Raw genomic sequence first — 60,948 nt, forward strand, 5'->3', positions numbered from 1 at the left:
TGCTCTGGTATGGATTGAACCAACTGTGGTCAGAAGACGTGGGATGAGGACAGTCCTTCAAGTGGCCCTGGCTTGTGTTTCTGGCTTGGCTCCATATGTGCCTATGTTTTGGTTTTGTTAAGATTTTTTTTTTTTGCTTTTTGCTTTTTGTTTTGTGTGTGTGTGTGTGTGTGTGTTTGTTTGTTTTATTTTGTTTTGTTTTGAGACAGAGTTTCTCTGTGTAATAGCCCTGGTTGTCCTGGAACTCATTCTGTAGACCAGGCTGGCCTTGAGCTCAGAGATCCACCTGCCTCTGCCTCCTGAGTGCTGGGATTAAAGAAAGGTGTGCACCATTGCTGCAGCTGCTACCGCCTCTGCTGTCCCCACCACTGCCTGGCTAGTTTGATTTTTCCAAGTTGGGATCTTGCACTGTAACCTTGGCTCTCTCTCTTCCTGCCCCAGCCTCCTGAGTGCTGGGATTGCACGCATGTACTACCACACTTGGTTTTGTTCGTGTTTGTGTATGTTCATGTGTATGTACATGTCTGTGCATGTGGAGGCCGGAGGACAACCTTAAGTATCATTCATCATGGGCCACCTGTTCTTTTGGAAACTCCAGCTGCTCCTGCACAGTCTGAGAAGCCCCAGCTGTCTCTCTCTCTCTCCAGACCCCGCCCACTCAGAGAATCTCCAACAAAGAAAAGCCCAGTTCCACATTCTTGGTGGCTGAAGTTGCCAGCTGCCCAAGTCCCCACCTAAAATACTCAGCTTTTGACCACACTTGGGCACAAATCCAGCTTGTGGTGGACACATCACCACTCACCTACAGGTTGGATAAGCTCCCTGTCTTTGTTCTCGAGCCTGACTTCTCAGGCCTGCTCTCTGGGTCTAGAGGATGCACCCAGGAGTTGCTTTGCTCAAATAAACCCGCTCTTTTACTTTTTCAGTTCAGCTTGATCTGACTTACTATGTAGGTGGAGAAGCCTATTATCAAGAAACAGAAAGTCTATTACACCGACCTTGCATTTTTCAAACTTTTTTTATGGCACTAATTTTTGGAGAGTGAAGGTACTTTAGATGATCCACCTTAGTTACCCACCTTGTTTGCTGTTTGTTTTGTTGTTGTTTTTCTCCTTTGTTTTTGAGTCAGGGTCTCCCTAAGTTGGAACTCTCTGTGTAGACCAAACTGGCCTTGAACTCACAGAGACCTACCTGTCTCTGCTTCCCAGGTGCTGGGATCAAAGGTACGTGTCCCCATACCCAGCCTTACCTTGGAGAGTTTCTCACTAACCCAAGACTTGACAGATAGGCTAGTCTGACTGCGTGGAGCTCCATGGATCCTCCTGTCTTCACCTCCCGGCTCTGACATTATAAGCACACACCAGGTCAGCCACAGAAAGGAGACTCTGATCTGTGGAGCTGCCTGGAAGCTGTGCAGAGAGATCCAGGGCTACCGTGAGCTGTAACCCATACTGGGTGGGCTTTCTGGTGATACGGCTGTCTTTAAGTCATCCCTATTCCTGTAAAAGCCCAATATTCTTTCATTTGCCAAGTTAGATTTTCGGGCTGCCTTACTTTGGTCTGTTGTGGGTTTCCTATCTGGGCCAGGTAGATATGTGTGTCTGGTGTCTCCCTAGGAAAGTCACATAGCATGGCCTCGACTGTTGAAGGGCAGTTACCGTGTCACAGACCGAGGTCAAAGCCCACAGCGGGCAGATGGTTAGCTGAGTCTCTACAATGTGCCTCTGCTGCTTCATCCCACTCTATTCCCACAACCTCACACAGCACTTGACCATTTAAACCTAACTGAACCCGGGCATCCACACATTCAGTCCCCCATAGCTGTGACAATCAGGACAACACTGACGTGGGGTTAACTAGAGGAAAATAAGGACGTAGCAATATGAGCGTGTCCGAGGGGAGCCACCCCACTCCAATGTGTATCCGGTCACTAAACAGTTTAAATTACAACACCTTTAAATGAATTCTTAAAAGCTAGGTGGAAGAAGAAACTCAAGAACTCCATTGTACAAGATGCTGACTTTAGCTCCCACCCGGGCGATATGTCCTGAGAAAAGCTAAAAGGATTTCTAGTGCCGTCATTGCCAAGCAATGACAACCATGCATCGGTGTGCGTGTGAACTAGCTGGAGTCATTCACCCCACAGCGCACAAAGATTTCTTTATGTTTTGTTTGTTTTGTTTTGTTTGTTTTTAACTGGGTACTGGGAATGGAATCCAGAGCTTCGTGATAGCTAAGTAAATACTCTATCACTGAGCCACACCCCAACCTCTCACTGGGAGATTCTAGGTAGGTGTTCTACCACTGAACCATACCCCAACCCCCCACTGGGGGATTCCAGGCAGGGGCTCTACCACTGAGTCACAACCCTAAATGAGCCTGTCTCATTTATACAACATTTACTTAATCTCTTTTTCCATCAGAGACCATGGCAGATGGTTGGCCTAGACCTGGCTTGTGGAAGTGTGTTTGAGACAGGTAGGGACTGTGCAAAGGGGGATTAAGCCATCCAGTGCTGGGAAAGCTTCCCATAGGAATCCTCCCTCTCCCTCTTTCTGAACAGGGGCATTCATGGGAGCCCAGGGTTGACACACCACTACAGGGTTAAAAGCACAAATAGTCCGGTTCACCCTGATGTGCAGCAGGACAACTCCAGGTCCTGGTGAGCAAAGTTGACCAATGTGCTGCCTGCAGCCATTCAGACATTCAGCCGTCAGGCCTGGAGTCCAGTGAGATATCTGGTCTTCAAAAGAATAAAGTGGAGAACAACTGGAGAAGATACCTAAGGTTGACCTCTGCCTTCCACACATATGTGCATGTATGTGCACGCACCTGCTCACATCCACACACACACGTGCACTTGAGCTATAGCCTGTCTTAGTTAGGGTTACTATTGCTGTGACAAAACACTATGACCAAAGCAAGTTGGGGAGGAAAGGGCTTATTTTGGCTCACACTTCCACACCCTAGGCCACCACTGAAGGAAGTCAGGACAGGAAGTCAAACAGGATTGGAAACTGGAGAGTGTAGAGGGACGCTGCTTACTGGCTTGCTCATCGTGGCCTGGCCAGTTTGTCACCACTCTAGACAGCCTGCCCTCCAGGATGGACTGCCCACCACAGGCTGGACCCTCTCCCATCACTTTAATAACTGATAATTAAGAAAATGCCCCACAGACTCGCCTACAGCCTCATCTTCTGGAGACATTTTCTCAATAAAATTCCCTCCTCTCAGATGTCTCTAGCTTATCTCAGACTGACACACAAATTAACCAGTTCACACTCCAACAGGGTGGGCTCCTTCAAGAAAAGGAAAATAGAATACAACACCCTAAATTAGGAAAGGGGAAAACATTATCAAGAAGGATTAACTACAGTGAGGGATGGGAGTGTGGAGTAGAGGCGAGAATGTGGGAAGGAATATCTCCCACTAAGAACTACTGAAGAAATCATATATACTTATATTAGTAGAGGTTTAATGGCGTTCCCCTGAAATGGGAAGATAATACCCCAGCAAGTCAAACTACAGATACCAAGAACGGGTTACCTCTTTTTGAGTTGTTTGCCAGTAGGGTCCCATAGACATTGTAAACTGTTGCCAATGCTCTCGGTTATCCCCCGAACTTGATTGACAGCAGGATGCTAGAGTTAAAGACATCAGACAACACGAAGGAATCAAACTGGTACTGACCTGGAAGCCTCATCCCTACCAGCTAACATTCACAGTGTGGGAAGCTGCTGTGCTCACTGCTGGAGAAGGGAAGTGATCATCTGTCTTTCCGGACTGGGAACCATGTGCTAAAACAATGGCCTGCTTGCAAGACACGTTAGTCAGGAGTGGAGACAACCTCAAGGAAACGATTTTTCCAGACACACTAGGGTAGGTGCACGGATGAACTCACGGTGGTTGTGATAGTGTGCCCACACCTACTCAGGCTCAAGACAACACAATCCCAGCAAGGAGTAGGAGACAGGCTGCATCCCACTCCTGGCTGAGGAGCTGTTAGCATTCGATTTAATGCTTTAGATGAAATGTTTTAACCATGTGACTCCTGGTATCCCAGAAGTATTTAGGCAGCACTTGATCTGGACTTACTGGGTTTAAAAAGAGAGGGGAGGAGCTTGAACTTGTGTGGGAAGGGAGGATAGAGAGGATCTGGGAGGAGCCAGGGGAGTTGAATATAATCAAGGTGCATTGTATAAAATTCTCAAAAAATAATCAAGGCATTACTTTTTATTTTTTTAAGGAGTGATTTTCTCTTTTATTTTTAAAAATAATTTCACTTTTATTTTGTTGTGTGGGCACCACATGCATGCAGGGCCTGCAGAGATTCCCTGAAACTACAGCCATCGGGCTGGACTGGGAGTTAAACCTAAATCCTCGGGAAAAGTAGACAGTCAGCCAGGGCTCTTAATCCCTGAGCCTTCTCTCCAGCCCCACATAGTACTTTTCTTTAACAGACAGAGAAAAAAGAAATGCCTTCACGGATACACCATCAAACTGAACTAAGTTCAAATTGAACTTAGGTCCTTAGACTTGTCAGCGAATGCCTTTTACTTGGTGAGCCACCTTGCTGCTCTATGTCCATTATTTTAAAGTCAGCAAATGTCTCACCGTTGTGTATATTCCCAGCTAGTCTTGGAAAGATAGAGGTCTCGACAGTTCACACCATCTGTTATCAGTTAGAGGTCTCGACAGTACACACCATCTGCTATCAGTTAGAGGACTCGACAGTACACACCATCTGTTATCATCAGTTAGAGGACTCGACAGTACACACCATCTGTTATCATCAGTTAGAGGACTTGACAGTGCACACCGTCTGTTATCAGTTAGAGGTCTCAGCAGTACACACCATCTGTTATCATCAGTTAGAGGACTCGACAGTACACACCATCTGCTATCAGTTAGAGGACTCGACAGTACACACCGTCTGTTGTCATCAGTTAGAGGACTCGACAGTACACACCATCTGTTGTCAGTTAGAGGACTCGACAGAACACACCATCTGTTGTCAGTTAGAGGACTCGACAGTACACACCATCTGTTATCAGTTAGAGGACTCGACAGTACACACCATCTGTTATCATCAGTTAGAGGACTCGACAGTACACACCATCTGTTGTCAGTTAGAGGACTCGACAGTACACACCATCTGTTGTCAGTTAGAGGACTCGACAGTACACACCATCTGTTATCAGTTAGAGGACTCGACAGTACACACCATCTGTTATCAGTTAGAGGACTCGACAGAACACACCATCTGCTATCAGTTAGAGGACTCGACAGTACACACCATCTGCTATCAGTTAGAGGACTCGACAGTACACACCATCTGTTATCATCAGTTAGAGGACTCGACAGTACACACCATCTGTTGTCAGTTAGAGGACTCGACAGTACACACCATCTGTTGTCAGTTAGAGGACTCGACAGTACACACCATCTGTTATCAGTTAGAGGACTCGACAGAACACACCATCTGTTATCATCAGTTAGAGGACTCGACAGTACACACCATCTGTTATCATCAGTTAGAGGACTCGACAGTACACACCATCTGTTATCATCAGTTAGAGGACTCGACAGTACACACCATCTGTTATCATCAGTTAGAGGACTCGACAGTACACACCATCTGTTATCATCAGTTAGAGGACTCGACAGTACACACCGTCTGTTATCAGTTAGAGGACTCGACAGTACACACCATCTGCTATCAGTTAGAGGACTCGACAGTACACACCATCTGTTATCATCAGTTAGAGGACTCGACAGTACACACCATCTGTTATCATCAGTTAGAGGACTCGACAGTACACACCATCTGTTATCATCAGTTAGAGGACTCGACAGTACACACCATCTGTTATCATCAGTTAGAGGACTAGACAGTACACACCATCTGTTATCATCAGTTAGAGGACTCGACAGTACACACCATCTGTTATCAGTTAGAGGACTCGACAGTACACACCATCTGTTATCATCAGTTAGAGGACTCGACAGTACACACCATCTGTTATCATCAGTTAGAGGACTCGACAGTACACACCATCTGTTATCATCAGTTAGAGGACTCGACAGTACACACCATCTGTTATCATCAGTTAGAGGACTCGACCGTACACACCATCTGTTATCATCAGTTAGAGGACTCGACAGTACACACCGTCTGTTATCAGTTAGAGGACTCGACAGTACACACCATCTGCTATCAGTTAGAGGACTCGACAGTACACACCATCTGTTATCATCAGTTAGAGGACTAGACAGTACACACCATCTGTTATCATCAGTTAGAGGACTCGACAGTACACACCATCTGTTATCAGTTAGAGGACTCGACAGTACACACCATCTGTTATCATCAGTTAGAGGACTCGACAGTACACACCATCTGTTATCATCAGTTAGAGGACTCGACAGTACACACCGTCTGTTATCAGTTAGAGGACTCGACAGTACACACCATCTGCTATCAGTTAGAGAACTCGACAGTACACACCATCTGTTATCATCAGTTAGAGGACTCGACAGTACACACCATCTGTTATCATCAGTTAGAGGACTCGACAGTACACACCGTCTGTTATCAGTTAGAGGACTCGACAGTACACACCATCTGCTATCAGTTAGAGGACTCGACAGTACACACCGTCTGTTATCATCAGTTAGAGGACTAGACAGTACACACCGTCTGCTATCAGTTAGAGAACTCGACAGTACACACCATCTGTTATCATCAGTTAGAGGACTCGACAGTACACACCGTCTGTTATCAGTTAGAGGACTCGACCATACACACCATCTGTTGTCAGCTTCTGCCTGAAGTCAAGAGTGAATTTTGGGCTGGGCAGTTTGGAGGCAGAGGCAGGCGGATCTCTGTGAGTTCTAGGCCAGCATAGTCTACAGAGCTAGTTCCAGGACAGGCTCCAAAGCTACAGAGAAACCCTGTTTCGAAAAAAGAAAACAACAAAAAACAAAAACAGAGAGAGAGAGAGAGAGAGAGAGAGAGTGAGAGAGAATTTTGTTTAAACCTGCTTCCTCAAAAATCCTCAGGAGAGGAGGGACTGGGTTACTACTTAACTTCTTATAACTGATCAAACCAGGAGGTTTTATTGTTCTGAAGACAGACAAAATTCCCACACCCAAGGAAAGAGGCAAGGCGAAAAATATGAACCATGGAGGCACTCTTTCCATGTTATATTTTTGCCACTTTTTGGGGGCAGAGGGTAGAGACAGGGTTTCTCTGTGTAGCCCTGGCTGTCCTAGAAATCGCTCTGTAGGCCAGGTGACCTTGAACTCAGAGATCCCCCTGCCTCTGCCTCCTGAATGTTGGGATTTAAGGTGTGTCCACCATGCCTGGTTATTTGTCCTTCTTTAAAAACGTATTTTTATTATTTTGTGTATATAGGTGTCTGCCTGTGTGTATGTCTGTGTACTATGTTCATGCAATGCCAATAGGTCCCAGAAGAGGGTGTCATATCTCCTTGGACTGGAATTACAGATCATTGTGAGCCATGATGTGAGTTTTGGGATCTGAAGCCAAGTCCTCTGGAAGACCAACCGTTGCTCTTATCCTCTGAACCACTGCAAGCCTCAAACTCAAGATCCTGCTGCCCCCACCTCTTCCACATACCGTACCTCCGTGGAACACCAGAACCAGCTTTTGCCCCATGAACACATTTATTCCAATAAAAAAAATTGGCTAAACATGTCCAGAACCCCCAAATAATTTTCAGATTACACATTTATTTCCAGAACACTTTGCATACAGAGGCATTGAACTATAATAGGGTCCCAGACCTTAGTAGCCCTGAGACCTTAACACAACTGACTCCATGATGGAAGTGCTATTCAGGCTGTGAAACTCAACATGTAGACAACACCACCTCCAAAATCTAAAATAAAGCCTATTCCTTCCAAGACTATAGTTCAGGAAAATGTACTAACCTTGCTTCTTGGCATCTGTAGTTCTGCTTCTGGCTAATTGTTCTTGTTAACTGAAGTATGTCAATCCAGAACATGGCTTTTGTGCTTAAAAAGTCACCCTGAGAAGGACTTGGGGCTGCACTGGAACCCGAACATGCGCCGTAGTTGTCCTCTGACTGATAATGATCTTCTACTGTCTTAAACCCATGTCCAACCAGTTTTCTCTGGTCAATACCCACATTTTTATAGGCCTCCCTAGGATCCCAGAGACCAGACCTCGAGTCCTCTCAAAGCCCCTTGGGGTGAGGGAGAATGCGGTGGCCAGGGAACTGCTGGGAGGTGCACAACCTGACCTGTTCCAGGTCCCCAGGGCTCCCTTTGATCAATGGCTGTCTGATGCTTTAAAGTGTTCTCACACCTCTGCCCCAAAAGGAAACACATTAGAAAGTAGTGTGGCCCGTCACCTGTGGAGACAAGTCTGGGACTCGGCTGCTGATCCAGTGTCCAAGATAGGTCTGAGATGTCACTGGATCCCTGTCAGTTCAGGTACAGAAATGTGTAGTGGCCATCCCTGGTTGTCTTTGCTGTGTGTCTCTGTATCTTTGTATGTGTTTCTGTCAGTTTTTGGGTTTCCATTGCTGTGAAGAGAGACCATGACCATGGCAACTCTAGGAAGGAAAACATTTCATTGAGATGGCAGTGTACAGGTCAGAGGTTCAGTCCATTACCATCATGGCGGGGAGCATGGCAGTGTACAGGCAGACGTGGTGCTGGCTTCATCTTGATCCGAAGGCAATAGGAAGTGGACTGAGGCACTAGGCTATTGTGGACTATTCCTTTACACTGTGTAAAGATATGCCACTGTGATTGGTTTAATAAAAAGCTAAACAGCCAATAGCTATGCAGAATCTGTGGGGCAGAGAGAAGACTTGGAAGAAGGGGTTGCCAGCCGGACGAAGAGGGGGCAAGACATCCAGAAGAACAGCTAAATGCCACAAGTCATGTGGCAACACGTAGATGAATAGAAGGGGTTAATTTAAGTTGTAAGAGCTGGTGGGACAAGCCTAAGTTATCAACCAAGCTTTTGTAATTAATCAAAAGTCTCCATGTCATGATGTGGGAGCTAGCAGGTGGGACAGAGAAAGACTCGCCACACTGGGCATGGTTTGGGCATACGCAACACCTCAAAGCCCACCCCCACAGTGGCACAGTTCCTGCTCAAGGTCCCTGTGTGGAGGTGGGGAGGAGTCAGGCCTCTCACCCAGGGCCCCTGGCATCTGAGCCAAATGAGGACAAGGACAGGAAATGGTTTCCCAGGTAAACACCCATCTGGTCTACCCCATGCCTACTCTAAGCAGCAGCCACAGAAGGGGAGAAGTTCCCCTGGGCTAAGACCAAAGAAAGAAAGAAAGTTCCACTCCTTTCTCTTTTTTTAAACCAATTCACCCCCTCCCTTTTTTTTAAAACCAATGATCCATATAATTTAAAAAAATCTCAAAACCCATCATTCTCTAAAAAAAATAAGTAGAAAACCTGCCCTTAGGCTTGGATTGGGAAATCCCTGCCAGACAATGCAGCCTGGACAGGCAGACTCTATCTTCTATCCAACACTGACCAAGAAGACTTTAACAATGTTTGCTTGATTTCCTTTGGTACCCAGTCAGCCCCAGATATTAGAAAAAAATTAGAAAATTTTAAAGGTATAAATAGGTCCCAGTTGCTGGAAGTGGTTCAGCGGGTGTTTAACCACAGAGAACGGATTGGGATGAGATTTCTTACCATAAACTGAAAACCACCCTCACTTTCTCTGATGATGAGATGCAGTTAGACTTACCCTGCAGAATTGTAGTGTCTTACTCTCTGTCAGAAGAAACTAACCCCAGAAGTGTCCCAACACTAAGTTCCTATAATCGTTCAACTAACCAGTCCAGCTACCTCTCTCCAGATTAAACAACACCCAGTGACCCTGGAAACAACAGGGGAGATTGCCGGTTTGGAGAGACGGGCATCCTGGCCATGCCGGTCACCCTGGACACCTCTCCTGCCCATGAAGATACTTGGGGACTCATACTCATGGGTCTGATTCTTCCAGAAAAACGGATGTACACTGCCTTGGATCTGAAAGATGCATTTTTAGTCTCCCATTGACAGAGGTGGCTCAACCATCTTTGCTTTTAGATGGACACACGCAGTTGGGGGGCTACAGTGGGCAGTTGGGGGGCTACAGTGGGCAGTTGGGGGGGGCTACAGCGGGCAATTACATGGACCAGGTTGCCCCAGGATTTAAAGATAATGTCTTTAGCCTTAGTATGCCCACTTCATGTCCATCCATCAGAGGTTTCCTGGGGTTACAAAAGGGCCATTGACCACTGAGAGACCACTGCAAGAGTTACAGAGCCTGGGCTACAGAATGGTGGTTAAGAAAGTCCAGTTTTGTAAAAGCTACCTATCTTGCTTACAAGCTGAGGGGAGACAAAAGGAGCCTGCCTCACAGTGGGGTTGCTGCTATCCTTCAGAGCCCCCTCCAAAGAGTAAGAGACAGGTTCCAGAGTTCCAGGGTACAGTGGGCATTGCTGCCCCTGGACTCCAGACTTTGTGGAAATATCAAGAACACCACACACCAGCACAAAGCAAGGAGGGGCACTAAGTCCCTAACCTGGACTGACACCCAACAAAAGGCACGTGGGGCTTAAAAAAAAACACCTCTGACTTCAGGCTCAGCCCTAAAACTTCCAGATATCTCAATATTTTTTCATCTGTTTGTCCATGAAACAAAAGATGGAATGAATTTTAATACAAACTTTGGGGCTGTGGAAATGCCCTGAGACATACCTGTCCAAACACTTGGACCCTGTAGCAGTAGGACGGCCCACCTGTCTTAGAGCTGTGGTGGTTACTGCTAGTTTAGTGAAGAAGAAAGAAAGAAAAAAACGAAAGGAAGGAAGGAAGAAGAAAGAAAGAAAGAAAGAAAGAAAGAAAGAAAGAAAGAAAGAAAGGAAGGAAGGAAGGAAGGAGAAAGAAAGAAAGAGAAATAAATAAATGAATTAATTAATTAACTCTGGGTCAAGCTCCTATACTCTCAGCACCCCACACTAAGGTTAGGGCTCTCCTTCAGGAACACAGTGCTGGCTGGCTAACACCTATGTGTGTCCGTACCAGACCCTATTCTAGCCTCGAGACCAGTTTGAGAAACTCCTTGTCGTCAATCCTGCTGCATTCTTGCCTGCTGATGACCCACAAGTGCTCACCCATGACTGTCACGAGACAAAAAAAAATGAAGACAGGTACATGGGAACAGCAGCAGTTACTTTATCCAAAACGATTTGGGTCCAAGCCAGGTACCTCATGAGCCCAGAGAACAGAGCTGATTGGTCTGATTCAGGCTCTCAGATGGGGAAAGGGAAGTCCACCGCCATAGATACAGACAGTGGCTATGCTTTTACTACCATGCATGTCTATGGATGACAGACAAGAAGAGGGCTTCTCACTGCTGGAAAAGGGACTTGTAAAAAGTCTTGGCCTCATCGAGGCTATTTGGCTTCTCCTACACATTGCTGTCTTCCACTGCCAGGCTGATGACCTGACTGGTCAACATATGGCTCTAAGACCAGTGGGGTCTATTGATGTTCTGATGATACACCACAACCCAGTGCTGCCTGAGACTCACGGTAAAGAAGAAATGGACAGCTCGACCCCACGGGCTGATGGAGGACCCCGGAGGGAAAGATAATTCTCCCAGAAACAGCTGGCAGGACTCTGGTAACTGACCTTCCCCGGGCTGCTCATCTGGGGTCCATACAACTTTCTGAATTGCTCAGATCAAGGTGTGTTATACCCAGACTGGATAGCCTAGTGCAGGATGTCTCAGCCAGATGCCAGGTTTGTGCTCAAGTGAACCCAAAACAGAGAGCCCTTACCTAAGGAGGGGTCCAAATGAGTGACCAAGACCCTGTCAAACTCTGGGAAACTGGCTTAACCAATATCCAACCTGTTGGGAGAGGATAAAAGTACTTGCTAGTTCTTATAGATTGCTTTTCAGGGTGGGCAGAAGCATTTGAACAGACTGAACTGGTCAAATAGTAGCTAAATAGCTCCTCCAGGAACTTGAAGCCTGATTTGGCCTTCTCCTAGCAATGAGATCCAACAATGGCCTAGCTTTTATAACCAAAACCTCTCAAGCTTTAGATGTAGATTGAAAACTTCATTGTGCATATAGACCCCAGCGTTCTGGCCAGGTAAAAAGAATAAACAGGACGTTAAAAGAAACTCCAACAAAACTCTCCTTAGAGTCCAGAAAAGGAAAGATAGACCTCCTTCCTTTGCTTTGGGTCCACTGCACCCCATAGGGGGAGGGATTTACACTGCTATGCGATTATGTTTGGAAGACCTCCCCCGCTGCTCCCCAGGCTCAGAGACAGCAGCTGGCAGAATTCTCTAAGCATTCCTTTCCCAGTCATTATAGGCCCTCCAGTTCTCCATGCAGACTGTTCAGTGGAATGTCCTAGAGGCCGCTGACCTCTGAGTCCACCACCAGTTTCCCCTTGCTCGAGTTCTGGGTCAAGCAAGTGGCCAAGTGGGCACTGAAGCTCATCTGGAAGGGACTTCACAAGGTCATTCTCTCCACTCCTGCGGCAGGAAGGTAGCTGCCATTCCGCCATGGATCCACCTCACCTAGGTCAAGAAAATGGAAGCCACAGATACTGCTGCCAAATAGATTGTCTTTGAACTGTAGACCCAATGAAATTAAGGTTTCATTGGGCCCTGGGCCCTTCTACTCCCTAACCCTCTACCTCCCCCTGAGTCTTATGTTTTACACTATTAGTGTGAATGCAGAGTCTTGAGCCCACCCCCCAGCCCTCAGGCCTGGACTGGAAACTGAGAAAGACAGATATTAGCTAATGTGGCTACAGACCAGTAACCCATATTCCATCTTGACCTTTACTTACTGGTGTCTACTTTAAATGTCTGGTTCTATTTTTTACAAAAGGAAAGGTGTGGGAGTTTATCTTTTGAGATAAGAATACAGAGTTTACATATGCATGTCCTGCAGCTGGGGACTCTAGTTGCCAAAAATAAGAGAATTTCCATTGCAAAAATTGTGGTCATAAAACAGAGGCTTCCTAAAACACATGAATGAGTGTATAAAAAGAAAGTGTACCCCTCCCCCCGAGAAATGCACAGTAGGGAAATGTAAGCCAGTAGCTTAAACTTAAAATAGCATACACTTAAAAATCTGGAAATTCCTTTAAAAAAAATAGTCTAGCTTTGGGAAACTGGGGAAACCTAGGGAATCAGACTCTATGCCACAGGAAGGGACCCCGGGGATAGAGCTAACCATTCCCAGGCAGAGATTGGCCACGTGCTGGTTATGCCTAGACACCCAGCCACTATACTACATACAGATAGGAACGAACCAGACTGTCAGCCCATTGACTGACAAAACTCACTGTAATGGGGGCAGCCCAATTAGTGATCGAGGATGAATATGGGGGTGCAATTATTTTATATCCAAACTTTAGCATAGGCACGTCCTCTCATTCTGACACCTGCTATTCTGACTTATGGGTTAACTCATCTGGACAACAGCGAGTTTACCGAGCACCTTAGACGGGTTGGTGGGCATGCACCCATGGTTTGACTAAACGTGCATTTCCTGATGCTTTCCAAACTAAGTAGGCAGGTTGGTCAGGACCTAGAGGTGTTAAAACAGTTAGATTCCCTTGCAGGAATGATTCTACAAAATTGAAAAGACGACTTCTCACGAAATAAAGAAAACTATCTGCCTTTGGGGAAAAAGCTTTTGTTTATGTGCTAATTGATCAGGAGTAATTAAAAGTCTTGCAATGATTAGGAGAGAGAGAGAGAGAGAGAGAGAGAGAGAGAGAGAGAGAGAGAGAGAGAGAGAGAGAGAGAGAGAGAATATCCTATAATTGATACAAATATTTTTTCTTTTGGTTCTCCTGGCTATCAGCCCTGACTGTGCCTTTAATTCATTCTGATTGGATTAAGGGTATGTTCCTGAATCTTAAACTGTATGTTTAATTATGTATCATTTCAGTAAAAGTAGTGCTCCTAAGACCAACCACACCTCTTCAGGGCAGGATGAGTCCAAGATTTGACTCATCCACTAAGACCAGAAGGGAATGGAACTGACTCCATGATGGAGGTGCTGTGAAACCCAGGATGTAGACAACACCACCTGAAAAACCTGAAACAAAGGTCTAATCTATCAAAATCTATAGTTCTGGGAAAGTCTCTAAACGTATTGACCTTGCTTTTTGGCTTCTCTAGCTCCGCTTCTGGCTAACCGTTCTCGTTAACTGAAGTGTGTTGACCCAGGACATGGTTTTTGTGCTTAAAATCTCGCCCTGAGAAAGGTTCGTGGCTACACCGGGATCCCGGACACCCAGTGTAGTCGCTGGCCAGCTAATAAAGACTTTCTATTGGCTTAAACCCATGTACAAGCCGTCTTCTCTGGTGAATGCCCCCAACAACGCTAATCTTTGTTTAAAAAGGGTTTTCCTTGGCGTTGGAGAGACTGCTCATCACTAAGAGCACTTGCTGTTCTTGCAGAAAACCCCAGCTTGATTCCCAGCAGCCATGTGGAGTGACTCCCATTGCTTACATTCAAGCTCCCAGTGATCCGATGCTCTCTTCTGATTTCTGTGGACTCTGAAACACACACGAATATATTTAAGTAAAAAGGAAAAGAAATCTGTTTTAAATTAAAAAGGAATTTTTGCTGTGAGAAAATTTTTTCATTGATGCAACCAGGAGGACAGACGGTAACAGTGACCCCAGCACTCAGGAGGCTGAGGCAGGAGGCTTGCCTGAATTTGAAGCCAGTCTGGACTATGCAGCAACTACCAGAGCTAGCTAGGTCTAGCAAAACCCTGTCTCAAAACTAAAACAAATACAACCATGAGATCAAAAAGAAATCCATGGGACTGGAGAGGTGACTCAGGGGTTAAGAGCCTTAGTTGTTTTCAGAGGACTAAGGTTTAATTTCCAGCACCCATGTGGCACCTCACGGTCATTTCCAGGGGATTTACCATCTTCTTCTGGCCCCCACTGGTACCAGGCACACAGGAGGTCACAGACATACATGCAGGCTAAACACCCATACACATAAGATAATTTAAACAAGAAAAACCAACTTTAAAGGGGAATTCAGTTAGAATTCAATTCCTGAAAAGCCCTGGTCAGGAGCCTACATTGTACATCCCTGACCACCAGGCTGGGCAGTTTCTGCTGGCCCCTGCCCTCTGTTCCTCCTCCTCCTCCTCCTCCTCCTCTTCCTCCTCCTCCTTCCTTTCTCTCTCTCTCTCTCTCTCTCTCTCTCTCTCTCTCTCTCTCTCTCTCTCTCTCTCTCTCTCTCTCTCTCTCTCTGCTTTCAGTTCCCACTGAGCCCTCAGGCCACTCCCCTGTCCCCAACCTCTTTCCTCTGCCCTTCCCAGCTCAAGGTGTTCTAGGGCCCCACCCTTAAGGCTCGTTCTTCCCTGGAGTGCGGATTAGAATTCAGTCCCACAGACACCTTGAGTCATTGTCCCCTGGGCCCATCCCCTGGGCCGGTTGAAGAGTGGGGGTGGGGGCTGGGGCTGGGTCTTCATGGAGCGGTGAAGCTCAATTAAGTGTCATTACCTGAAGAGAGTTTCTGCTGGATTAGAACCATGCCCTGCCCTGTCCTGTCTTCCTCATCCTCTTCCACCCCACACCACACGGAAATTGGAGGAGCCGAGGCTGAGGTATCAGGTGGGGCATCATGAGCGACAGGTGGACACTAGGAGAGCTGACCGGCAGATGGAAGGGCAGGCAGGCAGGTGAACAGGGAGAGAGCAGAGGAGACAGAGAGACTGGCAAACAGGTGAGGAGGGGTCAGATGAAGGCAGTGAGGGAGTGGCCTGGGGGAAAGGGGGCAGAAGAGGGGGCAGAGGTGGGAGCACGGACGGGGTGAATTCAGACACCCCACCTTTCCTGGCAGACCTTGGACGCAGCCCACCATGAGGCTCAGCATCTTCTTGTTCCTGTGTGTTGTGGGTGAGTTTTCTGAGCCAGGGTGGGGTGGGGAGATGTGGGGGAAGAGTGGTGGCCTTTCCTTCCCTCATGGTAAAGTCCTATGCATCCCCCACCCCAAACCTGGTACTGAGGATGGGGGAAGAAGCCAAGCCTGCTTTGGTGTCTCGCTGCATGGGTAGGTCTGTGACACCGACCAGCTCTCTCTTCTTCATCTCCCATCTTCTTGGTTTTTTTTTTTTTTTGTTTTACTGAAGCCTGTGACAGACACCCCCCCCCCACCACAGGCCTCAGCCTCCAGAGAGCTGAGGTGACAGGCATGCAGCCTCACACACACTCAGCGCTGTCTCCTCGCCTCCTCCCACCCACAATCTTCATGTCTAACCCCATTTCTCTGGCCTACCCCTGACCTCAGGTCTCAGTCAGGCTGACAGCCTGAAGATCTTTAATGGTGCTGAGTGTGTGAAGAACTCACAGCCTTGGCAGGTGGGGCTGTTCCATGGCAACTACCTGCGCTGTGGTGGCGTCCTTGTGGATCGCAAGTGGGTCCTTACAGCTGCTCACTGCAGTGGCAAGTAAGCCTCCCCTGGGGCTGGGGGGGGGCCCTCAGGGACAGCAAAGCAGGGTGCCAGAGGGAGAGCAGGTCTCCCTTGATAGTGTCAGGTGTCACAGGCTAGGAGGAGTCAGTCAGCTCCGGGTTAGAGGTGCAGAAGAACTTCCTGATGTGGGTCTGGAGCTGCCGGGTGGAATGAGGTGTGCAGGGCGTGGAGGACCTGGGATGGTGCCTCTGTTCCTCTCCCATTTCCTCCTCCTTTCCCATACAGCCTCGGCCATCTCCTGACCCCAGTTAGACTCAGGGTGTCACTAAACTTGAGTCACAAACTGTACCCCAAGAAGCCAAGTTCAGCCACCCTTACGTGAGAAGCCAATTAAAACAGACAAATTAACAATAGAAAAGAGATTTATTCACGGTGGCCCCATCAGGAAGAGGCAAATAGGCCAGTGAGCCCTCCAGTCCATCTCAGGCTCCTGACGTGAGACTCAAGTGCAGATAGGGGCTAGCGATATGCATATCTAAGCCGTCCAAGATGTGCTGACCGCCATTGACCCATGGCTGTCCGGGCCTCAACCGTCAGGTGTCTGACAAATCACCCTCTGGTTGGCACTTTTCCCAGCATGAGATTCCTAAGGGGACATTCCCATTCCTTTGGGTCCATTATTCCACTACTCTGACAAACACTAACCAGCACCCCCAGCCATCTCCGCAGATCCCAGATGATTCATTTTCTAGGTCTAGACTTTGCTGTGAAAGAGGAGCCGGATGTCAAGGGACCAAGAGGCTCCATGCAGGACAGGTGTACCCCTTACTCATTGCTCAGTCAGCAGCCCTGGTAACATTGCTGGTATGGGCTATGGGGACAAATATGGCAGCTGGTATAACAGACGACATCCCTGCCCCATGACCCCAGCTGTGAAAGAGCAGTGGAGAGAGACCATGAAGTAGAAGACTAACCCAACATGCTTAGGTGATGGGGTACAGAAACCTATGGCGAGAGAAAGATACAGACAGAGACAGGTAAGGGGTGGCCTATCTGCCACCCACTGACCAACTGCACCCTCAGGTACTTGGTGCGCCTTGGGGAGCACAGCCTCACCAGACTGGACTGGACAGAGCAGCTGAGGCTCACCACCTTCTCCATGACACACCCTGGCTACAAGGGTGTCCATCAGAACCACGAGCATGATCTTCGACTCCTGCGACTGGGCAGACCCGTCCGCCTGACCCATGCTGTCCGGCCCCTGGCCCTGCCCACTTCCTGTGCACCTATGGGGACCAAGTGTCATATTTCAGGATGGGGTATCACAAACAAGCCGTGGGGTAAGAGGGTCCTGAGGTTGGGTAAGAGGTCAAGTCGTTCACTTCAGAGCATGGTGATGGGGTTAAACACCAGGGGCAAAAGTCATGGTAGGTGGGAGTCAGAGGCCAGGGGTCAGAGGTCAGAGTAATTGCCAGGGGTTATCAGGACATCTGACCCATGGGCTTGGGTGTCAGAGGTCATAACAGAGCTGGTACCTGCTAGGCCTCTAATCCCAGGTCCTCTGGAGGCTACGGTAAGAGGGGAGAAAGTTCAAGGCCAGCCTCTCTTACAGAACAGGAGCCTGTCTCAAATTAAGATAACAATATCTGTAGATGTGACTCAGTGGTGGAACCCCGAGGTCCTAGGTTCTGTCTCTACCAGGGATGGGAAGCTGAGGTCGCTGAATCACAGTCTGATCGGAATCTTTCTCATGTCACATTAGGGAGTCATAGGGTTGTAGGAATCTGGGGTCAAATGTTCTGAAATCAGAAGATTTTTTTTTTTTTGAGATGAAGTAAGCGAAAATTTGGAAGCTGTGGAACTGGGGTCGGAGGTTAATGTGTTCAGGAGGTGGAAGATATGAAATGAAACTGGGATCAAGAAGTGATGAGGTCAAAGGACCAGGCCTCTGGCCTGGGGATAGGATCACCACAGTGCTCTTTCATGAAACTGAGAACGTTTAGGATGGTAGTGAGGTTGGGTGGAGGCCTAGTTTGGATCAAATGTCCTTGGGAAGAATGCAGCCTCAAGGTAGGGATCTCAGAGGGTCTACATCACCCATCTCTATCCCCAGACCCGTTCCCAGACCGGCTGCAATGCCTCGACCTCTCCATTGTCTCCAATGCCACATGCCAAGCCGTGTTCCCTGGAAGAGTGACAGATAATATGGTGTGTGCAGGCGGTGAAGCCGGGAAGGACGCCTGCCAGGTGAATCAACTCAGGGTGATGTTGACCACTGGGGACAGAAAGTAGGTGATAGAGAAAGGGAGGAAGATGAATGGTTTGGGGGGTGGCACAGGAGGGACACTGAGGCAGACTGGAGGCAGAGTACGGAGTTTTTAGTAGAGTTCTTAATGCCATAAACAGAAAGAGAGGTAACATGGCAGGGGCTCTGAGCACCAGAGACAGAGAGCATGATGGGACTCTGAGGAGGAACCAGAGTCCACATGGCAAAAGAAGAGGGTGTTCTTCTTTTTTTTTTTTTAGCTTTTTTGAGAGTGGGAAAGGTTTCACAGTAAGCCCCTACAGCCAGGCTCTCTCTGGTACCCAGGCAGGAGGCAGGGGAGGGCAGGGCAGCAGACGCATGTATGGCCACCAATACACACTTGGACTTCCAGGTGAGGGATCCTGGGACCTGGAACTCTGCTAGCCAGGGCCTAGAAGTCAGTATCTTTGTAGAATGCCTGTTGTTGTCTGTGAGAGGGGAAGAGGAGGCTTGAGCCACAGCTGGATTCTGACTTCATTCTACAGAAGTGAGGAAAAGTAGGCAAAGTCCCAGACACGGGCTGTGGAAGAGACGGGACTAAAAAGGAGAGGAGACAGCCTGAAAGAGGAAGAGACAGGGGATAGGAGGGAGGAGCCCAGAATGGAGGAGCAGGAGGCTGTAAAGAAGGAGGGTAAAACAGTCAGGCTGTAGCGAGCAGAGAACTAGCAAGGATGGGGTCTGTCAGGGCCCCTTTGCTGGCACCTCAAGGCTTTCTCCACACCATCAAGCAGCTGGGGTTACCCCATGTTTAAAGAGAGGGGGGTTGGGAAAAGAAGGTCACAAAACCAGCTGTGTCAATGTGCGGCGTGACACGGCATCCTTAGTCTTGACCACCTCAGAGGAGGCCACTGTATCATAGTGCCCAGAGACCTCAGGGCACCTCAGGGGAGGCCACTGTATCATAGTGCCCAGAGACCTCAGGGCACCTCAGAGGAGGCCACTGTATCATAGTGCTCAGAGACCAACCACCCCCTCAGAGCACTCTATTCTCAAACTCTAGCCAGCCCCCCTTTTCTGGGGTTGAGCCTATTGGCCCCAGTGAGGTGGCATCTTCCTTCCTATTGGCTAGCTGTTATAATGTTCTTCCTGTGAACTATGCGTGCTCCCTTCTCCCAGGACGTGGCTTGGAGCCTCTTCTTGATGTAGCTGTCTCGCTTCTGTCTTCTAGGGTGACTCTGGAGGCCCCCTGGTATGTAGAGGGGTTCTTCAAGGTCTGGTTTCCTGGGGATCTGTTGGGCCTTGCGGACAAAAAGGCATTCCAGGGGTCTATACCAAGGTCTGCAAATACGTGCCCTGGATCAGAAAGGTCATGAAGAACAATTAACAGAATCATGTGGTTCTGCCCAGGGGCCTCTGACCCTCTGACACCCGTGTCTCCTCCCTCACCAGCACAGGGGCCTCCCTGACCCTCTGACACCCGTGTCTCCTCCCTCACCACTCCAAGTCCCACCCTCGTTGGTGTAGAGATCCTTCTGAGAGCCCGATGGTGGAGCAAAGGCTGTGGAACCCTGGAATAAACGTTATGCAATCGAGGGAAGGGGCTACACCTGTCTGTTTAATGTACCGTTTAAGCCTGGAGGAAACCAGGAAGGGTGGGAGTTTTTGCTGGGCTTGGTTGCAGAGGTCTGTACTCTTGACTCTCAGGGGAAAGAGATGAAGAAGATAAGTTCAGGGTCATCCTGGAATACACAGTAAGTTTGAGGCCATTCTGGTTTTCATGAGACCCTGTCTCAAAAGCAAAGGCAGCTTTCTGAGTTTGAGGCCAGCATGGTCTACAGAGTGAGCGCTAGGCCAGACAGAGCTACATAGTGAGAATCTGTTTCAAAAATCAAAGCTTTTGGTCTTAATTTTTAAATTATTATCTTCTTTATCTTATGGTTACGGGTATTTTTCTGCATGTATGTCTGTGCACTGTCTGTATGCCTGGTGCCCACTGAAGCCAGAAGACATTGGATCCCCTGGAACTGAAGTTACACACAGCTGTGAGTCACTGTGTAGTTGCTGGGAATCGAACCAAGATCCTTTAGGAAGAGTAGCCAGTGCTCTTAACCACGGAACCATTTCTCTAGCCCCCATTTCTAGCTTTCTAATGAACTGGATATAAATGACCATCGTGGGGGTGCTGTGTTAGCCTGACTGCACCACATCGAGAACGGAATACCAGTCTGCCTCACTATGTCAGAGATGGTCCAGGCTGGCTCTGGGGACAAGACGACCCAGCTGAAGCAGCACAATGCTGTGCTCGCCCATAGGTGCTGTCTCCACACTCTCTTCAGGAGGCAGAAACGAAGGCCTTGCTCAAAAATGCCAAAGAGGGGAGCTGCTGTGCTGATCGAAAAGCACTGGGGTGGCCTTTCCCAGCATCCTCTTGGCATTTTATCCCCCACTCCACCCCAAGGCAGGGCCGGCACCCCCATGCCACAGATTAGGGAGCTGAACTTCCCTGGGTGGGGCCGCCCGTCAACGTCACCTGGGTAGGAAGAGGCAGAGCCCGTAGGGTTTGAGGCCACGGTGGTTGGCTGGGTTGGCTGCCGGCAGAGCCTGGGCCTACTCCGCCTTGCCCCACATCTGGTTAGGGGAGAGAGGAGAGGAAGGCCCAGGAAAGAAAGATCTGAATGAAAACGTAAGCTGGGAGAAGCGAGGCTTCAAACCTGGGGCTATCCAATGAGGAGGCCCAGGAGACTGAAGAGTGACTGGAGATTTTCTACAGTGCCCAGTAAGTGCTAGAGGCCTGGGCAGTGGAGGCTGGGGAGAGGAGGGAAGGGTCAGTAGGGAACGGAGGCCCACACAGGAGCCCGGGGGCCCCTGGCACACCTGCTGAGGTTTCTTCCTCCCTTCTTGAGCCATGGCTGTCACAGGCCCTGACCTGCCTCCCCCACCATCTGTCCTGCTCCTTCACCTGGCAAGCAGCCCCAACTCTGTGACGCCCCAGATTCCCCCCTTCTCTCTTTGGAAAGGACAAGGGAGGCCAAGGACCCCACTGGGCCCAGGCTGTGAGAAAGGAGAGGCCCGCAGGAGGAGAGGCAGAAATGGAGGCCTCGGAGAGGAGACAGAGACAGGCAGACGGAGATCTAGAGAGGGATGGGACAGGACAAAGAGCTGAGACAAGAGGAGACAAGGATCCAAAGACATGCAGGGGCGGAAACCTAGTGGCAGAGAAACTAAAATCATACACAGTTTTATAGGAAACGAGAGGGGGCAGGGAGGCCCAGAGACTTGGGAATTGCTGGAAAGGAGACGTAGCCACTGCGGAGAGATGGGCTTGGAGAGGTCATATCCTGTCTCCCAGACCCCAAGGCTGTCTTGGGAGGACACACACACACACACACACACACACACACACACACACACACCCCTTCCCCAGGGCGATAAAGCAGGGCTAGGAGCCCAGTCATCCTGGGCCTGCCTGGGGCCAACCCCATACCTGCCTGCCTGTCTGCCTGCTGCTCAGACCCAACCTGCTGCAGCTGCCCCCTCTGGCCTCTTTAGAGCCCTATCCTCAGAGCCCATGAGTGAATCAGGAGGGAAGGGACGGTTCCCCCCACCCCCTGCCCAACCCATTCCAAGAGACTGCCATCCTAGAAGCTAGGCCTCTTCTGTCCCAGCATGCATTTCCACCTCTGGTCTGTCCTTGGAGGATGGGGAAGAACTCGAGACCACTCTCTGCATCTCTCTGTATCTCTCACCATTCAACTGCTGCCCCCAAACTCCATGACCTCTGTCCCTAATTTAGGTGGCCGAGTCCTGCCCTTCTCTCCCACCCCCGCCAGCCAGGGCAGCCATAGGCACTGGCTGCCACTTAGCCAGCTCTACCCAGCCCTGTCCAGCTGTCCTTCACAGGGGTTCAGCAAGGTGGAGAGAGGGACTTCACCAGTAGCAGAAAGACCCCACAGGCCCCTAGAACTGCTGTTGGGATTACCAAAATGAGGTCCTTACCCAGTGGCTGACCTTTTTCCTTTTGTCCTCCCATCACTCGGAGGTGTGGAGCAAGCCAGGTTCCCAGGTGAGTGAGAAGAGAAATATTCTCTGAGATTTCCCTAGGGGGCTTCCTCCTACACTGGCAACCTAAACCAAGTGAGCCCAGAACCCTGCCCAGCAGAGCCCCTCCCAGTCGCTTTGCTATTCTCCTCGACACCCAGGAAGCTGCCAGCCAGGATCCCAGCCCCTGGCCAAGGGCTCTCCAGAAGCTTAAGCTTCTTCTTACAGCTTGGGGGGTGGTGTGAGAATCAGGAGGCTCCCTTGCTGGTCAGAGAAGCAGAGCCACAAGCCAGCCTTCCGATCTCCTGTTAAAGTGATTAGGCCTTCCTCCTTGTCCCCAGGGGATCCTGGAGCTCATCCTGCTCTGCTTCGGGCCATGACGATTCTGCGGTTCATCGCTCTTGCTCTGGTGACAGGTACGGTGGGGCTTAGGGGGACATGTGGGGCTCCCCTCTCCTACTCTAAGTCCCCTCCCTCTGAAACCCAGGTGGAGGTCACTGTGAGCTGGTCTGAGCTACATCAGACCTGGTGAAGTGGGTCTCAGAAGAGGAGGAGGGGAGCCGGGTCACTTCAAAAGCTCTAGCTCTAATGACCTAGAAGCACAGTCTTAGGCCTGCACATGTCAACTAAGACTTTTGCTCTTCCCCACCCTCATTTCTGGGGGTTCCTCTACCAGCTTACCTCCTTTTATGCTTACACCTCATCTTTTGCCCCCTTCAGGGCATGTAGGGGGAGAGACGAGGATCATCAAGGGTTACGAGTGCACCCCTCATTCCCAGCCATGGCAGGTGGCCCTCTTTCAGAAGACACGACTTCTCTGTGGGGCAACCCTCATCGCCCCCAAATGGCTCCTGACAGCAGCCCACTGCCGCAAGCCGTGGGTGCGGGGGCTGGGGCGGGGCTGGGAGGGGGCTGGAGATGGAGAGATGGATGGAGAGGGGCTGGGTTAGAGAGTACATGGGGGTGGTGGTAGCTGGTGAAGGGATTAGGGATGGTGTGCATTAGCGTGGATGCTGAGTGTGATCAAGACTGTGTGTGTGTGTGTGTGTGTGTATCTATGGATTGGGGATGGTGTGCATTAGCGTGGATGCTGAGTGTGATCAAGACTGTGTGTGTGTGTGTGTGTGTGTATGTGTGTATCTATGGATTGGGGATGGTGTGCATTAGCGTGGATGCCGGGTGTGATCAAGACTCTGTGTGTGTGTGTGTGTGTGTGTGTGTGTGTGTGCGCGCGTGTGCGCACACATGCGGATCTATGGGACTGGAGATGGAGGGGTGGGGGTGGAGTGGGGTTAGGTTGTCCAGTGAAGATCTAGTTGGGTTGATGACAGAGGGATAAGGTGGCCTTAGTGTGGGTGATGTTAGTCTGGTCAGGATAACAATGGAGGGGTGAGTGATGCTGGGAGTGAGGTGGGGCTGAGTGTTCATCTCTCCCTCCCCACCCCTGCCCTGTCCTCCTACCTTCCCACCTCTGACCACGCCTCTCCCACCTCAGCCATTACCTGGTCCTCCTTGGAGAACACAATCTGGAGAAGACGGATGGCTATGAGCAGAGGCGAATGGCCAGCGAGTCCTTCCCTCACCCCGGCTTCAACAACAGCCTCCCCAACAAAGACCACCGGAACGACATCATGCTGGTGAAGATGTCATCCCCTGCCGTCGTTACCCGGGCCGTGCGGCCACTCACCCTGTCCTCACACTGCGTCACTGCGGGCACCAGCTGCCTCATTTCCGGATGGGGCACCACGTCCAGCCCCCAGTGTAGGGGCTCCTGGGGAAAACATGATCAGGGTGGAGGATGGGACGTGGGGAATGGAGACCAGATGAATCATCAGAGATAAAGACCAGAGTCACTCAAAGGCTATCAAGAGAGGGAAAGGGAAGTTCTGGGAGACTCACGTTGGGGCCTCAAGAGTGAGACAGGTGTGATTCCCAAACCTGTAACTTTCTAGTTATGGGATCTAAGGCAAATGGCGTTACCTCTCTGACTTTGGTTTTCTCCGTAAAAAGAATAATCATACCCACCTATCACAGTGGGGTCAGAGATAATGCGTAGAGAGCAAGCAGTATGAAGAATTTATTCATAGCGTGGCTGTTGCTATAGTCATAAGCATAGAGATGGTGTTGGTTGCTGTGGTGGGGCTGGAGAATCGGGTGCTCACTGCTCACCCTCCACTGCTGTCCCCTCAGTGCGCCTGCCTCATTCCTTGCGATGTGCCAACGTCTCCATCATCGAACACAAGGAGTGTGAGAGCGCCTACCCAGGCAACATCACAGAGACCATGCTGTGTGCCAGTGTTCGGAAGGAGGGCAAGGACTCCTGCCAGGTAAGCGGGCAGGGGCTGGGTCTCCAGCCACATCCCCATCCCCAGTCTCACTCATATCTTTATGGGAATACCCTAACCCCAATCAGCCCCAACCCAGCTGCCATTTCTGATGTCAACACAATTGCTGTCTGTCCATGCCTACCCTCATTAAACTCCAACCACCCATCAAGTTTCTCTGGCCCCTAACCTGACATATATGTGTATATATGTATGTATGTATGTATATGTGTATAGATATACACATATAAATATATGAATATGTATACATTTATATATAAATTATAAATATATTTATATATATTTTCTCATCCAGAATCCCAGTTTCATCTCCCATCCCATCACTGTCGAATTCTTCCTTTGCCTGCTTCCCACCTCCACCACTGTCTTCACTCCCATCAGAAGCCCCCCCCCCCTTGACTTTTACACATTGTGTCTCCTCTCACACCAGGGCGACTCTGGAGGCCCTCTGGTCTGTGATGGATCTCTTCAAGGCATCATCTCCTGGGGTCAGGACCCGTGTGCAGTCACCAGAAAGCCTGGTGTCTATACAAAAGTCTGCAAATATATTGACTGGATCCACGAGACTATGAGAAACAACTAAAGGGGACCTGCTTGTCACCACCCCACCCCTCCCATCTCTTCTTAATGCTTTGACTTCCGTTCATTCCTCCCTAAGAAGCCCTCAGTTAGGACCCTTGCGTGTACTCTCTTCTACCCACCGTGGATATATATAGGAAATGCTCTGACCTGATGATCAACTCGGGACTTGGAACAAATTCTGGCTTGACCTAAGTTGTGACTCCTAATATGATCATCAGTGGCTTTGTTTGGTTTTGTTGTTGTTGTTGTTTTGTCCCCAGTCCTAAAGTCCTGGCTTATCCCAGGGTTTCAATAAATATTTGTTAAATGATAAAATGGTTCGAATTCAATGTCATCTGCATTCGGATCCTGATCCAGACGGCTTTTCAGTGATTTATGTGTGTTGAGTCTTTGCCTGCATGTTTCTATGTGCACCACATGCCTGCTTGGTGCCTGAGAAGTCCCGAAGAGGGCATCTGGTCCCCTGGCCACCATATGGGTGCTGGGAACCAAACCTGGGGCCCCGGCAAGGGCAGCAAGTCCTCTAAACTGCTGAGCCGTCTCTTCAGCCCTCCAGAGCCTGTAAATGTTACTAACCAACTAAATGCTCAACCCCCCCTGGGAGACTGGTCCTATTTTCTGTTGACAAGAAAGTAGGTACGGGTAGATGAAGACATTTGTCACAGCCAGAGAAGTGAAAGACTGGAGAATTTAAAAGCCTCGTGACAGTCTTAACTTTCAAGGCGATGCCACCTTACAGCTTAGTCCATTTTCTTTTTATGTTACTTAAATTTTTATTTTTTCATTTACTCATTCATGGAGGGGGGTGCTCATGCCACGGCACACATGCGGAAGTGTGCAACTTGTAAAGTCAGCTCTCTCCTTCACCACGTAGGGTCCAATCAGGCTGGCAGCAAGTGCCCTTACCCACCAAGCCATCTTGCAGGCCAGGCAGAAAGAACTCAGTTCAGCTCCTTCACGGCTTTCAGTTCCTCATCCTCCATGGGAAATTGCACATGCGCACGTGTAATAACAGTGAGCGCGTCTGCATGCGTGGAGGAAGAGGTAGAAAGAAGGCTGCCGTCATTTTCAAACTGTCCGGATTCAGTTCGCTGAGGTCAGATTTGATTGGTATCTGCAGTCAAAGGACCCGAAAGCAGAACGGAAATTCCTAGCACCTTTGACATGTTTCGAAGGCTCCGTAGCCGCATGTGGCTGGTGGCTGCTACAACACAGCCGCTGTAGCAAAAGCTCTGGACGGGGCTGAGCCAGGCACAAGATCCCCCAGGTAACACAGACGTTCTGTCCAGCTCTTGGAGAGAGATCGCTGGCACAAGGAAGAACTCAGAGCTGGGACTAGATAGAATCTTCTGGTTGTTAGGCGGACTTGCTTGCTGTGTGACCTCTTATGAGTCACAACCCTCTCTGAGCCTCCCATTCCTCACCCAAAATGAGGGTGTTAGCTGAAGTGATGTGGCCTGCCCCTTGCAGCCTGGGCCTCCTGTGATTCACCAGCTTGCGTGTCACCTAGAGACACGCAGGGAGGATGCAAGATGCTCACACAGGTTTAGCGCAAAGCTACAGACTCCCACCCCACCCGCCTAAACACATGCTGAGACACAAGGAGCCTACTGTTTCTTGGTTTAGACCTTGGGAGTTTCTCTATGTCTTTCCTTCTCTTGCCTTCCACCACCTGAACCGTCCCCCCCCCCCCCGTGCCCTCCCACCCTCCCCGCGCCCTCACTCACCGTTCCATCACCCCAGGCTCCCAGAAGACTTGACCTCCCCTCCTCCCACCACATCTGGGAACACTTCTCAGAACAGGGCATGGGGAACCCCCAAGGAAGCCAGCTCCAAAAGGTGTTCCTGTCACCAGCAGAAGCCTGTATTCCAGGGCCCCTCCCGGAGCAGGAATCTGGGGCCCTGGTTGAGTGCCAGCCCCACCCACGTTATAATTAGGGAGAGGGAAAGAGAGGGAGTGAATCCCTGAGGGGAGGGTGGGGAAAGCTTCCGGGATCTTGGGGGTTAAAAGGGAAGGTCTGGCCAGGGGTCCCTGGTCAGAGCTCTGTTTGCAGCCCACACTGCAGGGCAAGAAAGAGACACTTCTGAGTCTCCTCCCTCCTTCTCACTGGCGACTTCCAGGTGAAGCGGGATGTACCCCACCCTGGTTGGGGTGGATGGCGAGAGGATGGGTGGGGACCCTGGGCAACGGGCAGCAACCCTTTTGTAGCCTCGATATCCCTGTAACATGGGGAAATCCCTAGGCTCTGAGGTTAGGAAGAGGCTCCCACGGGCTTTCAGCAGGACCCCCCCCTCCCAACACACACACATACGAAGGAGTGTGGAACTGGGGCTCAGCGTGGCTGGTGGCCAAGAAAGACTGGGTGCACAAATCGCCCCCTTCTGGAGGAGCAAGGACTGAAGTCCTGAGGGTCCCTGGAGAGGCCCTGCTGAGGTATCCCAGGCGCGCTGAGGCAGGGGTCTTGACGGGGAACATCCGTTTTAGCCCTCCATTCCGTCCGGCATCGGCAAGCCAGGTGTCAGCCATGAGTGTCCCACTCCTCTACTTCACCTCCTCTGGTGCCTTGGCCCTAGTGAAGTTGCTGCTGCCGCTACTGATGGTGCAATTCTGGGGTGAGCCTGGGGCCGGGGGCGACGGGAGGGAAGGGCCAGGACCGGAGGAGGAGAGAGTGTGGCCACTACAACCATACTCAGCCCTCCCTCCTAGAGTCCCCCCACCCCAGCACCCACATAGCCATCCCAAGCAAGATCCACTCTTGGGTGGGCTCTGTCCCCAGGGGCCGCGCCTCCCAGGAACAGAACCCAGCCCCTTGGCTCCATCAGCTTCTCCTTTCCTGCTTTGCATGCCTTCTCACCCCCTGCGGACCCATTCTGCCCCTGCCTTTTCCTAACCGAGTCCTACAGTCTAGTCTGCTGTGCAGCGCAGAGCCCTCCTTCTGCCCCTTCCCTCCTGCAGATCCTTCCCCACCTGCCTAGTGCTTCACGCAGTCCCTTATCGCCCAGTCCCTTTACTGTCCCTCTGTGTCCCTGTCTCCTGCTCCTCACTGCCCCTACTGTGTGTCCTGTCTCTTTCTCCTCACTGCCCCTACTGTGTGTCCTGTCTCCTGCTTCTCACTGCCCCTACTGTGTTCCTGTCTCCTGATCCTCACTGCCCCTACTGTGTTCCTGGCTCCAGCTCCTCACTGCCCCTACTGTGTGTCCTGTCTCCTGATCCTCACTGCCCCTACTGTGTTCCTGTCTCCTGATCCTCACTGCCCCTACTGTGTGTCCTGTCTCCAGCTCCTCACTGCCCCTACTGTGTGTCCTGTCTCCTGCTCCTCACTGCCCCTACTGTGTTCCTGTCTCCTGCTCCTCACTGCCCCTACTGTGTGTCCTGTCTCCTGATCCTCACTGCCCCTACTGTGTTCCTGTCTCCTGCTCCTCACTGCCCCTACTGTGTGTCCTGTCTCCTGCTCCTCACTGCCCCTACTGTGTTCCTGTCTCCTGATCCTCACCGCCCCTATTGTGTGTCCTGTCTCCAGCTCCTCACTGCCCCTACTGTGTGTCCTGTCTCCAGCTCCTCACTGCCCCTACTGTGTGTCCTGTCTCCTGCTCCTCACTGCCCCTACTGTGTTCCTGGCTCCAGCTGCTCACAGCTGGACTGAACTCTGTCTCTGCTCCTCACTACTCCATTGTGCTTCTTCTTCCCTTTACTGCCCCACTGTATTCTGTCCTTACCCCTCTGAGTCCCGTTCTTGCCCCTCTCTGCGCCCCCCCCCCCCCCACCCCCTTAGGTCTGCATCTGGTCTCTGCCCCCTAGGCTAGAGCCCAGCCTTTCCTACACACCATCTTCCCCCAGACCTTCTCCCTCCATCCTCAGCCCAGAGGTGTTGTCGTCCCATTCCATTATAACCCCTCCTGCCCTTTCACGCTCTCTGCAACCGGTTTGCAGGATTCCGTAATTCTCCCACTGTTCACGATCCAGCTGCGCCCCCTGCAGACCAATCTGGTAAAACTCGGCACTGACCCGGTACCCAACCCCGGGCAGGCGAGCCCTCATCCCCCGCTTCTCTACCCAGCCGCGCAGGCGTTATTGCTTCCGGGAAACGCCACGCAGGTGGACCTTGAGACGGCTAGCGTCCCGTGCACGCGTGGCTCACAACCCTGGCAGGTCTCCCTCTTCCACAACCTCCAGTTCCAGTGCGCGGGTGTCCTCGTCGACCGGAACTGGGTGCTCACGGCCGCCCACTGCTGGAGAAAGAAGTAAGGGACGCTCCAGAGGCAGCCACCGAGGGGCCGCCACGGAGGGCGGGGAGGATGGGGCTCAGGCACTCGCCCAGCTCCCTCAGATTAGGGGTGGCAGCCATCCAACAGAAGAGGCAGGATTGGAGCTGCACCGCCAGAGGATGCTGTGGGCCCATAGCACCTGTGCGCCGCAGAAGTCAGGGACTGTTGTAGTCAGTATTTAAGACAAAACAAAAACAATCTTCCTCCCCTCGCCCCCCCCAAAACCCACTGTCTTCCCTTCATGTGCCTGTCACACAGGGAGAAATGACCGGGTGACACGGAGCAAAGAGAGACTGGCATACCCAACGAGTTGAGATACCAGCTTTCTTTCAACCCCCAAGCTCCTACTCCCTTGCTCAGACTCAGGGGTTCAGTCCCAGCCCTCCTCCCTCATACCCAGGAGTCCGTGCTCCAGTCTCTTTCATCAGACCCAGGGGTTCAGACCCCAGCTTTCTGCCTCAGTACCAGGGGAGTAGCCCCAGCTCCTCTCCCAGATCTCTCTGGTCTTAGGAGCCCCACGTCACTCCCGACCCTCTGACCCAAGGACCAGGCTCCGTCTCCATGAAGGTTTTATGTTTGTCTATTTCTCTCCCAGGCCACTGAGGGCTCGAATTGGGGATGATCACCTGCTGCTTTTCCAGAAGGAACAGCTTCGGTCCACAAATTCCCCCGTTTTCCACCCCAAGTACCAGCCTTGCTCAGGCCCGGTCCTGCCCCACCGCTCAGATGAGCATGACCTCATGCTGTTGAAGCTGAGGAGTCCTGTCGTGATAACGCCCAACGTGCATCCGGTGCAACTGCCCTTCCAGTGCTCCCAGCCAGGGCAGGAGTGCCAGGTCGCAGGCTGGGGGACCACAGCCTCCCGCAGAGGCAAGAACTGGGCGGGAAGACTCTACCTTAGGGAGGAGGGCTGAATTGATTTCTGGGTTTCTAGAGAAGCTGGCACCCTGATTCTCATGGAAGAGGCTTAGGGAGGACCCTAGAAGTCTGAATTCCTGGGTCTAAGAGTGGAGGAGTGGATTTAGGTCCCCTCGGTGTGCAGGAGGAAGGCTTGGGACTGGATTCCTGGATCTGGAGGAAAGGACTGACTGGGCCCTGTATGACTGGCCGTTTCTTCTTAGTGAAGTACAACAAGAGCCTGACCTGCTCCAGGGTAACTCTCCTTAGCCGGAAGCAGTGTGAGGTCTTCTACCCGGGCGTAATCACCAACAACATGATTTGTGCGGGGCTGGACAGAAACCAGGACTCTTGCCAGGTAAGGACAGGTCAGGAAGCATTTCTATGTCCTGGCTGGAGGGCAGACAGGCAGTGCAGGAGCTGACTGCCTTCCACCACTTCCCTCCCCAGTCCTCAGTCCTCCCTACTCCTTAGTAGCCCCTTTCTCCACCCACGTCCTCCCTCAATCCATTTCACACCCTGCCAACCCCTGTCCTTGGTCCTTCTCACCTCTGATGAGTCACGATTCCAACTGCAAACTCATCCCATCTCCGCTGCCACCCCCAAGTCTGTATCCCCTTACCACCCCAGCTTGTGACATCATTCCAGCCCCATGCCAGCATCTTTTGTGTCCTAACCCAGCAATTGCCCTCCAAACAGTGGTAGCTCTCACCTCATGATGTCTCCTTCCTCCCGTCCTCAGAGTGACTCTGGTGGCCCACTGGTGTGCGACAACACCCTGCATGGCATCCTCTCGTGGGGCATTTACCCCTGTGGTGCTACCCCACACCCGGCCGTCTACACTGATGTCTGCAAATACATGCCCTGGATCCGGAGAGTCATTAGTTCCACGTGACCAGCCTCTCACACCCGTCTTCCTCGCCCGCTTTCCTTCTGTCATGCCCACTCACCCCTTTGAGCATACATCTCTCCCCTCAACCCTTTGAGCATGCGTCCTCTCCCTTCACCCCTTTGAGCATGCGTCCTCTCCCCTCACACCGTTGAGCATGCGCCCTCTCCCCTCACCCCTCGCCCACTTCCGTCCTCTGCTCACACGTGCAGGAAATGATGGCTGAGAAACTTCTAGTACCTCAAGGAAGCGGACAGTCTCCAGTCTCTGAAAGCTATCAGAGTCATCCAGCTGGGCTTCCTCTACCTCCCTCTTCTTGTGACTGGGGCAAGCCTGGTGCTTTCTCTGTGTCTTGGTTTCCTCGTCTGAAATATGGGGGCAATGAATTGTCTACCTCTTACATATGTGTGTAGAGACTATGATGGAAGGCGCATGTATGGATTTTTATGGTAATTGTCTCGGAGATGTAGACACAGTCTGGTGAGCGCTGATTAAATCCTACCTGATATAACCTCCAATGTGTGTGCCTCTGTCTGGGATCAGGGCCAGTGTGTGCACAGAGGGCGGCCTTCATATAAGTCAGCAGCAAGGAAGAGGCTCCACGCTGCCGCCCACGGCATCCTCAGAACTCCTTCACCTCTTAGGGACCTCAGTTCAGGTAAAACTGGATTTCATGACATGCCAGTGTGCAGTGGAGTTGGACGTTTGTTTTGTTTTGTTTCAATCACATTTATTTTGTGTTTGTACACACAGCATGGCACATGTATGGAGATCAGAGGTATTTGGTTTTCTCTTCCTACCCTGTGGGTCCCAGAGTTTGGACTCAGGTCATCCGACTCAGCTGGGAACACCTTTACCCACTGAGCCATCTTGACAGACCTTGTTAATTAAAAAATTATTTATGTGCGTGTACGTGGGCACATGAGTACACATGAGGACACCCCAGGAGCCAGTCTTTCCATTCCACATGTGTATTTTAGGGATTGAATTCAAGTTGTCAGGCTTGATGGTGTCTTTACCCACTGAGCAATTTACTGGCCTAAGTTGGAGTTTATTGCATGAATTTTTAAAGCATGGATTTTGAGCACAGGGTCGAAAGAAAGAGAGACACTTGAGAAGAAAGTAACCCACACCTCAGACGTGGGCGTGGCCTTTCTATTATGTTTATGTGTCTATCTGAGTGAGTGCGTGCAGGTGTGCAGGTGTTGTGTGTGGGGAGAGGGTCAGAGGACAGTCTGTGAGAGTTGGTTCTCTTCTTCCCCATGTGGGTCCCAGGGATGGAACCCAGGTTGTCAGGCTTGCCCATATGTGATTTCTCCCCACTGACTTATCTCACCTGCCCCAGGGGCATGGGCTTCTCAACGGAGAATCTGCTTCATTGGTTTTCACAACAGTAGAAATGGAATTTACGATGGAGTTTGATTATGTTCCTATAATGGTGCCATTATATCTGAGGTCACAGGGTAGCTTCTCGGAGCAGCTGGTGGGACTATAGCAGATCAGTGGGGTTTATCTGTGGGAGAAGTCCTTGGGAGAGGAGGGAGGCCCCAGGCCAGACACACGCAGACCTTTGGCCCAGATTATTGTGACTTTAGAGTTCTTATGTGAAAATATTTCTATATAAAAGCAATATTGAACCAGCCAGTTACCTCTGTGGTTTGCACAGATGGAAGGAGAGAGCAGACACTTACAAACTGTCCTCTGGCCATCACACGTACTGTGCACACCCAAAATAAGTACATGTAAGAAACATTGAAAGAAAGCAAAGAAAGAAGGGCCTGGAGAAAGGGCTCAGCTAGGAGAGGGGATTCCACTCCTGGCATTCACCGGCAGCTCAGGAGCAGCAATAATTCCAGTTCCCGGCTGCGATGCTCTCTTCGTCTCTGGGCACACGTGTGGTGCACAGACATCCATGCAGACAAAACACCAATATGCTTGAAACTCGAAACTTTACAATATGGGCTCGGGAGTTGGCTCGGTGGTTAAGAGTGTGCACTGCTCTTGCAGAGGACCCTGAGTTTGGTTCCCAGTACCCAAGAGGTCAGATGCCTCTGGCCTCCTCAGGCATCTGCACTCATATCCAGGTACCCAGCTACAGACGTGCACAGGTATATGTGGTTTTAAAATAATAAAAAACATAGCTCTTACAACAAGAACTAAACCAGCAAACTCAGCGGTTAACTGTGCTGGAAGCCCTGACGCTTCACTAGTGAGAAACCTTCAGCAGACTCTGGGAGAAGCTGGAACCCCTGACACTTGGCTAGTGAGAAACCTTCACTAGACTCTGGGAGAAGGGTCCTCTTCCACCATGTTCCTTTTCTATCCGGCTTCACTAGACTCTGGGAGAAGGGTCCTCTTCCACCATGTTCCTTTTCTATCCGGCTTCACTAGACTCTGGGAGAAGGGTCCTCTTCCACCATGTTCCTTTTCTATCCGGCTTCACTAGACTCTGGGAGAAGGGGTCCTCTTCCACCATGTTCCTTTTCTATCCAGCTTCACTAGACTCTGGGAGAAGGGGTCCTCTTCCACCATGTTCCTTTTCTATCCAGCTTCACTAGACTCTGGGAGAAGGGTCCTCTTCCACCATGTTCCTTTTCTATCCGGCTTCACTAGACTCTGGGAGAAGGGGTCCTCTTCCACCATGTTCCTTTTCTATCCGGCTTCACTAGACTCTGGGAGAAGGGTCCTCTTCCACCATGTTCCTTTTCTATCCGGCTGCACTTCCACCCCATCCACAATGGGAAAATCAAACTCTCCATTCCCCTAAGCTTTCAGAGGTGTCTTTTAACCACTTCCTCTCCCCCTCCCAAAGATCTCATTTTTGGGCTCACCCAACACCAGTTCTTCCTGACCTGGAAGGAACCACCGTGACTTTGGGTCCCTGGCACAGTCTCTGCCTTTCTGGGGGACCCATGCCTACTCCCAGGTACAGCAGAGTCTCCGCTGCTAACCTCACCAAGGAACCTCCCTGTAGGGGTTAGGAAACATTGTGCTTTATGTTAAGGGGTTCTGACAGTTTTGTCAAAGAGATTAATTCCCTCCTCCTGATATGGTCTGTGGGTAAATGTTTCTATTCTGAAGTGGGTGGGCTCTCCACAGAAGTCAGATGAAATGGAAATGTGTTTGAGCACACTGACTTAGCCTAGACCTAAAGAAAGGGGACACAGATATCTTGGCAGAGGAGAATTTAGTTTGGGTCTTGAAGGATGAATAAGAGTTCATCAGAAGCCGGGTGGTGGTGGCGCACACCTTTAATCCCAGTACTCAGGAGGCAGAGGCAGTTGAATTTCTGTGAGTTCAAGGCCAGCCTGGTCTACAAGAGCTAGTTCCAGGACAGGCACCAAAGCTAAAGGGAAGCCTGGTCTCAAAAAACAAAAACAAACAAATGAACAAACAAAAAAGAGTTCAGCAGATAAAAGGCTGTAGAGAAAGGTGTTCGCTTACTCAATTAGCACATTTCCCCCTTCCAAACAATTAGAGAGACAGCCAGGCCCAGTAGGGGAAGGGTGGACAACAATGGACATGGAACAGTCCCTGTTCCCAGCACAGCCCATGAAGTGTTGTTTTCCAAGATCAGAACTTGGAGTGTGACCGACAGCTCCCATCCCATCCCATTGGCACACTCAGGAAATGTCAGTCCTCTGTGTCATCTGGGATCTGAAACACAGTAAGCAGGGTCTTGCTGACCAGCCTCATGTCTGGAGTAATTCACCCATGTCCTCTGACAGGCCCCAGAGATGACTCCAACCAAGCTCCACCCCCAGGAAACTGCTCATCAGACAAGTCTCACATTCCTTTCATTCAGGTCTCTGTGAGGTCACTTCCGCCAGGAGGCCTTCCCGGATTGGCATAGACAAAGTGTCCCGTGCTGGTTACTGATCTCAATGGCTCCACCATGTCCTCTGTGGCCCCCATTCCTTTTGTCCTGTTTGTGTTTTTATTGGATGGCAGCCTTCCCATCTCACACTCTCTACTTCAGTCCCCTACCCTGAAACAGGGATGCCGGCATATTAAATAAGATAATTGAATTGGAACAAACTTCTTCTTTAAGTCCAGGCAGTGTAAAGCACTGGCTGTTCTTCCAGAGGATACAGACTCAATTTCCAGCACCCACACTGTGGCTCACAACACTCATAACTCCGGTCCCAGGGGCCGAATGCCTTCCTCTGACCGCCACAGATACCAAGTATGCGTGTTATGCAAAATATTCATGCCATAAAATAAAATTCTTAAAATCTACTTTTTATATAAAGTCTCACCGTGGATGACTGTGCTGGCGAGATGGCCCAGTGCGCAATGTGATATTGCCAAGCCTGATCCCCAGGACCCACACTGTGGAAGGAGAGAAATGACTTCCACAAGTTGTCCTTTGACCTCCACACGTGGTCTGTATCACACCCACATACAATAAATTAATTAATCTTTAAGAGGTATCTGAAATGGGTGGGCAGTTAAAAGACCCTTGCTGCTCTGAGATGCGGCCACAGTGAGACCCGGCACTAACAAACATCTGGGACATAAAACAAATCTTTCTTTCTTCAAAGAACAGCTACTAACATGTCCCCTTCCGTTTGGTTGGTTGGTTTTTGGGGACAAGGTTTTGTTGTGTGGCTTTGGAGCCTGTCATGTAACACTCTCTGTAGACCAGGCTGGCCTTGAACTGACAGAGATCCACCTGCCTCTGCTCCTGAGTGCTGGAATTAAAGGTGAGCACCACCACCACCGCTCAGCTTAACACGTACTTTTTTAAAGATCTATTTTATCTTTATTTAATTTTACGTGCGTGTGGATGAGCACGTACCTTCAGATGCCAGAGGAGGGCATTAGATCTCCTGGCTACTGTGAACCACCTGATGTAGATGCTGAGAACTGAACCCGGATCTTCTGAAGAGCGGCAAGTGCTCCTCACCACAGATCCGTCTCTCCGGCCCCTAGAATATGCTCTTAAAGCACAGATGCAGCCCTTTGCATGCAGCATCCAGTCCCAGATTCAGAGACAACCGGGACAGAATGGGGAGTGGCTGTGCCCTTGGCTAGCAAGCACTTGAAGGCTGCGTGGACTCTGCATATGCTCTGTGGTGAATGGAAACACAGTTGCCAGATGTTCTTCTTTTTTTCCGGTTTGTGTATGTGTTCATGCACACGTGTGTGTGTGTGTGTGTGTGTGTGTGTGTGGAGGTCAGAGGTCCTACATCATTTGCCTCCACCTATTGCTCCCCATCCGTTCTTCTTTTTGCAAATATGTCTTTAATTTTTTTTTAAAAAAATCATCCATTTACCATGTATGGGTGTTTTGCCTGCACTTGTCTGTGAATGCAGTGCCCAAGGAGGCCAGAAGAGGGCGTCCGATCCCCTGGAGCTGGACAGTTGTGCGCCATCAGGTGGTTGCTAGAAATTGAACTCAGGTCCTCTGGAAGAGCAGTCAGGATTCTTAACCCCTGAGCCATCTCTCCAACCCCACTACCTCTTCTTATGACATTTAATTATTTTTAATTTGCGTGCATGTACATGGGATGGGGCTGAGGGGATTCATCCCAACAGGACAATTGTAAAAATGAATTCTGTCTGCATTCCACCAGGTGGGTCTGAGGAGCACATTCAGGTCAAACTCTGCAGCAAGCGCCTTAGCCACTGGGCTTCTCATTGATCCTCCTTGTTTTCTGTTCAGCCTCCCACTGAACTCACAGATTGGCTAGCCTGGCTGCCAGCCAATCTGTCACCATCTCCCCAGTGTTGGGATTTAAAGCACAAGAACCATTGTGCCTCTTTGTTTGTTTTCTGTCTCTCTGTGTGTGTGTTTTAACCAGGGCACTGGGGATTGAACTCAGATTTGCACAGCAAGTGTATTACCCATCGAACCATCCCCCAGACATTCTTAATTAACATCTGTTAATTAGTGCCATCTGCCCCCTCCCTGAAGCTCTGCTTATTATTGTCATTAAATACCCCTGGCCGCTAAGTCATGCATCTAATCTTTACCCCCAAGAAAACTGGGCACAGACGTTCCAGCTCAGAGTGCAATGTCACGGGGAAGGAGTGTTCCAGGGAGCAGATCTCAACTGCTGTTGGGCAGCAGAAAGTGGACGGTGTTGGTCATGGCCCAGTCAGCCTTGGCCTGAGGGAAACCCAGAAGGTAAGCCAGAAGAGGGGCGTTTGGGTTGGATCTTGAAGACAAGTAAGAGTTTCTCAGAAAAAAGAAAGATATGGGGAAAGACATTTACTCCATCGTTACCATCTTTGGAGGACTCCAGAGAGCCCCACCCAGAACAGGGTGACACTGGGGACAGGAATGAGTCAGACGCAGACTGGGCTCCCCCGGGGATTCACCCTATGCTGGGAGGGAGAAGCAGGAAAAATGGACAAAATATGGGTGAGGGAGATAGGTAAGACAATGGACGCCCGGAGGATGTTAGAGAAGGGGGGGGGTAGGAAGAGATGCCTGGGCTTGGAACCAAAGAAGTGGAGCCCTTGGGTTCTTGGGGTGCTTGGGACTATGGGGAAGAGTGGGTTAGTCCAGATAGGGACCAGATTGCTCAACCCCACAGGAGAGGCCCCTGTGCCTGAGGGAAGGAGCCCTGATCCCAGTCCCAGAACAGGTTTGGTTCGGTGGAGAGAGCATCATTCATTCTCTCTAGTAACATTCATGTTCTCTCTCCCTCTGTCTCTCTCTGCCCCCCTCCTCTCTTCTTCCTTCCCCTTCCTGTTCCTTCTTCTCTTCCTCCTCCTCCCTCCACACCTACTCTTCCTCCAAACCACAGAACATTCTGGACCCAGATCTCACAGCCGAAGGTCATGGGAAGCAAACCCCCATGCTCCTAAAGCTCTGGCGGGACCTCTCCAAGGTCCAGCCCCCTCCCCACTTAGCCCATTCTGGTGAGAGCCCCCATGGAGAACCCCCATGCACCCACCTTCCCTCTCAGAGGACCCTGGCAACAGGCCTTCCCCCTCCCCCGGGGACATTTCTCAACCCTGATTAATCACTGGGGCGGCCCCAGGGAGGAGGAAGGAAGATCTCTATGGCTTACCATAAAGAAGGCCAGGCGCCCAGCTGCAGGCCGCTGGATCTGCGCCCAAGGCCATGAAGCTGGGACTCCCCTTCGTGTTGCTCTCTCTGCTGGCAGGTGAGAAGCCCAGCCCCGTGCCCTCCAACCCCCTGCTACCCTATGCAGTGTCCTCTGCCCTCTGGATTCCCTAGCATCCTCCTCCTGAAGCTCTTTCCAGCCTGTTGGTTCTGACCCCTGTGCCCTCCCCTGCACCCCAGGCCACTGTGGAGCCGACACCCGCACCGTGGGAGCCCGGGAATGCCAGCGCCACTCTCAGCCCTGGCAGGCGGGCCTCTTCTACCTCACCCGGCAGCTCTGCGGAGCCACGCTCATCAGTGACCGATGGCTCCTCACAGCTGCCCACTGCCGCAAGCCGTGAGTGTCCAGGGCTGGGAAACAGAAGGGGAAGGGCTGAGGTAAGGGGCTGGGGCCTCGGAGTTGGAGGTAGGAGAGGTCTGACACCAGACCGGGGTTCTTAGGGACCTGCTCAGACACCTTATTCTAAGACCCAACAACTAGGCTCTTCAGGGTCTTGCTGTGTAGTCTTGGCTGTGCTGGAACTTGCAAGGTAGACCAGACTGGCCTGGAACATAGATCCACAGACATCCGCCTCTCTAGAGTGCTGGGATTACAGGCATCCTAGATCAACCAGGAATTCAAGATCATCCTCAGTTACACTGAAAACTCTAAACCAGCTGGGACATGTGCGACTCTCTCAAGAAAAATACAAGAGAGAAAAGGGAAGAAGGAAAGAGTGATGGAGGGAACACAGAAGAGAGGAGGAAGGGAAGAGAATAGCCATGGGAGGGGGCCAAAGGGAATGAAGAAAGTCCTAGAGAGACAGACACGAGGAGAGAGAGGAAAGACAGAAGGAAAAATTACAGAATCCTATAGTCAGAAATTGCTAATTTTTTCAGCCAGTGTTTGGAACACAGAGAATTCTAGAAGCTTAGACTGATGGACATATAAATCTGGTGGGTTTCATGTCCCAGAATCCCACCACTGCAGAATGTTATGGACCAAGAGGGCTTCTCTCAGGAACTCAAGCTGTGGATGCTTAACATTTTCTAAATCAAATGTTTACAGACTGCTAGACTGGTGAGACTCTTGCCTTCTTGTCCTAGAATGCTGGGAGTCTAAGACCTTTGACCATTAGGTTTAATGCAGACAATTCTAAAATCCTGGAGTTTGTTTTTCAGACAAGATTTCACATAGCCCAGGCTGGCCTTGAACCTGCTATGCAGCCAAAGATGGCCTTGAACTCCTGTTCTTCTGACCTCCACCACCTGAGTGCTGGATGACAGGCCCTCATCCAGGACTAAGGCCTCAGATGTTGTGATGAAATAAGATGTAGAATATTTAGAAGCGTGGATCTATACAGTTCCCTAAGTGAAGCACCGCACAATCCCAGAAGCCTTAGGTATTAGACTCTTAGAATTCTAGCATATGATTCTTGGTGTTCTAGGGTCCTGGACCCCATGGGGTGAAAGAATTCTCTGTTCATTGCCCCGGCCAAGGTCACCCAGGCTGTTCCAACATTCTTGCCAGAAATTTTCCAATATGCATCCCTCCAAGAAGGGTACCATCTTGGGCGGAGAGAGTGATGTTTGATTTAGTCCCTGAGATAAGAGGAGAAAAGGCAAGGCTGTGCAGATGGAGGAAGAATCAGGGAGGCTAGGTGGCACGAAAGGGTTAACTTCTGCCCCCCGGGTTGTCAGAGAGGGGTAGGCACAGAAATAACACCGCACACTTCCAGATCCTGAGTTTTCAATCATCACCATGGAAGGTCGGAGGTTAGGCTACACGGAGACCTTAGAAAGTCCCCAAATATTGAAAGCACAGACTCAGACCAGAGCAAGTTTTTTTGGGTCACAGCAAGAGAACCTGGGTTAGATCTGAAGAGGAAATGTCTGGGCGATAAAGGATATTATAGGTGGGAGTGGCTTAAGGCCTCTTGGAAAACCTGGAAATTGTCCATGTCCCATCCCCTCCACACACACTCTAAAAACACTTAAAACCACCTCCGCAGAAGCCACCAGACCTGTGGGGGCAGGGGTGGGGTCCCCATGCATCCACAAGGTTCTAATGGACCCAGGTCACCACTGAGGCCCCAGGTGGGGTAGCAAAAAAAGGTGGTTGACTCCAAAAAGTGGGCTAAGAGCCTCAGAGAGGGTGTGTGGTTGTGGAGAGGCACACAGTGTCTTGGAGGGACTGAGGCACCTGTCCTCACAGGTACCTGTGGGTCCGCCTTGGGGAGCATCATCTGTGGCAGTGGGAAGGCCCTGAGAAGCTGCTTCTGGCCACGGACTTCTTCCCCCATCCTGGGTTCAACTCGGACCTCTCTGCCAATGACCATAATGATGACATCATGCTGATCCGGCTACCCAGGAGGGTCCAGATGAGTGCAGCTGTGCAACCCCTCAACCTCAGCCAGAGCCTGCCGTCCGTGGGCTCCCAGTGCCTTATCTCTGGCTGGGGCAGCGTGTCCAGCTCAAAACGTACGGATGTGCCTTTGAGCCTCACTCCTTCCTAACCATCTCCCTCCACCTGTCTTCCTCTTCCTCCTCCATTCCTCCTTCACATCCTCCTACTAATCTCTTCTTTTCCCTTTCCTTTTTCTGCTTCCTCTTCTTCCTCCTCCATCTTCTTCCTCTTTTCCCCTTTTCCTCTTCCTTTCCTTCTTTCTCCTCTCCCCTTCTTCCTCCTCCTTTCCTCCTTCTCCGTTTTTTATCCTCTTCCCATCCTCCTCCTTTCTTGCCTCCCAAGCCTCCTCACTATGGGATATGTTAGCTCCCAGCCTCGCCCCAGGTTCAATGAGAGACCTTGTCTCAAGGGAATAATAAGTAGAGTGACAGAGTAGGGGCCCAATGGCCTCCTTTGACCTCTGTATACTCATACACAGCTGTGTACGCTCCAATGTGTGTATACCACATACACACACACACACACACACACACACACACACACACACACACACACACACAGAAAGTTCAGGGCAGGGTATGGTAGTGTATGTCTTTAATCCCAGGACTCGGGAGGCAGAGGCAGGCAGATCTCTAGGAATCTGAAGCCAGCCTGGTCTACATAGAAAGTTCTACCCAAGGCTTTATAGAATCTGTCTCAAAAAAAGTATAAACAAATAATAAAATTCAAAGAATGGCTAAAAGGTGCTCACACTCTCAAAATAGCATCACTTGGCAAGATCAAATTATACAGAGACTACACTCCAGGGATTTCTGTCTGCAAGAAACCATGTACTCCCACTGTGCTGTCTGCTTCCTGTTAACGCCTCCCAACCCTTTTCTCTGTGTGTCTGCCTTGCCATCTGTCTCTGACAGTGGTTTTTCTCTCAAGGGTGTCCATCTCCCTCCCTGGTCTCTGTTCACCCCCCCCCCTGTGAGCTACACGCACGCACATGCACGCATGCCCCCACATGCATGCGCACAAACACATCTTCCTATTTCTGGTCTTCTCTTCCTTCTGGTCTTCTCCCCCTCTTAGACATCTGTTCTCCAACCCTGTGACTGGGTTGATATCTCTTACCTCTGTCTTTGGATCTTGGCCCTGTGTCTCTGTAGGGGTCCTGGGGAAGGAAGGGCTGTAGGGAAGGTTCTGAAGGGTGCTGCCTGGGATTTTGGGAACATCCTCCATCCTCTTCCTTCTTCCCCAACAGTACAGTACCCAATGACACTTCAGTGCGCCAACATCAGCATCCTGGACAACAAGCTCTGTCGCTGGGCGTACCCGGGCCACATCTCTGACAAGATGCTGTGTGCTGGCCTGTGGGAGGGTGGCCGAGGATCCTGCCAGGTGAGCCACCCCCTGCAGGAAAATGGAGGCCTTTTTCCAGACCTTAGGGCAGGAGACGCCTGGAGCCACAGACTCCAGGACCTAGGGAAGAAGGGTCCTGGGGATCCAGGATAAGCCCTGAGTGATTCTGGGAGCCCAGGATGCTACATGATGGGGTGGGGGTAAGGTCTGTGAGCCTTTATTCCTTGGTCTGAGGGAGGGGAGACTGCAAGCCAAGCCTCCTGAGTGTTGAACAGCAGAAAACCGGAGGCTTTCTCAGAAGAAGGAAGCTTCGATTCCCATGAACAGACCCAGCTAACAGCTCTGCTCTCCACCTTGCACAGGGTGACTCTGGGGGACCCCTGGTGTGCAACGGAACCCTGGCGGGTATAGTGTCTGGGGGATCTGAGCCTTGTTCCAGACCCCAGAGACCCGCTGTCTACACCAGCGTATGCCACTACCGGGACTGGGTTCAAAAAACCATGGAAGAAAACAGTCTATAGTAAGGACAGACAGGAGAGGAAGATGGATTCAGGACCTCCTGCTTCTGCATCACAACTCTGGACGTTGAAATTCCCCCCCCCCCCCCCCCACTTTTCCACTCGGACTCCACCGCTTAGGCTCCGCCCAAGACTCCACCCACTTAGGTCATCTGACCTCTCGGGTTTTGCTCCCAGGCAAATAAATTATAAGACCACGCCTCCTCTAAGCCCAAGAGACACGCCTTCTTTACCCTTGACCCAGACTGACTTTAATAACTACTCTCTGGAGTAGCCCAACCCTCACGATCACCGCCAAGAAATATCTTTCACTAAGTAGCTGCATCACTCCAAATTCTACCTTATGGGATTTCTTCTCCGGTCTCCACCCTGCTTAGCCCCGCCACCGGTGATGTCAGGACTGCGTTAACTCCGCCCACGTGGATTTCTGAAGATTTTGAGTTCTGCCCAGGCTGTGTCGTGGGTTTGACTCTTGAGAGAGGATGATGGGGGCATTGATCTCTTCAGAGTCATAGTATGAATTAGAATAAAGCACTGGGCGGTGACTTCCTATCGTCTGTGATATGTTAGATGAAGGGTACTCAGAGGTGGGAAGGAAAGGGCAAATGAGGGAACCGACACCAGCCGAACCTTTGGGCTAACCCTAACAACAAGCCTATTGCAGCACTTTGGGACTTCAGCCAGGGCTCGTCCCGCCGCCCCAGGGGGAAGGGGAAACCAGGTCACAGCGCCACCCTAACCTGCCTACCCAGATGCCCCGGGACGACTGCTGATCCACCCTCAAAGTCCCCAACCAGAACACATGCCTTCCCCACCTTCCACAAAACTCATTTCCGACAGAAAACAGTCCCCTGCTCCCTCTGACCCTGGAGAACACCCCATTTCTCCTCCTTCAGATTCAGCCTCCACCCTAAGTCTTAGGGCTCCACATCTTAGCCCTTCTTCCTCAGATCCAGAGGTTCAGACGAGGTATTCAAAATTCAGATCGTTTCCCTCGGACTCAGGGATTCAGGCTCCACCTTCCTCCCTCACACTCGGGTCCAGGCTCCCGCCCATCTCTCTCAGACCCAGATACCAAATACCAGCCCTCTTCCCTCGAACCCAAAGGTGCAGATCCAGCCCTCCTCTCTCAGACCCAGAGGTCCAGACCCTTCCCTACTCCCTCAGATGCAAGGATCCAGACCCTAGTCTCCTCCCTCAGACCCAAGAGAGCAGATTCCAGCTGCATCCCTCCCTGACCCAGCTCTTTCTGTCCTAGTCCGGGGGTCGGTGCATAGTCCCTCCAGTCCTCACCTGGGCTTCGGAGACTCCAGCCCCTCCTTCTAAAGTCACTCCAGCCCCCGCCCTTCCTCGCGTGCTTGCGGGCTCAGCCGCACTGCGGCCAGGTGCGGGCAGGAGGCGGGGCCGCGGGTGGGGCTTCCTAGTTAAAAGGCTGCAAAATCGTGTACCCAACACAGAGAAGGAAGTCCGGGGGCCTCTTCCACCAGTCCGAGTGACCCCGCCCCCTGCATTCTGGAAGGTGAGGCGCAGAGGTCCCCAGACAAGCGTAGGGATCTCCCCCTCCCCTGAGCCCAGGACCCCCAAGCCTCACATCCTTTCCCTCAGGATTTTCAAGCAGGCCTCCCAGCTCCCTCCTCCCCAGGAGGTTAGAGTCACAGCCTCAGATCTTTCTCCGCCATCCCACGAGTGGATCAGAGCTTTTTTCCTTAAGAATGTCGGGATCCTAACCAGGAAGCTGTCCCCCACAAGAAAATTCCTGGATCTAGAGCTCTGTCCCAGCTTCCTCTGTCCCCCAACTCCATCCTCCCGGCAACACCTCCTTCCCCTGGTTCTCAAAACAAGATCTCAGGCTCCTCCCTCCGCCGTCCTCTCAGCTCCACCCTCTTCCTCAGAGGCCACCATGGGACGCCCCCCACCCTGTGCAACCCAGACATGGATTCTTCTGTTTCTGCTGATGGGAGCGTGGGCAGGTGAGGTGAATAGGTGCTACCACCCAGGGCTTTTGGTGGGGTGGGTTACTGAACTCTGAGCGAGCTCCTGCTGGCATGAGGGTGCATGTGGTGGTTTGGGGGACTGAGGAGCTTTCTTGGACGTGAGTAGAGGTGGCAACATGCGGCAGGGGTAGTGGGCTGAGTTTTCCGTAGGTGCATGACCGCAGAAGAGACTCTTACGTCCTGCCAGTCAAGGAGTGGAATTTGAGTGTGGGGACACATAAAGACCCATCTAGATGTATGGGGAAGGATGGTGAGGGCTGCGCCTAGTGTTGATGATTCTCAGGTCTCAATGAGTTTACATGTGCGGCCACGTGGCCGCGTTCCTATGGATGCCAGGGCCTCATCTGTTGAAGTCCAAAGAGATGGCATGCAGAGGAACTGGCCTGCGTGTCCATATGAACCCACAGTGGTTTTCCTGGCCCTGGCTCTGCCCCCAGAGGGTGGCAACCCACCCTTCTCCCTCATGATGCAGGACTCACCAGAGCTCAGGGCTCCAAGGTCCTGGAGGGTCAGGAGTGTGAACCCCACTCCCAGCCTTGGCAGACAGCCTTGTTCCAGGGACCGCGACTGGTCTGCGGGGGTGTCCTGGTAGGAGACAAGTGGGTCCTCACAGCAGCCCACTGCAAAAAACAGTGAGTGGAGGGCCTGGGCAGAGGTGGGTGGTACTGGAGGGAAGGGGTGAGGGCTCTCCTTGAGGAAGAGGAAGTTAGAGCCTTGGGTCGGAGGGAGGAGGGTTAGGGAGGATCACTGCATCTAAGTTAGACAGGCTAGGACCTCCTGGGCTCGGTGGTGGAAGAGAATTGGGTTCTGAAGGAGAAGGGTTGGAGAGACCACCTACATACTTCCAACTCCTGCCTGGGTTTCAACCTCCACCGCCCACCCCTGTGCAGGAAGTACTCAGTGCGCCTGGGAGATCACAGCCTGCAGAATCGAGATGCCCCAGAACAGGAGATCCAGGTGGCTCAGTCTATCCAGCATCCTTGCTACAACAATAGCAACCCAGAGGATCACAGTCATGATGTAATGCTCGTTCGAATGCGCCGTTCAGCAAACCTTGGGTCCAAAGTGAAGCCCATCAAACTGGCCAATCTGTGTCCCAAAGTTGGCCAGAAGTGCGTCATATCAGGCTGGGGCACTGTCACCAGTCCTCGAGGTAATGAGCTGGGCCCTTGCTCGGAGGGTGAAGAGAAGGCAGGCAGCCCGGTGGACCTCAAGCCTTGCAGACCTCCTCTCCCAGCACACCCTAATGGGTAGACATGAAAGAGGAAAGTGACCACTGGCATTAAGTTTTATGGAGGAGGGGAGAGAATGTTGAGGGAGGGGGCAGGATTGCAAGTAAATTGTTTGCCGAGCAAGGGTGAGGACCTGCGTTCAGATTCCCAGCACCCACGTTAAAGCCAAGTGTAGCCCCATGCGCTGGTAACCCCAGTGCTGGGAGGTGGAGATAGGTGGATCCTAGGGTTCATTAGCCAAGCGTAGCCTAAAGGGTGAGATCCAGGTTCAATGAGAGACCCCGTCTTAATGCATATATGTAGTATAGACACTGTTTGTTTTTAAAATCATATTTATTTATTTGTCTGTATATGTATGCACACATGCAAAGGTCAGAGGGCAGCGTGTAGAAATCAGTCCTAGGGGTGGAACTCAGGTTGTGAGACTGGACAGCAAGTATCTTCACCTGCTGTGCCACCTCGGCTGACCATGGTGTGCTCTCATGACCGCAACACTGGGGAGATAGACAGACAGCCGGATCCCTGGGATGCTCTGGCCAGACAGCCTAGCTGAACTGATGGCTCAAAAAACAAGGTAGAATACATCTTGAGGATCAACGCCATTGGTTAACTGCTCAACACACGAACACACTCATTCACCTGGGCCCACATTAGAAACCTTGAATGATAGATACTGGAAAGAGATTAAACAGGTTGATACTGTTAAGTAGAATTGGAAGAAAGAAAAAAAAAAGTCCTTCATGTTGCACACACTTCCATTGTATAGAACTTTGTAGACACTCCCTAGCAGACTCAAGCACAAGCTCCAGCTTGATCCCATCCTTCTTCTCCACTCCCCCTCATCACCACCCAGCCTCCATGATCCCAAGGAGTCCAAGCACAATTCATGGAGACAATGGGGCACTCCAGGAATTGGCGGTGCCAGAAGTCAGGTCCCTACATGTCTGACTTCTATGGAGAGAGTCTGACTTGAAAATGTACGCTGAGGAACTGACTGGATCTTTCCATCAGCCCTGGGGGAACCACTTTCCACCCCAGGCTCACTTTCCCCAGTGTGGCTAGGGATTCCGCATCCAGTTGGCAGCAAGCGCCGTGAAGGCTCTGTTTTCTTTAGTTCTATTACATTTTATTTATTTATTTATTTATTTATTTATTTATTTATTTATTTGTTGTGTGTGTAAATAAGGCTGGCCTTGAATTTGCAGATTCTTCTGTTTCTGCTTCCCAAGATCAGGTATTAAAAGTGTCTGCCACTACTCCTAGTCCCATCTGTTCCTGGTGCTTGGAAGTTCCCTGGAACCCTGTAGAGGCTTGGTAAACTTTCCTGCATGGATGAATGAATGAAAAAAAATGAATAAATGCATTCTGACCCCTTCAAGGAGCATTTGTGGGGGTCACATGGCGAGCAGACAGATTCCAGATCTTTTTGCTGTCTTCTCCCGAAAAGGGATTAATAGCAAAGTTAATTGTAATTTCAGTCGTTAATTTGTTATTAGTATTAGAGATTGGCAGAGGGCCTAGCACTTGTTAGGGAGATGCTCTTGCTGTGACAGAAAGTTGAGAAGGGCGAGAGGATAGGAAATCTGGTGAGGGAGCGCAGAACTATCTGATCAGGTGCTCAGGCGGGGGAGCACAGAACTATCCAGTCAGGTGCTCAGCTGGGGGAGCACAGATCTATCCAGCCAGGTGCTCAGCTGGGGGAGCACAGATCTATCCAGTCAGGTGCTCAGCTGGGGGAGCACAGATCTATCCAGCCAGATGCTCAGGTGGGGAGCACAGATCTATCTGGTCAGGTGCTCAGTCGGCTGGGGGAGCACAGATCTATCCAATCAGGTGCTCAGCTGGGGGAGCACAGATCTATCCAGTCAGGTGCTCAGCTGGGGGAGCACAGATCTATCCAGTCAGGTGCTCAGCTGGGGGAGCACAGATCTATCCAGCCAGGTGCTCAGCTGGGGGAGCACAGATCTATCCAGTCAGGTGCTCAGCTGGGGGAGCACAGATCTATCCAGCCAGATGCTCAGGTGGGGAGCACAGATCTATCTGGTCAGGTGCTCAGTCGGCTGGGGGAGTACAGATCTATCCAGTCAGGTGCTCAGGTGAGGGAAAACAGATCTATCCAGTCAGGTGCTCAGGTGAGGGAGCACAGATCTATCTGGTCAGGTGCTCAGGCAGCTGAGGCAGGAGGAGCCCATGGTCAATGTCAGTCTAAGCAGCTTACCGAGATTCATAAAATAAAAACTGTGATGTGACATGCACACTTTGTCACCCCAGTACTTGGACGGTGGTCACTCAGCTACACAGAGAGCTGGAAACCAGCCTTGGCTACATAAGACTGCCCTCAAAAGAAACAAAATTAAGGGAAAAGAGGATTGGGAATGTAGTTCAGCGATACAGGACCTATCTAACATGCATGAGGGCTTTAATTCAGCTTGTATTCTCTCTCCTTCTCCCTCTGCCCTCCCCCCTCTTTCTTTCTCTCTGCCCCCCTCCCCCATACACAATCACAGGTGTGGACAGACAGATGTACTCAATTAGAGTGTTCAGGAAGGGCTTCTAGGAGGACATGCTGATTGGGAAAAGTAAATGAAACTAAGGACAAGTGGCCTAGCGACAAGAAAGTTGGGAGAGGGCAGAATGTGTCACAGAGAGGTATTCCAAATTCTTCCCCCATCGTCCACCCCTAGATTTAAAGATGACTGAAAGCAAGAAGGAAAGGTGAGACTCGAGGGCTGCTGTCTAGACGGAGGAAGGTGCGCTGGTGTGTGACGTCACGGGCAGACAGGATGGAGGGAAAGGTTCCTGTTTCTCTCTGCCTTTTCCTCCTCAGAGAACTTTCCGGACACCCTCAACTGTGCAGAAGTGGAAATCTTTTCCCAGAACAAATGTGAGAAGGCTTACCCCGGGAAGGTCACCGAGGGTATGGTCTGTGCCGGCAGCAGCAACGGTGCAGACACTTGTCAGGTGAGTGACCTCTGACCTCTGAAGCCACCGGTCACAGTTTAGTGTGGATGGGGGGTAACCCAAAGGAGCTAGTACATAGAGGAGCCAACACGGCAGAGTTCAGAGAAAGCTAGCTACTCCCAGAAGGTCACACAGCGTGGCTTGGGGTTGGAGGGCTCGGGAGCCTTGCTGACCATTGTCAGTGTCCTGCTACTCTTTGTCTATGGTGATAAGCTGTGGGGAAGTGACAGAGGGCGTGGAGGGCAGCCTGAATCTAGGAAGTAGGCAATGCTTTGCTCCCAGGGTGCTTCTCTGGACTGCTGTGGTTTCTGCCACTGAGTTCCCAAAGGAGGATTTCTTCTGTCGCTGTGTCCTCGGGGACCAACATTGCCTTCCCAGTTGGCCAGGCCGTGGAGTTAGAGACTTCCAAGCCCCTCAATGGCGGTCCATCCTGCCCTCCTGGGATTTGTTTTTCCACAGATGTCACATTCTCTTTCCTGTCAACTGCAGTGTGTCTGTGTCCTTAGGACTTCCTCTGACTCTTTCCTGGAAGCCCCTCCCCCATCACTAATGGTTAGATCTCACAGCAGATCTTTCTTCTTCCTTGGCCAAGGACGCTGTTGTTCCCATCACTGACTGTCCAGCCTAACTTAAAGACCACATCTGTTCCACAGAGATTCCCCCCATGGCCCCTCAGGGACTGGCTCCATGCCTGAGGGAGGCATCTTTCCCTCTGGCTCTATGAGGACCCTGCTCTTTCTTCTGTGCTCCCCAACTGCAGTTTTTAGCTGAGTCCCCTTTTTGATAGTTTAGTGTCTTCTCTATAGACTAGTCTGTGGACACCTGACTCTCTTCCCTCATTGGTCAGAAGTTTGGCTATCACCTTGGAACAATTCTCCACTTTGGAAACTCCACTTTCTCTATCTGGACCATCACATCTTACTCCTATTTACCATAAGAAACCAACCATTCCACCATGCTGAAGAATTGGTTATAGGGCCAAGATATGAGGCTCTTGGGAGAGTGTTTGCCTACCACACACAAAACCCTGGGTTCCACCCCAGCATTGCAGAAACTGGGTGTGGCGGTGAATGCCTGCCATCCCAGGACTTGAGAGGTGGAGGCAGGAGAATCAGAAATTCAGAGTCAATCTCAGCTACATAGGAGGTTTGAGGCACCTGAGCCACAGGAGACTATATCTCAAAAGTTAAATGCTGAGGGGTTCGATGCAAGATGGTTCAGCAGGTAAAGGCACGTGACACTCAAGCCCAGCAGCCCACGTTTGATCCCCAGAACCCAGAGGATCTCTGACCCCCACGTGCCACGCTAGATAATAAATGCAATCCAAAATTTTAAGTGCTGGGTGCAGATGGGAAAGAAACGTGGGCATTCTAAGGCAAATGCAACTCTGTCCCTGTTCAGGGTGACTCAGGAGGCCCGCTGGTGTGCAATGGAGTGCTCCAGGGTATCACATCCTGGGGCTCGGACCCCTGTGGGAAACCCGAGAAACCCGGTGTCTACACCAGAGTCTGCCGCTACGTCGACTGGATCAAGAAGACCATGAACTCCAGGGACTGATCCTGGTGGCAGAGGTGGCAATAAACACGAGCTTTGGCTGACTCCTTGACTGTACTCTGGCCTGTGTTTAGGATGGAGGGAAAGGGCTATAGCTTGCTAGCAGATTTGGTGTCCCTGGTTCCTGTGGCTTCTGTGCCCATTCCATTGCCTGAAACCTTGAGAGACTTGGGCATGGGAGCACATGTCTGTCATTCAAGCACGCAGGAGGCTGAGGCCAGAGGATAGAGAGTTTGACTCCAGCCTCAGTAACATAGTGAGTTTGGGCCAGCCTGAGCTATATGAGCTTAAAAAGAAGAAGCAGGGGAAAAAACAATTTGAGTTAGTGGGAAGAGTTACTCCAAAGGATCAAAAAAAATTAAGAATGTTTAAATATCCAGGGTTCTGGTCTATGGAAGAAAAAAATGTTTTATTTTTTTCCTTCCCCACTTCCTTATGAGACAGGGTATCGTTATACAGGACAGACCAGCCTCAAAATCCAGATTCTGATGCCTCAGCCTCCTGAGTGCTGTGATGGGGGGAGAGGACCACCACGCTTAGAGTCTCCATCATGTCTTAAAAGTTGGTGCTGGGGTTGATCTCCAGGCTCTCCCCATGTCAGGCAACTACTTTGCCTCGAAATCATGTCTTTAGCCCCTAACTGGGGGGTCTAGGCAGAAGCTCTGCTACTGAGTTACACTTATAGCCCCTCACTGGGGGATTCTAGGTAGCTCTACAACTGAGATACACCCACAGCCCTTTTAATCAGAAAAAAAAACCTTTATCATTGTGAGCATGGCGTGTGTGGGGTGTGTGTGTGCGCGCGTGCATGCACACGCACGCGCAGCACACATCATACATGTGGAGGTCAGGTGACCACTTCATGAAGTTGTTTCCCTCATCCCCCCTTTCCATGGGTTCTAGGCATCAAATCCAGGTGAGCACTCACACCCCTGACTCATCTTGTCAACCCCATAGGACTGTTTTTAATACTCTCTACTTCTAGACACTAGGTTGTCCACATTGACTGGAACTTTGAACAGACTGTGCAGCCGCCGCAGGCCATGACTGTACAATCCTGCTGCCTCAGCCGCTCCACAGCTGAGACTGTAGCTCTTCACCACCAGAACTGGCTGTGTTTTCTCATTTGTTCATTTGCTGAGATGGTCTCACAAAGCCCAAGTTGGTCTCGGTTTTGAGCTTGATACATAGCTAAGGATGGCCTTGAACTCCTGATCCTTCTGCTTCCACCTCCTAAGCCATGGGGTGAAACCATGCCTGGCTATACATTTCAGGTTTAATATGACATTCTAATAGAATTTTAAAATGTTTTTATTTTATGTGCATGGGTGTTTTGCCTGTATGTATGCGTATGTATCACACGTGTGCAGGGGCCATGGTAGGCCTTGGACCCCTGGAACTGGAGTTACACATGGTTGTGGTGGGTCCTCTGAGAGAGCAGCGCACTGCTCTTACCCCCTGAGCTGAGCTGTCTATCCAGCCTCTCAACATAATACTTTTAACGTGATGCCTTAACTTTATTCTTTAAGTACCTATGGGTACAATTCTAGCGACATGAATGCTGTGGGGTAACTCACGGCTTTCAGACTGAACTCAAGGCCTGCTCCACGGGGTGAAGTGTGCACCTAGAACTGTAAATCTGGCCAAGAACTCGGGAATTAAAAATAAATAATATTCAGCATTTTTAGCTATTTGTTTTGTTTTTATTTATGCACATTTTCTATGTGTATATGTGGCATCTGTCTGCAGAGGCTGGAGGAAGACACCGGATTCCCTGGAGCTGGAGTTACACAGAGGGCTGTGAGCTACCGTGTAGTTTCTGAAAACAGAACCTGCATTCTCTGCAAAGGCATCAATCCCCCACTCCCCATGCGTGTGTGTTTCTCCGTGTGTCTGTCTCTCTCTTTCTCTCAGTATGTCTCAGGGTTTGCCTGCACATATGTGAGTGCACCACATGCATGCCTGGTGCCTCAGGTTGACAGAAGTGGGCATCGGATCCTCTGGAGCTGAAGTTAAAGATGGTTCTGGTGAGCTGCCATGGAAGTGCTTGGAACTGAACTCAGGTCCTCTTGGAAAGCATTAAGTGTTTTTAATGGATGAGCTATCTCTCCATCCCCAAGAATTCATGAATTTTGTTTTTTGTTTGTTTGTTTGTTTGTTTTTTAAATAAAAAAAGAGAGCCATTGGCCCTTCTCATCTTTTCTCCTTCAGACACATCATAGATTACTGAACACCTAATAATTTCACTGCACTTTGTTCAGGAGACAAAACCTAACCATTCAGGGGCTATTTGGTGTCATGTGGTATGAAACATAGCTGGTCGGGTTGTTTGAGGACAGGGTGTGTGCGTGAACAGGAGCCTTGCACAATTAGATTCCAACTTTGGTTCAGCTTGAAAGAGACCCTCACCCCAGGATCCATCACTATCGTTGGCTTGGCTTGAGTCCTCCTCCATCCCGGTGAGGGGATCTGGCTCCGCTTGCATCCTCCATGGCTACAGCACTCATGTGCAGCTACCCACACACAGAGATACACACACACACACACACATAAATAAATAAATCTTTTTAAAAAATCAGCTACAAGGTCTAAGAAGTATCTGACACATGTCCTGTAGGTCACCAAGAAATGGAACCCTCTTCCTTTGCTGCAGGTTTGGCTCGGTCTCTCTCTGTACAAATGTTTCTCATGCATACCTTTAGGGAATTCTTCTACTTTGCTCTCTCCCACTTTAGAGCAGGGCACCGTGAGATTCGGAAGAGTAAAGTCATTCACCTGAAGTCACAGGGTGAGCAACTCTGTGTTTGATTGACCTGTGAGGCCACGTTCTTTTCTGCCACACCCTGAGGCAGAATGGCTCAGCAGGACTGAGTGTGAAGGAGGTGGCTCTGTGGGTGCCAGATGTTTTGCAAAGTATTATTTATTTAAGTCCCGCCAGCAGATGTGGGCTGGATGCTAAAGAAAACAGCAGTGAGCACCACACACACTTCGCCTGCTCCCAGGACCAGCGCTCAGTCATAAAAGCAGCCTTACTAGTGAAGACGGAGACAGAGTGTCAGACATGCATAGTGACATCTAGGGATTCCAGAATAAACATGTCTTTCAAAACTAGAGCTCTGTTCCTCGCTCCACTGACTTCTCTGCAACAGGGTCTCATGTAGCCCGACTAGACTCAAATGATTGACCTTGAACTATTGGTCTTCCTGCTTCCAGCCTCCCCCGTTCCTGGGATTACAGTCATGAACCACCACACCTGGCTTGTGGAGTGTTTCCAGGGCTCCACAGATTCCTTGATTTGGGAGTCCAAGTTGAGAAGGCTAAGACACCCCGGGGCCAGAGTCCCATGATGGTGTCTGTGTTCTAGCGTCTGACTTGAGATTGGACAGAAGTAAGTACCTTGAGCCTTATTAACTTAGTTTTCACATAGTGTTTGTGTCAGGAAAGCATGGCAGGAATTATCTTTCTGTTGGTTTGAAAGAAAGAATCAAAAGTGTGTCAGGAAGTCATGTTCAGGGGAGCAGGTGGTCATCCCAGCCACCAGAGAAACAGAGGCTGTGGCAGGAGGAACAGACGTTCAGCTATAAAGTAAGTTCAAGTTCAGCCTGGAGGAACAGAGCGAGACATGGCCTCAAAATGTAGTTCAACAGTAGAGCTCCTAGACTCCCCCAGTGAGGGGCTGAGTGTGGCTCAGTGGTGGAGCCCTGCCCAGACTCCCCCAGTGAGGGGCTGAGTGTGGCTCAGTGGTGGAGCCCTGCCCAGACTCCCCCAGTGAGGGGCTGGGGGCATGGCTCTCAGCTTTCTGCTGCAGTTGCCCTGGCTGCTATCAATCATTATGGATGCCAACTCTCTGGAACCATAAGCCAAAACAAAGTCTTTCTTCTCCAAGTCACCTTGATTGTAGTGTTTGGCACAAGAGCAGAAAGGTAACCATGACAAACTCGTGTATTTTACTACTTTACATCTGTTTACCTGCATGCACGTGGGTACCGAGGTGCGTGTGTACCCATGCTCATGCTGAGGAGACCAGAGCAGGATGTCAGGTGCCTTCCTCCATCACTTTCCTTGAGACGGGGTCTCTCAATGAGCCATGAGGTTGCCATTCAGCTCACTGACTGACCAGCAATCTCTTGTGATCTGCCTGTCTCCACCCACCCCCAATAATGGGGTTTCAGGTATGCAAACATGCTCGGCTCTTTATGTGGGTGCTATGGGATTTGAACCCAGGTCCTCAAGCTTGCAAAGCAAGTACCCTATCCCACTGAGCCATCTCCACATCAAGTAATATCACGAATTACTTGATTATTGTTTTTACACAAGTCTGTCAACACCTTGAAATAAAAGGGACTTTACCCAAGTGTGTGTGTGTCTGTATCCTTAACATGTTGGCCAGTCTGGTGCACAGTAGATGCTCGATACAGATCTTTCAAGAGTTTGAGAGATTGGGTATGAAATAGGATATGGGATGAGGACTGGGAAGAAAGCAAGGGCCAAAAAAGACTCGGATTTATTGACTCCTGTGGTTTGTTGTTGGGCTCCAGACAGGCATGCCAACACAGACCTGTTATTCCAACACTTGGACAGAGAGGAGCATCACAAGTGCAAGGCAAGCTGGGCTCTCGAGCTCTGGAGAAGGAGGGAGGAGGAGGGGAAAGAGTCTAGAACCAGATTTGGCTTCATGTTGAAAACCATGTTTGAGTTGGTCTTGTAATCAACACCAAGGTATTAGGAAGGATGAATGTGATTGTCAAGACTGAATAGTTATAACTCAGAAGGATGCTTGGAGGAGTCGAGAGAGGAAGACGTGCCATTGCTGGGTATTCCCTGACCCAGAAATCTAATTGAAAACCCAGATCACTTCAGCTCATTCACAGTGTGTTGACCTGGCCCCTTGCCACTTCTCCTAATGGTCCTAATAAGGTTACCACAGTCTCAGAATTGGCTCCCAGAAAGGGAACACCAGCAGGCAGGATGAAAACCGAGCCACCCTTTGTATTCTTGTGAGACAGTATCTGGTGTGGTCCTTTGAGCCCACCTGTGTAACCAAAGACAACCCAAAACTCCCAATCCTCTTGCTGCCACCTTGTGAGTACTAAAATGACAGGCATGTGGCACCACATCCTGAATTCTGCTGTCTCTTTTTGAGCAAAAGAATTCACCAATGAGGTGCTGTGTGTGTGGCTCAGTGCTAGAGTGTATGCCTAGAATCCTCCAGTGAGGTTCTGTGGGCGTGGCTCAGTGGTGGAGCCCTGCCTAGAATCCCCCAGTGAGGGGCTGGGGTGGGGCTCAGTGGTAGAGCCGCTGCCTAGAATCCCCCAGTGAGGGGCTGGGGTGGGGCTCAGTGGTAGAGCCCCTGCCTACTATCTGCAAGGTTCTGGGTTTGATCCCCCAAACTCTTCCCACCAAAGGAAGGAAGAGTGGAATCTTTTGTAAAAAGAATCAAAATAAGAAAAACTGTTGGGATGGGGGTGGAGATTCTATTAGATAATGTTTGCTGTTTACATTTTTGGTATAAAAACATAATATGTAGAGAGACCTATGTGTAATATGATTAAAGATCTATATGACCACTGGCGAGATAGCTCAGTGAGTAAAGACGCTTGCAACGAGGCCCTGCGTGGTGAAAGGAGACAATTTCTCAAGGTTGTCCTCTGCCCTCCACACGCACACCGTGGTGTGCATCACACAGACCATAAATAATGCAATTTAAATGTTTTTAAATGTGCACGAGGACAGAGACTAGACTGGCATCCATCCTGCGGGTGTTGGGTGTGGAATCTTCTGTTAAATTTTATGCTTGTTTGCGCTGGGAGTGAGCTGAGCCTCGAAGACAGGACTGGACCCAGCGGCAGGAGTTCCAACACATTGGTCATGATCATGGTGTGGGAGCTGGGTCACCCGGAGAGAAAGTTAGAGTTAGAAAACTATTTTTGTGAGGCTCCAAACTGATGCACCTCTTCCCTCTGCACCTGCTCGAATTCTGTTCCAGGGAGCAACCCCTTGACACGGTGGAGCCAGAACGTGCGGGGGCGGCAGCACGAGAGCCACCCTGCCCGGCAGCAGGGCCGGCTGCAGTTAGGAGGGTGGAGAGAGAGATCTGCAGTATCTACTGCTACAGCCGCCTCAGGGATTTCAGATAACTCTAAACTCAGAAGGAAGGCACCCAGAGACAGCTCCACCTATGCCCCAGGGTGCTGGAGGCGGTGCGGGGGCAGGGGTAGTATAAAAGGACCAGCCCTACAGAAAGCTGAAGGCACTGGGGCTCCTGACCCAGGACGGAGCCTAAGCAAGTGAGACACTCCCAGGTGAGAGGGACTTTCAGCCGGGGTGTGCACAAACCGTCCTCGAGACAGGAGACTGAGGAGCAAAGCCTAGGCATCCACCCACAGGATAGAAGGAGAGGAGCTTAGGTGCTGTCCAGGGAGAGGGTCTGAAAGAGGAGAGGGAGCATGAGTCTGAATCCCGGGGTCTGAGGGAGGAGGGCTGGGATATGAACCCCAAGGTCTGAGGGAGGAGGCTCTGTCTAGCTTTCTGAACTCCAGAGAGAAGCAGTCTGGGTCCTGGACTCCCGGGTCTGAGGGAAGAGAGGTAGGACTGAATCTTAGCACCTCTTCTCTCATGTTTCTAGCTCTGGCAACATTTAGCTTCTCATCTGGCAGCCCTGAGCCACTAACACCATGGTGGGAGTCTGGGTCCCTCCCCTGATAACTGTGTTGCTGTCCTTAGCCCTGGAAACTGCTGGACAAGAAGGTGAGAGCTTGCCCAGTGGCCCCAACACCCTGACTCAGAATCTCCTCGCCCAGATTGCTCCTTCACAGGAGGGATGACCCAGTCACTGTGAACCTGTGCTATCTTCTCTTCGGGTCTCGGACAGGCTCCCTGCCTCTGCAGGCTCAGCAGTCTGCGCGGTGATCGTGGGGTTTTCTGAGTGGTCTCGTGCCTCTCCCTCGCCCACTCTCACCTCCTCTGCATGGTTCTCCTTCCTGTCCTCTGTCTTTCCTCCTGAACATTATAGTTCCATCCCTGACTATAAATCCCTGCTTAGTGTCTGTCTCCCGCTGATGCTGGATGCCCATGTGTGTCTCTGTCTCTGTCCAGACCAGGGTGACAGAAATGGAGAAAGAATTATAGATGGTTACCCATGTGAAAAAGGGTCCCATCCATGGCAGGTGGCCCTGCTCAGAGGTGATCAGCTCCACTGTGGAGGAGTGCTGGTCAGCGAACGCTGGGTGCTCACCGCAGCCCACTGTAAAATGGGGTAGGTACCGCAAGGCCTGGCAGGGTGTGTCTGTACTCTCTGGGTCTCTCCCCTACCCCATCCCCCTGTCCCTCTTCCTTCCCCCTCCTCCCCCTCCTCCTCTCCTCTTCCCTCTCCTCTCCTTCTCTGAGCGTCACCCCCTTCTTCCAGTCAGTACACTGTGCATCTGGGCAGCGACAAGATAGGGGATAAGAGTGCCCAGAGGATTAAGGCTACGCGATCGTTCCGACACCCTGGCTACTCCACAAAGACCCATGCCAATGACATCATGCTTGTGAGGTTGGATAGGCCAGTCAAGATGTCATCCAATGTGCAGAAAGTCAACATTCCATCACGCTGTGAACCTCCAGGGACATCCTGCACTGTCTCTGGATGGGGCACCACAACCAGCCCAGAGGGTGAGACTGCCTGAGATGGGGATCCTCCCTGGGTAACAGAAATCCAGATCCCAGCCCTCTACCCTCAGCACCCAACCTACCCAGTCCCTTAGACAGCACTGGCTGATGCCCTCCTCCCCACAGTGACCTTTCCCTCGGACCTTATGTGCTCGGATGTGAAGCTCATCTCCTCCAAGGAGTGCAAGAAGGTGTACAAGGACCTGCTGGGGAAAACCATGCTGTGTGCTGGCATTCCTGACTCTAAGACCAACACCTGCAACGTGAGCCCTTACTGCCCCGCCCCCAGCCCCCTCTGTCCACATCGCCTGTCTTGGCCATGCCACAGGTCCCACCTCCTTAGCTCTCTCACTTTCTGCTGGTCAACAACTGTAGTTCATGCATGGACTGAACGAGACACAGGCCAGTAGTTTAGTGGAGCTGAGAAACGCAGAGGTGGCCATGTGAGTGAGCCTCCTTCTTCCAGCCCAAACTTTGCAGAAGCTTCAAAACTCAGTGACTGATATTGTTTTATTTTTACATTTTTGAGACAGTCTTCCTCTGTGGCCCAGGCTGGTCTGTAACTCACTGTGTAGCCCAGGTTAGCCTGAACTGATGTAACCAAAGCTGACCTAGAACTATGTAACCAAGGCTGATCTCAAATTCAAAGCAATATACCTGTCTCAGATAGATATATACCTGCAAGGGCAGAACTTGCTGCCGTGAACATTTATTGCTAAATTTTTGTCTCTAAGATTTATTTTGAAATTTCTTATGTGTATGAATGTTTTTGCCTGCATGTATGTTAGTATACTGCATGTGTGTCTAGTGCCCAAAGAAGGCAGAAGTAGATATTAGAGCCCCCAGGAACTGAAGTTACAGGAGGTTGTGAGCTACACGTGAGTGCTGGGAACTGAATCTACTCTCCTCTTCAGGAGAAGACAGTGACAGCACTGAGTCCTCTCAGTCTTCCGTAGCCCTGTCTGGCCTTGAGCGCTCTGCAGCTGAGGCAGGACTTGAGATCCCAATCTGGAGTGCTGGTGTGCAGCCTCCACCTCATTTTTTACTCATTTTTTGTGATGACCACTGACATTTTCTGCCTGATCAGATGCCTGACCATGGACTTGGTCCTGGGGCAAGGATGGAGCTGTCCCACTTTCCCCGGGCTCTTCTCATTTCTCTTAGCCTGGTTTTGAACAACATTTTTTTTCCAGCTCTTTCTTTTTATTCCTAATTTTATTTGACTCCCTTCTCTTCTTGCTGTCTCTGTCCTGGACTGGTTTCCATCTCTTGTCTCCCTTTCCTCTCTCCTCCTCCCCTCACGCTCTCTCCGATCTCCCGGTCCTCTCTCCTCTTCTTCCCTCCTGTCTCTCTTGTCTCCTCGCCTCTCTTCCTTCTTCTTCTTCCTCCCTCACTCCTCCTCCTCCTCTTTATCCTCCTTCTTCCCAGCCCCAGCTCTCAGGACAGATGTTAAGTTGCTTGTTGAAGGACTCACTGGTAGGAGACATATTCCTGTCCCTGTGAACTAGGATACTCCCTCTCCCGGGCCAGGACCAGATTCCTGACAGCCCAAGGGTTTCCTTTCCTGACAAGAGGACCTAATGGAACCCAGGTCATCACCATGACAGTATGAATTCCTGCTCTCCCGTGAGTTCCCAGAGGTGATGAGTCCATTAGCCAGGGTGAAAACTGATTCCGTTCAGACAAAGACTGAACTAGATGATGTCTGGGGGTGACCTGGGGGTCACGGAGCTTTCCTCTGAAGCTAAAGCTACCTTCCTCTGTTCCCTATAGGGTGACTCAGGAGGACCCTTGGTGTGCAATAACAACCTTCAAGGTCTGGTGTCCTGGGGAACCTACCCTTGTGGCCAGCCCAATGACCCAGGAGTCTACACTCAAGTCTGCAAGTACACAAAGTGGTTGGAAAACACCATGAAAACTTATCGCTAAGGCACCAGGAGTCAAGCTGTGTGCCTCCAAGGACATGCGTGTAGAATAAGGACACCCGTGGCAGCACCATCAAGTCTTGTCTGACTCCCTTGCCTCCAAGATAGAGCGGATACTCAACACAATGCCAAGCTTATAAACCAACCAGAACCCCAGAAACCTACAAGCACATTAAGTCAAAAGACTAAGAAACCCCAGGACTGCGGAACGTGCCGGAAGTCCAGCGCTTCCTACAGCCCTTTGTTGGACGGTGGCGGTGACTTCGCTGCCTTCACTTATGGCCTCTGATTCAGGCCCTCCAATTCCGGGGAGTAATTAAAAAACAGAACCAAGTTTGGATTCGTTGCATTACTTATTATAGAGGGGAAAACGAATAGAAGCTGTTGACGTGTTCCAAAGTTTTGATTATTTAAATGGTAGGTTGGTTTCTCTCAGAATATTCTGAACACATGAAAAATAATGCCTAGGCTATAACAATCAGCCTCACGCAAGGCGGCTGCTATTGTATGATGTTGAATGGGGATGCAAAGCGTAACAATTGGCTTGAACC

General features: G+C 50.8%; 6 protein-coding genes and 1 long non-coding RNA gene across 17 annotated transcripts; 6 read left to right on the forward strand and 1 right to left on the reverse strand.

The window, feature by feature from the left end:
• Positions 1–15,935: 15,935 nt before the first annotated feature.
• Klk12 (kallikrein related peptidase 12) lies at positions 15,936–20,116 on the forward strand. 2 transcript variants are annotated; one of them, XM_075952573.1, is made up of 6 exons: positions 15,936–15,972; positions 16,364–16,523; positions 16,589–16,591; positions 17,571–17,827; positions 18,601–18,734; positions 19,961–20,116. In XM_075952573.1, exons 1-6 carry the CDS (start codon positions 15,936–15,938, stop codon positions 20,114–20,116), a joined length of 747 nt encoding a protein of 248 aa, XP_075808688.1. The 2 variants fall into 2 exon arrangements, with proteins under 2 accessions (XP_075808688.1, XP_075808689.1); XM_075952574.1 differs by lacking the exon at positions 16,589–16,591.
• Positions 20,117–23,146: 3,030 nt separating this feature from the next.
• Positions 23,147–25,698, forward strand: Klk11 (kallikrein related peptidase 11). The gene is made up of 5 exons (XM_075952612.1): positions 23,147–23,186; positions 23,491–23,647; positions 24,266–24,531; positions 24,961–25,097; positions 25,546–25,698. Exons 1-5 carry the CDS (start codon positions 23,147–23,149, stop codon positions 25,696–25,698), a joined length of 753 nt encoding a protein of 250 aa, XP_075808727.1.
• Positions 25,699–25,840: 142 nt separating this feature from the next.
• LOC142837506 (uncharacterized) lies at positions 25,841–44,431 on the reverse strand. 7 transcript variants are annotated; one of them, XR_012908283.1, is made up of 5 exons: positions 44,375–44,431; positions 31,573–32,114; positions 31,107–31,253; positions 29,800–29,927; positions 25,841–27,203 (listed from the first exon to the last, which is right to left on the reverse strand). It is a non-coding gene; the product is annotated as an uncharacterized LOC142837506 (long non-coding RNA). The 7 variants fall into 7 exon arrangements; XR_012908279.1 differs by having other exon boundaries at positions 29,752–29,927; positions 44,375–44,430; XR_012908280.1 differs by lacking the exon at positions 25,841–27,203 and having other exon boundaries at positions 27,434–29,927; positions 31,573–31,812; positions 31,899–32,114; positions 44,375–44,428.
• On the forward strand, positions 28,223–31,755 carry Klk10 (kallikrein related peptidase 10). Its single transcript, XM_075952613.1, has 5 exons — positions 28,223–28,310; positions 29,756–29,939; positions 30,559–30,833; positions 31,085–31,218; positions 31,603–31,755. The coding sequence occupies exons 1-5, from the start codon at positions 28,223–28,225 to the stop codon at positions 31,753–31,755; spliced, it is 834 nt and encodes a 277-aa protein (XP_075808728.1).
• Positions 38,828–43,161, forward strand: Klk9 (kallikrein related peptidase 9). The gene is made up of 5 exons (XM_075952709.1): positions 38,828–38,870; positions 39,011–39,167; positions 41,025–41,290; positions 42,466–42,602; positions 42,926–43,161. The coding sequence occupies exons 1-5, from the start codon at positions 38,828–38,830 to the stop codon at positions 43,082–43,084; spliced, it is 762 nt and encodes a 253-aa protein (XP_075808824.1). The 3' UTR covers positions 43,085–43,161.
• A 27-nt stretch (positions 44,432–44,458) lies between the features above and the next one.
• Klk8 (kallikrein related peptidase 8) lies at positions 44,459–53,006 on the forward strand. 4 transcript variants are annotated; one of them, XM_075952611.1, is made up of 6 exons: positions 44,459–44,600; positions 44,974–45,051; positions 45,548–45,707; positions 45,966–46,228; positions 49,135–49,268; positions 50,670–50,866. In XM_075952611.1, exons 2-6 carry the CDS (start codon positions 44,982–44,984, stop codon positions 50,823–50,825), a joined length of 783 nt encoding a protein of 260 aa, XP_075808726.1. In that variant the 5' UTR covers positions 44,459–44,600; positions 44,974–44,981; the 3' UTR covers positions 50,826–50,866. The 4 variants fall into 4 exon arrangements, with proteins under 4 accessions (XP_075808726.1, XP_075808725.1, XP_075808724.1 ...); XM_075952610.1 differs by having other exon boundaries at positions 44,527–44,600; positions 45,513–45,707; XM_075952609.1 differs by lacking the exon at positions 50,670–50,866 and adding an exon at positions 52,572–53,006 and having other exon boundaries at positions 44,529–44,600.
• Positions 53,007–57,496: 4,490 nt separating this feature from the next.
• On the forward strand, positions 57,497–60,401 carry Klk7 (kallikrein related peptidase 7). The gene is made up of 5 exons (XM_075953195.1): positions 57,497–57,569; positions 57,918–58,077; positions 58,228–58,475; positions 58,599–58,735; positions 60,246–60,401. The coding sequence occupies exons 1-5, from the start codon at positions 57,497–57,499 to the stop codon at positions 60,399–60,401; spliced, it is 774 nt and encodes a 257-aa protein (XP_075809310.1).
• The last annotated feature ends 547 nt before the right edge of the window (positions 60,402–60,948 follow it).

The sequence above is a fragment of the Microtus pennsylvanicus genome, chromosome 18 (assembly GCF_037038515.1).
Source record: "Microtus pennsylvanicus isolate mMicPen1 chromosome 18, mMicPen1.hap1, whole genome shotgun sequence".
Taxonomy (NCBI): domain Eukaryota; kingdom Metazoa; phylum Chordata; class Mammalia; order Rodentia; family Cricetidae; genus Microtus; species Microtus pennsylvanicus.

Excerpts from the sequence above, each read along its gene's own strand:
- Klk12 (XM_075952573.1), top strand. The coding sequence starts at position 15,936 with ATGAGGCTCAGCATCTTCTTGTTCCTGTGTGTTGTGG. Across the intron at positions 15,973-16,363 it reads CTTGTTCCTGTGTGTTGTGG|GTCTCAGTCAGGCTGACAGC; the intron begins GTGAGTTTTCTG and ends CCCTGACCTCAG. Across the intron at positions 18,735-19,960 it reads CCGGGAAGGACGCCTGCCAG|GGTGACTCTGGAGGCCCCCT; the intron begins GTGAATCAACTC and ends TCTGTCTTCTAG.
- Klk11 (XM_075952612.1), top strand. The coding sequence starts at position 23,147 with ATGACGATTCTGCGGTTCATCGCTCTTGCTCTGGTGACAG. Across the intron at positions 23,187-23,490 it reads CGCTCTTGCTCTGGTGACAG|GGCATGTAGGGGGAGAGACG; the intron begins GTACGGTGGGGC and ends TGCCCCCTTCAG. Across the intron at positions 24,532-24,960 it reads CACCACGTCCAGCCCCCAGT|TGCGCCTGCCTCATTCCTTG; the intron begins GTAGGGGCTCCT and ends CTGTCCCCTCAG.
- Klk10 (XM_075952613.1), top strand. The coding sequence starts at position 28,223 with ATGAGTGTCCCACTCCTCTACTTCACCTCCTCTGGTGCCTTGGCCCTA. Across the intron at positions 28,311-29,755 it reads ACTGATGGTGCAATTCTGGG|CCGCGCAGGCGTTATTGCTT; the intron begins GTGAGCCTGGGG and ends TTCTCTACCCAG. Across the intron at positions 30,834-31,084 it reads GACCACAGCCTCCCGCAGAG|TGAAGTACAACAAGAGCCTG; the intron begins GCAAGAACTGGG and ends GTTTCTTCTTAG.
- Klk9 (XM_075952709.1), top strand. The coding sequence starts at position 38,828 with ATGAAGCTGGGACTCCCCTTCGTGTTGCTCTCTCTGCTGGCAG. Across the intron at positions 41,291-42,465 it reads CAGCGTGTCCAGCTCAAAAC|TACAGTACCCAATGACACTT; the intron begins GTACGGATGTGC and ends CTTCCCCAACAG. Across the intron at positions 42,603-42,925 it reads GTGGCCGAGGATCCTGCCAG|GGTGACTCTGGGGGACCCCT; the intron begins GTGAGCCACCCC and ends CACCTTGCACAG.
- Klk8 (XM_075952609.1), top strand. The coding sequence starts at position 44,982 with ATGGGACGCCCCCCACCCTGTGCAACCCAGACATGGATTCTTCTGTTT. Across the intron at positions 45,708-45,965 it reads GCAGCCCACTGCAAAAAACA|GAAGTACTCAGTGCGCCTGG; the intron begins GTGAGTGGAGGG and ends ACCCCTGTGCAG. Across the intron at positions 46,229-49,134 it reads CACTGTCACCAGTCCTCGAG|AGAACTTTCCGGACACCCTC; the intron begins GTAATGAGCTGG and ends TTTCCTCCTCAG.
- Klk7 (XM_075953195.1), top strand. The coding sequence starts at position 57,497 with ATGGTGGGAGTCTGGGTCCCTCCCCTGATAACTGTGTTGCTGTCCTTA. Across the intron at positions 57,570-57,917 it reads GGAAACTGCTGGACAAGAAG|ACCAGGGTGACAGAAATGGA; the intron begins GTGAGAGCTTGC and ends GTCTCTGTCCAG. Across the intron at positions 58,736-60,245 it reads CTAAGACCAACACCTGCAAC|GGTGACTCAGGAGGACCCTT; the intron begins GTGAGCCCTTAC and ends TGTTCCCTATAG.